The following is a 69,684-nucleotide window of genomic DNA, read 5'->3' as shown; positions in this document are numbered from 1 at the left end:
ATGGAGGCAAATAACGAAAGAATGAGCTTGACTGTGTGTGTGTGTGTGTGTGTGTGTGTGTGTGTGTGTGGGGGGGGGGGGTTGTGCAGCTTACACCTCGATGTAAGGGGCTGTGGTTGCGCGGTGTGTAAGAATGGGAGATTGAATTTTGTTAAATCATGCACCACATCCTCTCAGTCACTCTGCAGTCATGAATAAAACCTGAAAACTGCAGTGTCCAGAGGGGGTTAATTGAGTCAGTGGACTTAGTGAGTCAAACCAGAAGCCAATTTAAAATGACAGCACAGATCCACGGGGAATATCACTTAGCACACTACATTAAACATGCCTTCTTTTCCCGACAACAAAATGATTTGACTAAACCACACCAAGAAAAGCTAAATGCACTGTTTACATTACATCCAATCTCTCCTCGACTGTTCTATTTTAAATTTGCATTTAATTCACCATCATCCTCGTATTTCCGGGATTGCGCCTAACGAGTGAAACCTTGTTGGACCAGACGCTGCTTGGGTCCTGATGGTCTGATTTCTCTCAGGGCCAGTGAGTCTTATTTTCTCAGACATAAAGGATCTAATGGGTAGATGGCCTTTGATGATGATGACAATGGTGTTTTGGCCGGACTCATAGCGGGCTGCATCACCAAAAGGCAGCTTGTGTCAGTTTAATGTTAAACTTCTTCGAAACAATTCTCTGGTCCCTTGAACACGAGTTCATGAAGTCGTCACAACTAATTTATCAGCGCTAATGTCCTTGCCGAAAGGTTATTGTTGCTTATTTATGATAACATGACTAACTAATGAATGTAATCACATTTTTGAAACACACTCGTAGTAATAAGCCTCATGTTACTGACTTACAGCCGGATCCAAGCGATGTCAACCCTCCTACACATTTTTATGAATTCATCTGTCTTTCTAAATATAACTAGGGTGAGCGTAGTATATCATGTTTACTGTATGAGCAGTGAGAGTGATGGGATACAGAGGGTGGGTTTGAGATTCACATGTGTACACAGACATGGAACTCCTCCGATTGAAGATCGACTCTGCTTTTGTTTTGTCTTTTGGACTTTTTTTGGGCTTGCACTTAAATCTTCATTATGTACCTATTCTTGCTCCAGCATTACTCATTTTTTATTTCCTAAATTGTTCTTTTTATTATTCAGAAGTATTTAGCTGGAAGAGCAATATGCCATAAATACGTTGCATACCAAGCCTGTTTTAATGCATGTGTAGGTTTATATGCTGGGTGGGAGGTAGTTTCTGTCCAATATATTTTTGAATATGCTGCAGCCTGGTGGGTGCTGCATGATTCTGGTGAAAAATGTCTTATTCCAGTCACGCAGAGCTGAATAGTTGCCTCTTGTACAGTTTTGATTTATGTCACATCCAGAGAAGGAGACACACTGGGGGAATCCGTGGGGTGGTCCCTTCACTCTCGGGAGGGACAAACTTTAAAGCAGGATCAGTTGATGTGATGCCGAGTTTCACTTGGTTGACAGTTGTGTGAGAGTGTACTGTAAGATCAGATTCTAATTACAGAGGCAATTTCAGAGAAGATAAAGGCTGCAGGTCAGCTGTCTCTGATGGCATGTAACCAATCAGCATTCAGGTTAAGCTCTATTCAACTCACACCCGTTGATAATAATAGCTCCCAAAGATGTGAGCAGGCACGACTCTATTCTGGTATCCAGGCGTGAGAATATCAGTGTTGGTCTACACCAAAAAAAAGAAACGTTTTGAGTGCTGTGAGTTTGGGTGTGATGAGCATCAGTCTGTCCAAGTTGGTTAATTAAACACGGTTTGTCCAATGTTTTAATTATGAATGCCAACAAAACTAAGAGTCATCTGGCCGCTTCACAGCAATCCTCTCCGCGGTGTTTTAGCACTTACCTCATGCTCTTGATGATAAGGGGGAGAGAGGGTTCAGCCAGAGAGAGCTAAAGGCTGTAGCATGCCCTGTCCAGCCACCTCACATTAAAAAACACTGAGCCCCATGCTGTCAGTGAGGAATCAAACCTCTGCACAATGTCAAATGCACACAGCGAGTACTGTGAGCTTCACAAATACAATCTGACAGATTTGCCCACTGAGCTGACTCGAGGATGAAGAACAAATGCATTTATTTTTATCTCAGTAGGGTCGGAGAGATGGCTTGTGCTGTTTTAGTAACTTGGAAATAGACTGTCTCTGAGTACCTATGCCAGTTCTGTGGAAAAACACAAGATTCTAAAAAATTTAAATCATAAATGTCCCCAAGTTAGGAAGCTATAGAAATAAAATGACATGATTATAATGTTGTATGTTCTTTATTATTTTTCTTATTGCCACATTTGAAGAATCAGGTTCAGGCGATTAAATTAAAATTAGACATGAGTGTGACACTAGGGTGCTGGGATTGTAACAAGCTTTGAACGCAAAGGATTGATGGCCAACATGTGTTTTAAATCCACTCCCATCATATCTGCCAATCAACCCTGTTGATTCAGCTGTTGTGAGTAAGAGCCTTGCGCCTTCACATTTCAACTGCAGAAGGTAGTTTATGTTATATCAACCCTGAAATCACCCCAATGTCTGACACAAAATGTTGTCAAAATGAGGCACATTATATATAATCCTTTACAGATTATTTACAGGAAGCATACATGTTTATACTCGAACCCGTGATGTAATGATACATGAGAAACTGGCTAAAAGTTGATAATGACAAGCAGTATGTAATCATGTTTTTGGACTGGTTTATTTGTATCAGCTTGATGCTGCTCGCTACATAATTATATGATAAAGAGTTTTATCTTTTAAAAGCTGGGTAAACTGTATATAATGGTGGCACTGGGTTTATTTGAGCAAAATCTCCACTCCACCCTTTATTGCATGTCTACTCAAAACTTATGGGAAGCTAATGCGTCTTTTGCAAAACACCAATTCAGTTGCATTGTGGCTCCACTGTACTGCATATTCTTGTTATCTATCATCTTGTCTGACACAACATTACAATTTGATATATTGTTTTATTCTCCCCCACCAAGAACAGCTGCACTGTAACAACATTAGACGTCATTTTCTATGATTCATGTCTTCTGAGGAGATCCAGTGTCACACAACCAACAACTAAGACCTCAGGAGAACAGGAACTTGTTTGGATGTAATAGGACACTAAAATCACCCATGCCATGGTTTCTGTGTGCTTAAACTCACTGTTCGACTGTGTTCCCCAGGGGCAAGGAAGCTTTAAAACAAAACCGCCTGATTTGAGCATTTTATTGGAATGGCCCCGCCAAATATATTAGCCTGACCATACAATGAATTTCTTGTTTCTGTGACTGAATAGATTTGTGGGTTGTGTGTTGGGAAACAAATTCATAGTTTATATCAAGTCGGATACTTGCGTTAGTACATTAACATGTAGTGCACTGTGTACGCTATGTACTTACTTGCCTAGTGTGTGAATTTCAACAGGGTAGTGTCTCAAACCACACACACAGCTTCCTCGGCCGCCATTGGGCGAGAAGTGTCCAGCATTGCACGCACAACTTTTTGACTGTTATGAGTGCAGTATACGGGTACTCATAGTGCACTACATTTTACCATACTTACATATACTATATATACAAATATACTAACATACTCAGTGTCAACACACTTATGCACTCAAAATAGCAAGTTTAGATACGGAGATACGCAATTTGAAATAGCATGAGAGTCAACAGCCATGCTAGCAGCTTACGAAGCTCACTAAGATAATGCTAACATAGCAGATTTAATATTTATCATCCTCGCTAATGTCTAATGTCGCAAATGTCCATAATTGCTAGCGAATTTGCCCCGAACACAAAGTACAGCTGAGGCTTTAGTTTTGCAGGTATTAAACCAAAATATTGGACAAATTAAAATGTTGATGATGATGGTAGATTAAATGACAAAGTCAAAGCCACAATTATTACTTATTCGTTGTTATGAAACAAGCGGATCACAGTTCTTTTTGTGATTAGTATCCTTTCATCTACTGGCTTGACCTCTGTGAGTTAATTTTGAAAGCAGTTACTAGCACTCGGGAAAGTAACACGAAGCAGGGTTCAATTCACAATGTTCTAAAGGTTTAATGAGACACAAGAATATATACATTTTCTAACAATCCATTCACTTTGATGATGTGAGAGTAGATAGATAAGAAAGAGGCGCCACAAGGAAAGGAGGATTGTTGCAAGGTAGGTTCACGCAGATAAATCTTCAGGATGGAATGTAACAGATGAATACCTGTACATCATAGTAATCCATCCAATCCAAGAGATCTTTCACTCAAAACTATAAATGTGAACCTCATGGTGGCGCTAAAGGAAAAGTCACAGGATCACCAAAGTCACTGGGATTCATCCTCTGGGTACTATGAATATTTGTACTGTATCTGTGGCATGGCAATCCACCCAATGTTGAGACATTTCAGTTTGGACCAAAGTGGTGGACTGACCGACTGACAGAGCACCATTGCCATCCATATTTATATAGCACTTTGAAAAGTGCAATATACATAAAAATGTATTATTATTATTATTATTATTATAGAAATTAAATAAATGAAATGTTAGTTTTTAAAACAGTTCATGTGAGGAAAAAATGGTGTTGCAACACTGAGAGAGCTGTGACAATAAAGCATGTGTCTGGATCCATATCGCTGTAGTGGAGAGTACATGGTAAAAGCCTCGCCAAAATGAGCCACAGCGGGCAGAATGAAGCTGCTCTTTTATGATGGTAAAACACAGTTGTACCTCCAGTGACCCATTTTATTTTAACCCGGAGCCGAAAGTGAAAAGGGAATGCTAGTTTGGGTCATGTTTTGTTCTGTTATCTAAACCTCTTCTGTTTCTCCAGGCAACATCTTCGTGGTGAGTTTATCCGTAGCAGACCTGGTGGTGGCGTTGTACCCTTACCCTCTGGTCCTGATAGCCATTTTCCACAATGACTGGACCATGGGTGACCTGCACTGCCAGGCCAGCGGCTTCATCATGGGCCTAAGCGTCATCGGCTCCATCTTCAACATCACGGCCATCGCCATCAACCGGTACTGCTACATCTGCCACAGCCTCCACTACGACCGCCTGTACAGCCTGAGGAACACCTGTTGCTACCTTGGCCTCACCTGGCTGCTCACTGCCCTCGCCACTGTGCCCAACTTCTTTGTCGGCTCTCTGCAGTACGACCCTCGCATCTACTCCTGCACCTTCGCCCAGACGGTCAGCTCATACTACACCATCTCAGTGGTGATTATTCACTTTCTGATCCCGCTGCTGGTGGTGTCCTACTGCTACATGAGGATATGGGTGCTGGTGATTCAAGTGAAACATCGGGTTAAACCAGACCAAGGGACCAAACTGAAACCTAGTGATGTGAGGAACTTCCTTACTATGTTTATGGTGTTTGTGTTATTTGCAGTGTGCTGGGCTCCACTGAACCTCATAGGCCTGGCTGTAGCTATAAACCCCGCAAAGGTTGAGCCATACATACCTGAGTGGCTCTTTGTCACAAGCTACTTCATGGCGTACTTCAACAGCTGCCTCAACGCCGTCATATATGGGCTACTAAACCAAAACTTCCGTAAGGAATACAAGACAATCCTCCTTTCTCTTTGCATACCTCGTTTGCTCCTCATGGAGACCTCAAGGTGTGCCACAGAGGGACTGAAGAGTAAGCCTTCTCCAGCTGTAACCAACAACAACGTAGCAGAGATAAATGTATGAACTTAATGTTTCACTGGGAAACTCAGATTCAGTTTCTCTGGAGCCTCATTGTGGACGTGTGCCATGATTTACTCAGTGCCTTGTCACAAGATGTTTTTCGTTTTCCAGTTGTAAAGATGTAATTGTGTTTAGAGAGGACAGTGCTACACATGTACAGTGTCAGACACCGTTCCCTCATGTAGAGAGAACAAAAATGAATTGTATCACCGGTACATTGCGCTCCTTTGTGACCCTGCACTCTATTTAAAGACAGACCATCTGGTTCACAAGCAAGAAAACAAACAGGTAACTTGTCACCAAAAGAACATTCAGACCATGGAGGGTAATCTTTAATACAACGAGCAGAGCCGTCGCAGGGGGGGGTGCGAGGTCCTGTGCGAACTTAACGTGTGAGGCCCTGCTCATTGACATACACTGTGATGTGATGCGCAAGAATCACTGTCAACCCGCGGGGACTGCCATTATTCAGACAGCTATATCTAGTCATATCTTGAGTGTGTGTGTGTGTGTGTGTGTGTGTGTGTGTGTGTGTGTTCTCGTCTGTCTTGCTGTGTGTGCACGTCTTATATGTGGACATACGCCCTCTGTCAATGTTGCTGAAACACGTGCCAAACTAGATCATGAAAGGCATTGTCACAGAGGTAGTTGTATTTGTATTTTGATATTAAGAGAGATAACAGACTATTTAGTTGTCAGAATAATAGGCCGTCTGACCTACGGCATGGCAGCTCAGCTGCATGTCACTTTATATTCTTTCTATAGCTTTATATATCGTCCAACTTACCATGCTGGATAAAGTGAAAGTCACTTTCCTTGCCTTCTCTCCCGCAATCTCAGCAATAAAGTCTTTTTAATCCAGTGCTTGTGAAGTTGGCCGCACTCTCGTGTAACTGACATTGTTTCTCCCGTCTCCTTCTTCCTCGCTCGCACGCACGCAGCATACGCTACCTTAACCATGGTAACGGCGTTACATTTTAAATGAAAAAAAAAACAAATCTGATTTTTAGACAAACTGGGATTTAATTTTACATCACATCGAGTCAAGGACATCACAAAAAAATATGGAATGTAAAAAAAAAAGAAAGAAAGAAAATAAGAAAGAGAAAAAATAACTGCATCATAGCAAACCAGGCAGGCGCGAGGCCCCAAGAGCCGCGAGGCCCTGTGCGCTCGCACAGTTGGCACAACCCATGCAACGGTTCTGACAACGAGTCAATACATACCGAACAGACTTCCGTTCTCATGTCACATTCCAGTATGTGTATTTCATGTGCATGAGAATGACACACTGCTTATTTGCACAGATCGATTATGAGTATGTCAACAGCATCGTCAAAAGAGAATAAATGTATTTCTCATTCTCACTGTGTCTCTGCGCGCTTAAATGCAGCAATAATGATGGAAAAGTCTAATAGTTGGTTGTTTTCCCTCAGTGTAATCTGATTTTAGATTGAAACTCAAGCCTTTTTATTCAATGCTCGGCTCAATTATCAAGGATTTAACGCTGTCATTATCATTTTAGTGACTGAGACTATTAATACGGTATCAATCTGGAAACACATCATAGCTTCTGTCAAAGCGATGGTGCATCCCATATTTCATCCAAAGTATGAATGAATATCTCACGCGCCTTCTCACTGGGAATGCAAGCCACCATTAAGTCACCATGATGCTGGTTCACCCTTAGGCTGGTCTTCTGAACAATGATGCTCTCACAAAACACACTGGGAAGATTGTGGAAGCTTTTGCTCCAGTTTTGAATTCAAGAAAAATAACTGAACATCCTTTGTGTGTTAATGGAAATATTTGCGCCCTGTTGTTTGTAAAGTTGAATCCCCTCACAGTTTCTGTCAATTCTTCTGGTAAACAAAGCTGTCTTTGAACTGCGTGGATCAATATACTGGACTAAAATGTTAAAAGCCCAAGGTGCCGCCCCCCCCCCAACCTGCCTTTCAGACCCAAAATCTTTAAGGAATTGTTTAAATTTGTTTAAAGGGGGATAAACAAAGCTAGCTTTCTTGTATCTTAAATGCCCGGGGGACAAGATGCACATCAGGAGCCAGAGATGTAATTTCCCTGTTAGTGAAAGTGTGCCTGAACACATGTCACCCTCATCGAGATGAGCTCCGACAGCCTCCCAGCAAATCTTTAACCCAGCAAACAAACTATGAGCGCTTCACCTCACAGGGAGGCTCCAAGATGTCAATGTGACACATTACACTGTTACTGGAATATTAAAGAGATTACACATTCACAATGTCCAATTCAAAGGATTCATAAATATGTTTAGAGATGCAGGAATAGGGATCTGAATCCCTGATGGATCTTGGATCAGGTGGTATGAAGTTGCAGAGCAGCAAAATGGCACAACACTGTTCAATCCCGCTTACAATCTTACAAGACAGCGCCACTGATGGGGAAGAAAAAAGCAGTCCACATGCCAGTGCAAGGTCAGCTACAGATGAGTGGCTAAAGGGGCTCGAGGGAAGGTGACAGAGTCGAATATACGACATCACTGAGTCACAGACTGATGGCAGGGTTATTATTCTTCCTTTCACCTTCCACTCTTCATTCTCTCCTGATATTGCCCTTTTAACCTATATTTATTTATCCCACTATCTCCTTAGGAAAAGTTTGACATTTGGGGAAACAGGCTTTTTTTTTTGCTTTCTTGCCAATAGTAAGATGAGAGGATCAGTACCAATCCCATATTTGTTCTTTAAGTATGAAGCTACAGCCAGGAGACGGTTAGCTATTATTTTCTTTTCTTTTTATTTTCTTTTCTTATTTTCATTTAGCGTAAAGAAGAAGATATACTGTATTAATCCCGCAATTCGAACACAAACACACGTGCACAAACAGGCCCTAAACACGTGCATTATGTAAGGAGAGATGTCAGAGCGAGGGAGCTGCCTCACAGGACAGCGCTCTGAGCAGTTGGGGGTTTCGGTGCCTTGCTCAAGGGCACCTTGGTAGTGCCCAGGAGGTGAACTGGCACCTCTCCAGCTACCAGTCCACACTACGTACTTGGTCAATTATGCGACTTGAACAGGTGACCCTCCGGTTCCCGAGCCAAGTCCCTGCGGGCTGAGAAGAGAGGGAAAAAGGGAGAGAGAGGGAAAGAGCTATGGTGCTGTCCAAATGTTTGTTTGTTTGTTTGTTTTATAACCAAGATTATAATAGTCTGGCAGTGGTATATAACCCCTCCTAAAACCACAACTTGTGATTTTGACACACTGAGCTATAGTGCTGAAAGGAGATTTTCATGCTACTGAAATTTCCACTCGGGCATAGACAAATTAATATTAGAACCACAGTGTAATGCAGGCTTTGTTTAGCATAGAAATTTGGTTTCGCACAAATTCTGTGTTGGATAACTCATGAAGATATAAAGTGTTTTTGTAAAATAGTAGTTGGCATTTTTCCATTAAACATATTGATAGAAAAGACTGTGACACAACTCATATTTCTTTGCGGATAAATCAAAGTACAAAAAAAAGGTGAAATGTCTAATCTATCACACTGTCTGTCATTCTGCCTGTGTTTTAATATGAAGGGCAATAGCTTGTGGAGACATTTTTCTTTTAGTTATGTTCAAGGACAGCATCATCTGTCCATGCCGCCTGACGCTTTATGGTCCATCATTACTCATGACTTTATTCTACCACACACACACACACACACACACACACACACACACACACACACACACACACACACACGTGACTATGTCTCTCTGTGGCTTACATTGTCTCCTGTTTGCTTTTGCTTTAGCTGCTACTTTGTTTCTACAGCCAAGTCACGCCATAAATCCCTATGTACTGTCATATAGGGAAATCTCAGAATGTATTACCATGAATGATATCCTTCTGTCATATACAAGGCAGGCATCCTTGTCTTATATGTTTTTGTTAATGAGAGATCTGCAGTGCTCCTTGAAGCATCCACGTGATGGCACTGAGATTTTATTGCCCGTACTGGACCAAGCATAAGGGGAATGAGGCATAAACTTGAAATTGTATGAGGACATGATACTCTTATCCCTCCACAGCAATGTTTTACTTTCTTACTTCCCTCTCCTCCTCAGTGTGGAAGACATGGGAGAGAAAGGTGAGCTGAATCTCCCTGGCTACTCCCACTATTCTTCCGGAGGGAGAGGCCTGCTCAGAGAGGGTCTTCACACAATGGATGAGGAGTGAGGCATTATATGGCCCAAGGCTACAGCGTGACATGATTGTTTTTTCGCCCCGCTGGATGAAGTCAGAAATAATGCCTCTCTTTGCACAGAGGAATTATACAGCTCTTACACATCATTGCATTTTACAGGGGTCTTACAGTGGGCCTGCTGCCCCAATAGCAAGTCTCCTAATGGATTTGTGCATTGGGTTTAGCACTGCCTGTGTTCTCATGCATATGATGTGTTCCTACATGTCCCGATGGGCTGTGGGTCACAATACTATGTTGAGGTTTTAGGTGTCTTGGGTCTAATGCAGCCAATGAGAGCAAGAAATGGAGATGATGGTGATGATTATGTCAGATTATTTTCTTTATTTTTTAGACTGAATGGTATAAACACAGGGGATTATAGATGAATTCGTAAATGCTAAAAAAAATGTACATGACAAAATGTTCCCTTGCACCTTGTTTGTTGACAGTAACCTCTAGTTTGCCATTACACCAACGGTAAATATATCTATATATATATATATATATATATATATATACACACACACACACAGTATATATATAAGTATGAATACAACTCGTCCATGTAAAAATACTTAATTGCAAGTAAGAGTCCTGTGTCGAAGAAATACAGGATTATCAGCTATATCTAGGCCTTAAGTGCCAAAAACAAAGGTACTCAATTAAATTGTCAATATTGAAATATTGAACAATGTGTACGGTAAGTAGAATGTAACTGTTGTAGCTGGTTGAGGTGGAGCTTTAACTACTTCAAGTTTAATTGTTTAGTCCAGTGGTTCCCAACATGGGGGTTCGGCCCCCTCCAAAGGGTCACAAAATCAATCTGGGGGTAGAAAGAAGATTAATAGGGCGGGAAAGAAGAAAAAAACGATGAAAATGAGCAGGAACGAAAAAAAACAAAACACAGAACATCAAATTTGTATAAATGCTTTGGACTTTCCTCAAATCTTTGCTTTAATTGTGAAATATTGGATGATTTTACCTTTTTGTGCCTCGAATAGTTTGACATTCTGACCCTTACAGATTAAACAATTGAGATTTGAATAATGAAGCTAAGCGTAAATTCTTTCAGGAAGACTTCTAATAACTTCAATCACCGCTCTCTCTTCCTAAAACTATTCAGCTGTTTAGAGGCGTTCACTTTCAGTAAACCAACCAGAATTGGCCACGAAATCCATGATCCAATCACAGCATTACATCCCTGCTTTAAATCTGTTTCTCTCTCTGCTGCTGTTGGCTGTCATTTCAGGCAAAGCGTACAACCCTCCTCCTCCCATTCCACCTCCAGTCACCATCACCCGCGGGCCCGCGCCACCCTTCCTCCGGCAGAACGCTCCGTTGACTCCTTCGGTCTGGTTTTCGGGCTCCTTCGCCGCCACCACCAGTGTCTAGACTCCATCGGGGGGATATGTCTTGTTTCTCTACCCCTTTAAAAAATGATTTTATAACAATGGAGTCTAATCTCCAAAGACTCTGCATATTTCATATGCATATGTACAATAAACGAAGTCTCTCCTGATTGAATTAATTAGTGAGTTCAGAGTTGTTGGTTGGCAGAGAGCCAGGCTAGCTGTTTGCCTGTTTCCAGTCTTTGTTCTAAGGTAAGTTAGCACACACACTTTAAGAGTGGTGTCAATCTTCTCATCTAACACTCAAGAAAGCGAATAAGCATATTTCTCAAAATGTCACACTTTTCCTTCAACAGGACATTGTATTTTCTGAAAAGTAACTCTAGTTGTTAAATAAATGCAATGGATGCATGGACAAATTGTGCAATATTTACCCCTGAAAGTTAGTGTTGAAGTATACACAGAAGCATAAAATAAAAGTATTCAAGTAGCCTATACCTCCAAATTTGACAAAAAGTACAATAAAGCACAGTACTTGAATAAACGTACTTGGTTACTTTCCAGCACTGCATGATACAAGAGGATCACACAATGCTATGAATAACATGGGACTATTTTTAAAGTGTTTTTTATTCTCAGATTTCAAATGGAAACACCATTTCCAGTTACAACACTTTGACTCTGTGTCGCTTGGTCAAAACAACAGGTGTGGTGTGCCTCATGTTTGACATAGAGCGTCGTTGACACATGGAATGCAATAGGCGAGGGGTCCAGACAGAGAGCCCCATGGGAAATACTTGCAGAAGGTCAGAGGTCAAGCTCTAAGAGGAAGGACAATTTGGTATTGAACATGCAACAGAAGACCTCTTGACCAGTTATTCCACTGAGAACGCAACTTTTGGCAAGCTTCAATTTTAGACAATGTTTTATTAAATTTCATAATCCCACCATAGGTCTGTGGTTTACAGTCTATTCTCAAAGGTCATTGCAAAAAAAAAAAAATGAATTAGATTTTTGCATCTGTTTCCAGAGAAAATAAAAGTACAGTATATTGGGAGGATGCCATTTCGATCTGGAATAATTGCTGGTGACCTGTTTATGAAAAAAGGTCACTGTTTATTTTAGAATCATTGCTAGCTCTAATGATTATTGATATATTATTAAGAAGTCTATCTGTATAATTAGTAACGTACTGTATAACTGGCCTTGGCTTCTATACAAAAAGGTGTTTGATTTGAATCAATATGTTGTTTTAAATGCAAGTGAGGTGCATTTTGCATGTGGTTGATGTGTTCTTTCAATAAATATTATCACACTCAGTGGTGGGAAGTAATCAAGTACATTTACTCAAATACTGTAAAGTACAAATTTTAGACAACTTGAGTATTTCTATTTTCTAATACTTTACTCCACTACATTTATCTGACAGCTTTAGTACTTTGCATTTACTTTGATGAACAAATACAAATAAACAAATTGGGATTAGTATTATTATTTTATTAATAAGGCGTCTACAACTTTTTAAATATTAGTGATTCATAAAACAGTAACATTGAATTGCATGCATTTCAGAAAATCCATTCCTGATCTGATTATATTGGGGGTTTTTAGGTACATTTATGTTTTCATTTTAAGGTTTTAGCAGCAAAGCCTATTAAGAATACCAGCAGGCCTTTTACTGTATAACAGTGATTCTCAAACTTTTATAAATAACGTACCCCTTTTGATTCTTTTCCTCCCTGACCAGCACAAAACATTTTCGGTAAAAAAACAACAACAATATTGTAACTGAAAAACACTTAAATGCTACATTTCAAATGTTTAGAATCATTAAATCCATTCATTAATATAGTGCATCATTATTTTAGGAATTATGCATGACTGATATTTTTTAAATAAAAATGTGTTAAAAATCTCACATACCCCCTGCGGTATCCAAAGTACCCCTAGGGGTATGTGTACTCCCATTTAAGAAACACGGCTGTATAATATACAGTATTGGGCCTGTTGCTATTATAAACCGTGCCTGGAGGTATTAAGATAAGCCTGTATTGATCCCCAGAGGGGAATGTGAGTGTTGCAGCAGCACAAAAATAGAATAAAGTACAGATAAATAGAGAAGTAAAAAATAAGATAAAAAAAATGTAACTAGACAAGAGCAATTAAAGACAAAGTTACAAGGACATGTGACATGTGTACTCATGATATCTGCATACAGATGAATAAAAAGATTTTTTTTTTATTTTATTTGGTTTTAAGTGTTACAAGTCACATACAGGCCTGTACACACATGATCTGTGGGTCGCTGCAAGTGAAGGAGGGACACTGATCAGGTTGGGGACACTGTGTTGAACCCCCCCCACACACACACACAAACTAATGTAAACTTTACTAATGTAAACTTGATTTTTCTGCTGCATTAACTTACCGCTCTGTGTTAATACAACTCGACCTGTTAAGTTTCACCTCACCATCCAGCAACAGTTTTGAGAATAATATGATTCACTAGGACAATCCTCTGCGTCTCCAGAGTCAATGAGGCTTTTCGTAACTACTTGGGAGTGACATTGCCACAGTAAGCAAAATGATTATTTTGAACACACATCACTGCATTATTCTTAGTGGTTGTGGCTTGTTCTCTATTGAGAGTCTTTTCAAATGCGTTTTGGGGAATCTGCTGAGCGTGGACCGGTGAACACAAAGCCAACTGGAGCAGAAATGTCACGGCTTGACACTTACGTGAGACTTCAACCAGAAACACAGCCAGCGCACGGCACCAAATGTATACAGTCGACACAAAATGGACTTAATGGCTCTCTGTTTTATCTGCAATTAAACAAGAAATGGTCTACAGCGTTGCATTATTTAGGAATGTAGGGTGAACAAGCACATGCCATGAAACAAGACTGCCATAAATGATGCTTGAATGACAAACTTACAAGTTTACATCCATCCTCTCTTAGCTTCTATTGTTAGAGCCTGGTAATGGGAATGGAAAAAATAACAGTGATGTCAGGATAAGAATGGACAATTGTTTTAAATATTACATAAACATGTTCATCTATTGTGAGGACAAATACGTTTTATATAGGCCTAGACCATTTATAGGAAAAGGAAATACAGTGATCAATCCATAAGAGTCTAGAACTCTGCCCTAAAGCACTATATAGATATTCTGAATAAACACAATTGCATTTCTCTTATGGCAATGTCAAATGTATTTATAGCACATTTAAACAACTGTGGTCGACCAAAGTGCTGAACAAGACAGAATATCAAATATATTATCTTATTGCCCAAGGCTTATGATCCTTACAGGAAACTCGAAAAAACAGGACGAGATACACATTGCTTGTCCCATATTTTGCGGAAATAAAACATTTTCCACCTAGAAATATCCTTTTGTTTCTGCAGGATATGAACCAGGCATCAGCCAGGCCTCGCGAGACTAACTGGCGTCAGACCGCGTCATGTGACGGTCCCATGATCATATGCGGAAGAGGAAGGGATTTCATTAGTGACAACACGCTAACATTATCTGATTATATTTTCCGCTTTTACCTTTACCTCGCCACTATCAGCCCAGCAATGGACGGATCTGTCAGAGCAGCTTCAGACGCAGGACCGCCGGCTTATTACAGAGGGTGAGAAAACCCTTATTATTTTAAATGAACAGCTTACCTTAGCTAGCTAGCTAGCTAATTAGCTTAGTAGCCTTTCTGTCCGTGGAGTGACGACTGTTCTCAAAACAACCCGTCCCCCTTGTGCTGCTCTTTGTTAAACATGTGCCAAAGTTTACCAATCTTTTTATTTGATGTGGCGTAGTCCTGGAACCCAACATGAATCATCCCCACATCAGTAGTCGGCTTGTCAGAGTCCCGTTGTTCCTTAACAGTAAGGTCACTGTCTCCTTTTATCTCGGCTGACTCATGAACTCTTACTCCTCTGCAGAAATGAAAGCTCCCTGGTTTCAGCCCTCAAGACTCTGCTGTTCTTCACCATCCTGATGGTCACGCTGCCCATTGGTCTCTACTTTGCAACAAAGGCGTACCTCTTTGAGGGTAAGATTCGCAGCACTATCCTGTTTGTGTGTGCAGCCCTTAAACGTTTATTTTGTTTCACCTAGGCCTATTTAGAATAGATGAAAGGAGGATGCTACCACAAACTGTTCACTTTGTTTGAAGTCTTATCTTTGTTCTAGGTCAGGGGTGTCAAACATACGGCCCATGGGCCAGAACCGGCCCCCCAAAGGGTCCAAACGGGCCCACTGGATGACTTTGCAAAGTGTGAAAATTGCAGAGAAGTAATAAATTCCAATTCCAAATTTAGGCCTACCACTTTAATGTCAGAGAATATCCGAGTTCTTTTTCCATAAATTTACGACTTTTTCTCGTAATATTACCCCTCTCTCCCCAGGGTCCGTAATGTTGTTTTTGTTCCTACAATGACCTTAGAACAGGGGTCTTCAATGTTTTTTAAGCCAAGGACCCCTTAACTGAAAGAGAGACGGATCAGGGACCCCCTACTACATATATTGTATGAAATTAAGTTGCATATTAATCTGGTCCTACAATAACTTTTAGGGCACCCTAAAGCATTTATAGATACATTTTTTGCAAAAGCTTTAAATAGCCTAATAATTGTTGCCATGATTTTATAAATCATGTTTTAATGTTAACCCTTAAATGTGAAATAAATGTGAAACAGTCAATCCTTTGGGATGAACTGTATCTGTGGATGGCTACCTTAGTGACTACATTACCTATTGGCCAGTAAGCCTACCATCAGTGGGGATTTATATTTGCTAATACTATGTTGGAATCATGTTAAGACTTTTTAATTTTTGAAAAAACTTTCAAAAATTAATAATAATTTGGAGGCCCCCCTGGAGTGACTCTGAGGACCCCCTGGAGGTCCCGGACCCCCTGTTGAAGATCCCTGCCTTAGAACACTGTCGTAGCAGAAGCATTTTGCGTTTGCCAACATCAAGCTGACAAGAAGCTCTGTGGCAGATCAAGTTTCTGATCTTGTTGAAGTTTACTGGTCTGGCCCACTTGAAATCAAATTAGGGGTATGTGGCCCTTGAACTAAAACGAGTTTGACACCCCTGTTCTAGCTAAAAGCTTTGCATAGGAACCAGAGTCTGACTGATACTGGATTTTTTTTTTTTTAAACCTGTGAGTTATTGACATTGGAGAGTTTAAAGTCCAATATTACAATATGATTGTTTTTATTAAAATAACATTTTAATATTTATATTGCTAATATCCGCAAAGAAATGGTTTGCAGTATTTTCCTTTCATTGTTGATACAAACTGTCTTCAAAACATAAAAAAAACCAATGCATTTATTTGCAGAACTGTATTGTCTATTGGGTCCAACAGTGGCGTTCATTATTAACTTAATTTCTAATGATGAATTTAATATTCACCAACCATTTTAAGAAGATATTTCTTCTTAAAACCCACTTATGCCGTTTACATGGAGATTTTGACATTCGCTAATGCTTTCTTATTTGGGATCTGTTCTTAGCTAAGAACTAAATCTACCCACACTTACGCACATTTGAGCGCTGGCATGTTTTTGCAAAATACTTGGTTATTGTGTATTCTTTAATTCTACAGTCGTATAATATATAATATGATATTATAATGATAATAATGTAATATATAGCATTTAAATAACAATCATATTTTTATCATTTAATACTTTTTAATAATTAGTTTCATTATTTTACAGAGCGTTATGGTCTTTTAAAAACACTTAAATTCCCATCAGTTATGTTAATTGGGAACCATGCCATCCAATAATTAGTGAATGATCACGCTAGTTATAGGCCAAAAGTAGGCCTATCTCTACTCGCACAATGGCATATTTACTGCTGCAAGATGTTGCAGATCATTCCCTGAGGAGGGAACGTGTCTTCCACGATCATGTAGGCCTAGATCTTTTTGATTTGCAGAGAGTGAGACCCTACTAAGTACGACACTTTGTTTGGCGTTCACGTCCTGCAGAAGTACGTCCACTTCAGAACTATTGTTCTGTAGTTGTTGTTTTTTTTTTTAAAGTTTGGAGTCCGGTGCTCCACCCTCTTTAAACTTTTGTTGGTGACTTAATTTTCTCAACTTTTCTTTTTAATTTCTGTGTGCACACAGCCCTCCAGTCTCATACCCTTTTTAATGTGGATTGGTGGGGCGTTTACCTTTGCTAACTAGAATCAACTGGTGCGCTCTTTGAAATTATGACAATGGCATTCATCATTACAAGAACTACACCGTACAAGGTGCGAACAATCATGCGGTTTTAGAACATATCATGAATCTGACGTAGACTTTTCTTAAGGTTGCTTTTCACACCTGAGCAGCACGTCATAATCTCTCTGTCTCATCAAGGCTCGTCCTCTCCTTCACTCGCTGTCTTGTCACCTGCTCACACTGTCCGCCTTCTTTTAAAATATTAGAAACACTAAAGCAAAACCAGAAAACCCAAGACGTTATACATTTGTTGTTGCTCTTTTATTTATGAGGCCAGAAGTGTCAGGGAGTTTGACCCTGATACTCTGTCCAATAGACGAGCAACTGTTTTGACCGTGTGACATTTGTTTACAATGTTTGGTGCAGTTGACAAAGTACAGTGTGAACGCAAACCGAACCATATGAAAATGCAACAATGTTGCAACTTCACCCCCGAATCGCACAGAGTCTACCGAACTACAGGTGTGGAAGCGCTCTTAGGACCTTTCTCAAGAACAAATTTAAGAAAGAACTTAGGAAGATAAGGGTGAATGAGGCCCACTGTTCTTATTTAGGCTACGTGGACGAAACGTAATTACATGTGAAACTCGGAAAATTTGAATATCGTGCAAAACTTCATTTATTTCAGTAATTCAACTTAAAAGGTGAAACTAACATATTATTATTATACACTCATTAAATGCAAAGCGAGATATTTCAAGCCTTTATTTGTTATAATTTTGATGATTATGGCTTACAGCTTATGAAAACCCCAAATTCAAAATCTCAGAAAATTAGAATATTACATGAAATCATTAAAAAAAGGATTTTAAATATTGAAATGTCGTCCCTCTGAAAAATATAATCATGCATATGTACTCAGTACTTGGTTTGGGCCCCTTTTGCATGAATTACTGCCTCAATGCGGCGTGACATAGATGCTATCAGCCTGTGGCACTGCTGAGGTGTTATGGAATGCTCTTCTGCATTGTTCAGTCGCGTGTCTCTCATCTTTCGCTTGGCAATGCCCCATAGATTCTCTTTTTTTTTTTTTTTTTAACCTTTTATTTATTCAGGGAAGGTTCACTGACAGGCAGCCTCTCTTTTGCAGGAACGCCCTGATCACATTCACACAGTTACACATTCATACCTGGAAGCTGCCCAGTACAACCACAGTCTGATCTGCTGGCCACTGAGCAGCTCCACTGGAGCGGTTGGGGTTAAGTGCCTTGCTCAAGGGCACCTCAGTGGTGGTAATGAGTTTGCTGGCCAATCAAGCACAATAATCCATGGTCATTGAAACAGGTTTTGGTACTTTTGGCAGTGTGGGCAGGTGCCAAGTCCTGCTGGAAAATGAAGTCAGCATCTCCATAAAGCTTGTCTGCTGATGGAAGCATGAAGTGCTCTAAAATGTCCTGGTAGACGGCTGCATTGACTCTGGACTTAATAAAGCACAGTGGTCCAACACCAGCAGATGACATGGCTCCCCAAATCAATACAGACTGTGGACACTTCACACTGGACTTCAAGCATCTTGGATCTTGGATCTCCATTCTTCCTCCAGACTCAGGGACCTTGGTTTCCAAATGAGATGCAAAATTGGCTCTCATCTGAAAAGAGGACTTTGGACCACTGAGCAACACACCAGTTCTTTTTTTCTTTAGCCCAGGTAAGACGCTTCTGACGTTCTTTGTTCAGGAGCGGCTTGACAAGCCCATGTCCAGAGTCCATCTGTGTGTGGTGGCTCTTGATGTAGTAACTCCAGCCTCAGTCCACTCCTTGTGAAGCTCCCCCACACTTTTGAATGGCCTTTTCCTAACAATCCTCTCCAGGCTGCGGTCATCCCTGCAGCTTGTGCACCTTTTTCTTTCACACTTTTCCCTTCTGCTTAACTTTCTATTAATGTGCTTTCATACAGCACTTTGAGAACATCCAACTTCTTTTGCAATTACCTTTTGAGGCTTTCCCTCCTTGTGGAGGGTGTCAGTGATGGTTTTCTGCATAACTGTCAGGTCAGCAGTCTTCCCTATGATTGTGAATTCTACTGAACCAGACTGAGACCATTTAAAGGCTCAGGAACCCTTTGCAGGTGTTTTTGAATTAATTAGCTGATTAGAGTGTGACACTTTGAGCCTACAATATTGAACCTTTTCACAATATTCTAATTTTCTGAGATTTTGAATTTGGGGTTTTCATAAGCTGTAAGCCATAATCATCAAAATAATAACTAAAAAAGGCTTGAAATATCTCGCTTTGCATGTAATGAGTCTATATAATATTTTAGTTTCACTTTTAAAGTTGAATTACTGAAATAAATGAACTTTTGCATGATATTTTAATTATCAGAGTTTCACCTGTATATATTGTCAATTTCTTGACATTCAATTAAGAAATCATAGATAGATAAACATTACATATTACATATCTGTACTGTGTACAAATCCAAGTCTGACATAAAGCAGTCCTGCTCGATGGTTTTTAATATTGCCCACAATTACATAATACAACCGGAGATGTTAAACGGTTAGATATCACAGTATAAACTGTGTAGAAAACTCTGATGGTAAACAATTGATTTTAACTCAAGATAATCATCATATCCCATTCCTACTCCTACAAGTTTTAAGATAAGATACTTTGTTATTACATGTTACGCACGACACGATTAGGTTCAGCAGCAATCCACTCCACACCAGCAAATATGAATAGCATATAAGTTAGAGATGGCCCGATACCATTTTTTGCTTCCCGATACCGATTCTGATACCTGAACTTGCGTGTCGGCCGATACTGAGTACCGATCTGATACCAGTGTGTCATATATTTTATTATGTTTCACCAACTGGATACTACTATCCCTGTATGGATGTGATATTATTGCTATCTTTGTTGTCGGTCTGGCTCAGGTTAAACTCTTTGTGAACATGAACAAACACAAACAATGAATGCCACAGAACATTCTTTTATTATGCACTTTGACAGTCAGTTATAACGGAAAAAGAACATAAATAAACTACTTTAACGTAGATTTTCTTTAAGGCTTTATTACGTGGTATCGGATCGGTGCATAAACTCCAGTACTTCCCGATACCAGTGTTTTAGGCAGTATCGGAGCATCTCTAATATAAGTCCATAAAAGATCATCCTGACTGCCAAATTTCACGTGAAAAATTATCTAGACCGTTTTGGCACTGTAATGCAGCTGCTTGCCATCACTGTTAATAGGGGTGTAAGAAAAAATCGATACACTTGAATATCGCGATATTTTATTTTGCAATACTGTATCGATTTTCAAAAAGGCAATATCAACCTTTTTTTTTTTTTTTTTTTTTTTTTTTTTTACGTTCCAAAATATTCATGTAAGACAGTGGTTCTCGTTTATGTTGTGTTTAAACCCCCTACCGCTAGATGGCTATGCTGAGATGCACCACTAGTGTCCTCGCCTAGCAGTGCCTGACTTTTTGCTAGAAGCTAACAATGTAGCTATGGCTGAACTTTGGCCTACTTTAGCAAATACAAATTAGCTCACTAAGAACCTGTGAACCACAATCCCAAACTGGCAGTTTGATTTTCTGTGTACTGAATTGTTTACCTAAAGTAAACTTCTTTGACTTTTATGCACATCATGTCTTTTTTTAAATATTAGTTTTTCTAAAATTATACTTTAAAAAAATCCCAATATATCGCCTTACGCACAGTATATATTGCAATATATTGAATCGTGACCCATGTATCGTGATACATTTATCGTATTGCCAGATTCTTGCCAATACACAGCCCTAACTGTTAATGGTCCCCTCCTTTTTCCAGGTTCCATGAAGATGTCAAGCTCTGACAGCTACTTCTATGCAGCCATTGTTGCAGTGCTCGCTGTGCATGTTGTTTTGGCTTTGTTTGTTTATGTGGCCTGGAACGAAGGCACGCCTAAAGGGAAGGGCAAAGATGATTAAGGCATGTCCTTATCAGCTCGTAAGACCGGAGGAGATGGACAGACACGGGCATGGATCTGCAGGGCCCCCCCCCCCCCCCCCCCCACCATGGGCTCCAGCACTAAACACAGCACCATCTACCAACCAGACAGTTAGGGGATCTGGTTTGCGCTTAGGCTTTAACACAAGGTTAAAGCATGAAACTGCCGTACTATTCTCTGGTATGGGGGAGTGGAGGCTGTTAGGTGTGTTTTACACCAGCCTCAGCAGGCCCGCTTATTGACTTTTTGTTCTCTTAAAATGTTACTTTTGTTGACAGAGACAGAGCTATTTTTAAGAGGCTTTATTATAAGCTGCCATTTGGCTAAGTGCTGTAAGTCCCTTCACAGAAAGAGTTTATGTAAGAAAACATCTTGCGTTTTGGATGATGCGTGCGTGTGCACACACATACATGTGCTTGTAATGTGACTGTATGAAGGATTTGATTCCAAAATGCTCTACATCCATTCTGTGAGAATGTGCACTGCTTATTTGATCATTCTGTCCTCAAATTTCAGTTCTTATCTGCATACATTTAAAGATGACTCTTAACTTCAATATAAACCCATAATGTGCTTGACTTTCATGCTGTACTTTGGATCAAAAATCTTCATGACTTCTTGTCTTCAAAATATTCAGACTCATCGGTTTGTCTTTGTAAACAAGTGTTTTTGTTTTTGTCAGAAAGTGTGTGTGTGTAATGTAGCTCAGTGATATTTTGGAAATTTGAATTTGGAAATTATTGCAAGGTCAAATTGTATTTGAAGAAATGTTTTGTATTTAAGATGTTTGGTGATGTCAGTGAAGTCGGTGTGTTAAAGATGAGAATGTTGACTTGCTCAAATAAACTTAATAATTGTAACTTTTGAGTTGTTTCACATTTTTCCAAAAGACATTGTGCAATTTTGCCGATTCACTGAAACCAAATGCAGATTTATATTTTTTTGGACATGTCAAATTGTGCATGAAAATGCTTACACATTTGTTACTGTATACTATTCCCTATAAAGAACATGGTAATGATACAGACAGAATCCGATGTGATGTAGACATCATGGTCTTCAGGTTTCTTATATGCTATATTTTTTTGAGTTTATAATACAAGCAGTCTTGTATTGAAAAGGGTTGAGGTTAAATATATGTGGCTTAAGCCTGCCACTTATGGTCTGTATCATTGGCCTGCGGAAATCAGAGTTTTTATCTTTGAGAAGATGCTGTGATGAAACCTAGGATGGACATTTGTTTTTATAAATGAGTGTGCTAAAAAAAGCTGCAACACACAAAAAGCCATGGATTCCCCTACCATCTGTTGTGTAAGCCACACTAAACCAAAATGTATTCCCAGAAATGCATGTGTGTGTGTTTACTTTATTTATCTAGAGCCTTTTTTTCCCTAAAGAATGTCAGCTTAGTTTTATTTAGTCAATATCAGCACTTCCATTGAAAACAAACCGTAAGTATGCAGGTAATAGATATGAATGGGCAATTTCACTGTCACTTCAGCAACACGCCTGACATGCAAAACGCTACAGTAAATATTATTTAAATTGACTTCTGCAGGGAGTCTCAGCTGTCACATGGTGGCAGCAAAGCTCCTCATAGACAAACACAATATGGAGGCCAAGACAAGAAGTGACAGCATCTGAGACATAATGTCTTTATTTTGCCTCAAAAACTTAGCAGCTGATTTATGTTCATTTTCCTCCGTGCCGTGTGAGTCTCTTTTTAACAGCACACTGCTGTAGCTCCCTCACTGTATTCTGCAGAGCTTGGTGTTGGAGCTGTGCAATCTGCATTGAGTTTAACAAGGCTGGTGGTGGTGATGAGGTGACAGGCCATGCAAGCAATCCGACTGATTCAGTCAGCAAACATCAGAAGCCTTGCTTTTCTTTTGGCTGGTATTTCATAAGCGTACCCTTGCAGCAACACAAAGTTGGTGCAAGGGCATGCTTTGCTTCTGGCTTTGTCGTTTATCACACATTAACAGGTTTGGTGTATAGCGTGAGTGTGATGAAGAGAGCGCTGAACACTTGGGATTAAGTACCACAAAAACACTTGATTTTCTGTGTGCCCTGCTTATCCTAAAATGTAATCCACATTTAGTACAGACTCTTTGTGTATAAATACATTATGTCCTAATTGAACAGACAGATATATAGGAATCCATCATTATAAATGTTCAATAATGTATGTAACCACTAGCCTGTCTGCAATGCATTTCAAAATATAAGGAGTCTCTGGGACTTCAATTTCCTTCGCCCAGCAGATGGCATGCCCAGCAGACACAACCCTCAGATGAGCAAACTGCCAGTGTTTAAGTTAAAGTAAAGGGAGAGGGCAGTAGAGTACTGTGCTACAGCTGGTGGAAAATAATATGAAGCATCGCACCACAGCCAACGGAACAGAACACAGTGATAGACACATACAATTATATCCACCATTACACATAACCAAGGCAGCGCTTTTATTGTGTAAAGTCTTGGCTGTTATTTCCCATGAAACACTGCTCAGGTGCTTTAGAGAAGATTATTACTGGCTTCAGCACTGACAAAACTATTATTTATTCCCAAAAATGTGAAACAGATTTTTTTTACAGTATACAAACATACAAATACAGTATATAGCCTACTTATTAGGCAGTTTTTTATAAAGATCTGCAGAAATTGAAAGTGTCCTCAGTCCTGACTTTCTTGATTAGGCTACAATTACAACATATTATACTAAACATATCTTTATGATGATGACTATAAAAGCTTTGCTGACATTTAGAGTTTCCATAGTGTGTTTTGTTTGTGTGTTTTGCTGCATTTAACTTCATACTGGATATTGTGTTTCTTTTTTTTTTTATATGAGATTATGCCACAATCTATTTTAAACGTTGAGAGTTTTTAATTTAATTTTTAAGTGGAGGGCTATCTAAATAGCCCCGGATCTCTAAGGTAAGCTAAATAAGTTACCAGTACACAATGACTAATTATTTTTAATTATTCAGTAAAAAGAATGCATTGTTTTGTTATTTTTTCCATAATTTTGGCAACAATAATTCCACTTCTATATTATGTGATTTCGTGGCTATGTGAAAATAATTATTTCATTAAGATACTAAGGTTTAAATTAGGGTACACATCTTAAACTATAGTATTAATGGCCAAATGAATTTTACCAGTTCAATATTGTTATTTATTACTTCATTGTATGTTGAGGGGAGAGTGTTGCAATTTTTCTCTTAGTCAGGGGGAGAATCCAAAGAAAATATTGATAACACTGACAAGGGCCTTGCTTTTTTTTAAAACATAATGTTCTGCCCTATCTCCACCCAAGTACTTTGTGCACAGTCCCTCAGATAGGCTAAACTGCATTGAGATCACCATTCTTGTAGTCAAGAGTGTCAGAGGTGGGCATGCTGCTACTAATTTAACTTGCAGAGCTAATACAAAAGTCGCCATGAAGTCATGGCAGATTATACAAAAAAAATCAACTCCATGTCATCGAATGTTAACAAATGACATACTTTTATTGCGTGATTCAGTCAAACTAGAAACCTTTAAATTGCAATGCTCTGATGCAACTGCAATTTGAAGTGTTGGCCCGACACTAAAAGGACTTAATTTCAAAGTGCTGGATATCTGTCATAACTCATATATATTCATCTGTCAACATTTCAAAAACACATCCAACCCATTTCTCAAAGATGATCACTTTATTACATGTTAAGATGATGTATGTCTTTGAGTAGCCTTCATGTTTTATTCTCATTTGTTAAAAGTGGATGTGACTTTTTATTTTTATTTTTTTTAGGATCAGAAACTATTCTAGTTTATGGAGCCGTACATTTCAAATAACAGCCCTGACTGTTTTGACTGGGAGATCTGAAAAACATTGTTTCTGGCACCACAACACACTGAAGTAGAATAGTATGCCCAGACTACACTCAATCATATCTCAAAGCATCAACAAACTGCAGTTGAAAGAGTAATATTTTTCCTAGGAATTGTACTGTTTAGTTTTTAATACACATTAAGTATAAAATATATTTGTTCTTCCCTTAACAAATCAAGCATTGACAGAAAATTACGAACGCAGCGGTCCAAAGGTATGAGCCAGCTTCCTCGTCATGAACTTGCTATGCCATTAATTTCAAGGTTTCCATACCAGGGGTGCCTGCGTGCTGTGCTTTCCCGGCACACATGAGTGGAAGATGTGCCTGTGTGGGATATGAAGACAGCAAAACCTTTACACATGACATGTTTGTTCCCGCTCAAGCACGTCAGTTTGTAACTGGTTGAAATGTTTGTGGGTGGATACTGATGACTCAAGCTGCACCTGGTAGATTCTAATTACAGAGATTCGGTGTTTCCAAAAAATATGGCTACTATATTCTATATGTCAGAGCTACTGTGTAAAGAAACTAAATATTACCAATATCATCGCTTCTCCTGAGTTGATTGTTTTAGGAATATGAAATAGCAGTTGCAACATGTGCTCCAGTGAAACGATGACCCTTTTTCTGATAAAGACTTGATCATAAACACACTGCTAACTTTGCAAATTTAAGACAGATTTATTTCAGGCAGTTTAACAAATATGGTTGTCACCAAAGTGCTTTACAGAAAACAAACGGCACAAACACAGATCTAAACAAAACAATGTGCTTATAATTATGTACTTGCTGGCTGTCACAGTAAAAAGAGGCAATACATATGTGTGAACTCCTGAGACCAGTGCAATTTCTTTTGAGGCGCGTCCTGGAATTAGGTAAAGTATTTCCAGTGTCCAATGTGTTGTCAGGTATTGCGCAACTTTTAACTTCAAGTCTATGCAAGTGAACTATGCTAAATGGTGCTGTCAAAACAGTTAAAGGAAGTTACATTTAACTATTCACCCTATCTGATTTCCTCAAATGCTGTCAACAAGTTTCTGCCCTGGATTCTGTTCCCATTATTTGGGCAACTTTATACACAGAGGTGCATTTTTTGGGTTCATTCACGTTGATGTAAAACCTGAGCAGACTGCGTTTCTTGTTGATTGTGTTCTCAGTGACAATAGTGAATAGTGGAGAGATTCATACCATACACAATAAAAAAAAACTTCACAACATTGACTGAAAACTGAAAACTGGTGTTGTCACAAATGGTGTACCGTATACCATAAATGCTAGTCTAATGTGAAATCCAATTAAGTTTTACAAATGAAAAGCCAGCTGTGGGACATTTCTCAGTGGAGCCAAACTTCCTTCAACAAGTGTAAGTCCATTAGAAATGTGATTATTGACCTACATTAGTCTTTACACATTACTGAACAATTGCGGCTTCTCCGTGTGCCCTGTGAATATCACTCCCTTCTAAGTTGGAATGAGTCAAACCTGTGCCATCTTAAAAAGGGGAGTCAGTTCAGCATGTATGAATGCTTCCAAACAACATACGATCCCCTCATAGCAATTTAAGACACCCTCAGAGGAACATAAACCTCCTCATATCTGCAGATCGTCTATTCTAGTCTTGTTGTTGCTGCTGTGTTTGGCACTACGGCCCGGCCTAGCCTGCGTAGGTGACCCAGGGGCTGATCCTGCTCCCTTCTTTCCTTTCAGGTCACATTCTTCTGACTTGCTGCTGCTCTTCTCCACCGCCAAGTTGTCCTTATTCTGTTTGTATGCCGCCTTGCTGTGGTAGGGGTGGAAGGACGAGTCTGTGTCCTCAGACAAAGGGGAGAGGTTGTAGCTGGGTACGGGCGGGTAGGCTGGCTGGACTTGGTGGAAGTAGTCGTCAAAGCTCGGCGCATACGGCACCGCGGCCTCGCCGGGCTCCTTGGGGAGACTCACAGAGGACTGATCAGCTCTCCTGAAGCTGATGCCCTGGCGACACTTGGTAAAGCCCAGGTGGTAGACCTCTATGAGGTTGAGGAGCAGAGACACGCTGGACACTCCCAGCATGAAGATGATGAAGATGGTTTTCTCTGTGGGACGGGATATGTAGCAGTTTACCACGTTGGGGCAGGGCGGTCTGTCACATGTGTACATGGGCTTCAGCTTAAAGCCGTACAAGAGGTATTGAGCCACAATGAAGCCCACCTCAAACAGGGTTTTAAAGACCACATTAAAGACATATGTGCGCAAGAGCTCCCCCTGCAGGTGCACTTTGCCCTTTTTGTCCCTCACCAGAGCCTTCTTTTGCTTACCATCCATAATAAGGGCCTGCTTGTCTGAATGATGTGCATGTTCCATCTGCTGATCCCTCTCTTTATGCTTGTCCTCCATCCGCACTAGGTGGAGGATGTGTCCCAGGTAGATCAGCGTAGGCGTGGACACAAAGATGATCTGCAGAACCCAAAAGCGGACGTGAGAGATTGGGAAAGTGATGTCATAGCACACGTTCTCGCAACCTGGCTGCTTGGTGTCGCAGGTGAAGCCCGACTGCTCGTCGCCCCACACCTTCTCCGTGGCAGCACTCAGGATCAGGATGCGGAAGATGAACAGGACGGTGAGCCACACCTTCCCCACCACAGTGGAGTGCTCCTGGGCTTTTTCCAGCAACTTTCCCAGCAGGTTCCAGTCGCCCATGGCTGCGTCAGCTCAGATCTGGGACTGGAGGTACAAAAACAGTCAAAATTAGTTTCAAATAATACTAATCCAGTAGTTAAAGTAAGCTCCAGTATTCCTGATAACTACAAATTCTCTAAAACGTCTTACCAAGTTTAGCAGAGCTCAGACCAACTGAGTCTCTAGGGAGCCAAGCTGCTAATCGAGTGCACAACTGGGGGACTCTGCTGCGGAGCAGGTAATGGCCTTTTCCATGTGGACGCAGACAGGATTATATTTACTTTAGGAGGGTATATATTTGGCAAGTGCGGACAGGGAGGAAGGCAGGTTCCAGTCATGTTTCTGCGGCTCCCGGCCTTCATGGCTCGAGCCACAGCAACATGATCCACGCACGAAGTGAAATCAAACACCAGGCAGATGTGGTGGAAGTGCGAATTAGAAACAGTTGAGTAATGCCAGTCCTGTCAGCTCCTGTAACACATTATGTTATAAATATTTTCTACTTCTGATGGATGTACTGTAAAATAGCAGGACAGCACATTCAGGGTATGCTACTGTGAGGGAGAATGAATTCTGATAACTGCCAAAATGTGGCAGGTGGAATGATGTTTAGGGAGCCACCATTAATATATCTATCTGGTGTTTTAGCAACTGTAAAGTGGGTTGCAATTTTAAAGTGCTCATATTATGCTCATTTTCAGGTTCATAATTGTATTTAGAGGTTGTACCAGAATAGGTTTGTGTGGTTTAATTTTCAGAAAACACCATATTTTTGTTGTACTGCACATTGCTGCAGCTCCTCTTTTCACCCTGTGTGTTGAGCTCTCTGTTTTAGCTACAGAGTGAGGCATCGCACTTCTGTTCCATCTTTGTTGGGAGTCGTACATGTGCAGTAGCTAGGTAAGGACTGCTAGCTAGTCAGTTGCAGAGTATGAGGGAGTGCCACGCTAGCAGCTAGGCGAGCATTATAACGTGTGTTACAAAGTGACGCACGTTCGTCACGGAAGTAAAGGCTGGACTACAATAGAGCTGTTTGGAGCAGTTTGTGAACAGTGTTTTCTGTTGAAGATGGTAAGTCCCTTTGGGGTGGACTTTGGGCTTTTTCACTTTGTAAACCTATAACGTGCACAAAAAAGATATATAACACAATAAAGGAAAGGGGAAAAGCCAAAAAGTATAATATGAGCACTTTAAACAAATGCTTTCAATATCAAACCCCTCAGACTATGTAATCCTCCTTGACCAACGATAACAATATGATGAACATTAGAAAAATGAAGTGTGGATAACTCTAAGATTGTGTTCCCACACAAGACAGTCTGTGAACAAACGACAGCCTTTGATAAGCTGTTTCAACTTTAACTACTGATAGTACTTGACAAGGTGTTATAACGTTCCCTGAAAGTATTTCAAATTCACAAAAGTTTGTCACAAAACACAGAGAAGTCACATTTACTGAATAAACCCACCTTGTCAGCTGATGCATCCCCTGCGGTGAAGCCCTACACGTCTTCGAGGGTCCATGAGGCCGCCTGCTTTACAGACAGGCCTCAGCTCAGAGCTATTCTTCGGGCCCCCAGCAATGCCCTTGAATGGACAAGAAAAGTGCACTTCTTCTGGCCACAACCTCTGTTCCACACCGACAAACCCACCGACTCAGTCCTCTGCTTTCAAATACAGCTAAGGCAGGAATCAGGATCCAGGCCTCTGGGTCTGCCACTGACCACAACACACACGTAACCTGCTGGACACACTCTCAACCATGTTCGGCCTGCCCTGCCTCAACCCCCCACGCCCTCCCCTCCGTGGTTAAATTTGGCACAGGGTACACTCTCTAATGTAGACTATTAAAGCCCCTCTACTCGCTTGTTACGGTGAGTGACAGGGCAGCTGGCCAATCATGGTGTCCGCTAAGCTAGTCTGGCCACAAGTGGTCTAAATATAGCATCAGGGTCTCTCCTATCACAGGGGGCATGATTTGGAGATGAGTAGCCATTTGCATCCTCAAGTTACAAATCACAGTGACAGGAAAGAAAAAGTACAGAAAAAAAGTTTTGTTTCAACATATCAGTAGTGAGATGAACTCCAGTTTTAAGTAGTCAAATGAAAAACACTGTTTATATAACTACTAAGGTTACTGTCATTTAACAGATGTAATTATTTTACCCATTTATTACAACTTTTTGAAAGAAACTCAAACGTATGTTTGCTAGATAACTTCAAAGCACATCAAATTATCAGGTAGTTTATTTCTTTATATTACATAAAGAACACATATTGTTTCAACCCATATTATTTATTAAACGGATTGTTTACCCGTGTGTAAATTCATATACTGTATGTACAGAATAAATGTCAACAACAGGGTTTTTGAATGCACTACAATGTGTATAACTTTATAAAAGAACAGTTGAATAAACGGACACCAGCGTATGAGACATTACATTTTCAGGACCAGAGAGATACTGAATAATTTCATACAGGACAATATTAAGGAAAGCAAGTGCAACTGTCTCTGTTACAAAGTAGGTCAACCTCAAACATTTTTCGCAAACCGAAAACAAAGATCACCTCAAACAGAAGCCACAATGAAGTAAGTAGGCAGTGTTTACAATTGAATAAATAAAGTACAGTACTGGGATTTTATAAGGTTTATTGAAATAAACTTTTGCCCTGTGCACCATTCTGACTACTCTGTGAACATATGTAATGAATAGGTCAGTTGTAAAGATACATTTGTGGAAAATTGTTTTCAAATGAATTTTATTTTTAAATCATTTGTGAAACGATAATATGAAATGACAGTTGTCCGTACCTGGACTATTTTAAAACTTTCTTTGGTTTTCTAGCACCAAATGTTAAAATATCGGAATAGCAGTATGCTAAGATACATACTAGTTACTGCTTTGTGTACAAAGTTCATCAAAGTCAAATAACTAAGACTGTCTAATATAATCTAAGCATACCACTTGGCTTAAAGGGCATTTACTGTACTCTTACTCATTTACTTTACTACATCAATGCCCTTTTCCTCTATTACGTAGCTCTAACTCCGACTGGAATAAATATGGTACGTATTAACGTGTTTGATGTAAATAAAAAGTTCCTTTTCTGTCCAGCATTTTAATCTCTACTGTAATCTTTGCAACTTTAAGGACCATACCAGTGTTTTTGCACATTTTGGCCAAATTAACAGAAATCATGCAAACTTTTGTATTACTACTAAGCATATTCCAAAAATGTTTTCATGCCTTCTGGACAGCTGCCCGTTTCCTTTTTTGTGTCAAAGCTACACTATTGTTGCGTGACAAAGCAGCTGAAATGTGGCTGAATGTGACAAATCTGCCACACAATGGATTCATGTGCTGGAGATAAACTGACATCCAAGAATCGAGTTGTTTCCCTAACAGAAACCTTTATAATAACAAATAATAAATATTCATATTTCAAATCAGTGTTTGCTTACTTTACTACTACTTGCTTACAATACTTACCATGCATCATAGCTTGTAAATACAACTGTGTGGCAGCAATTGGTGGTTTCTAACCAGCGTGCCAACATCTGCAATATTTAAAAACAAATCCATATTGTGAACTGTATTATCACGCAACAATGACACAAGCATGGTTTCTGCGCCTTGGCTATTCAAATGAAACCACTAAAATCAACAACAATGCCCGACTTTTAGTAAGTGGACTAAAACACCGGTATGCTACGGTCCTTCAACCTTCCCTACTGGCTCCAAATAGTTTAGACGAGTTCCAACAGCAACACTTAAAACCAATAACACAGAAACAACAGATGACTCAATAAGTGGTAGACTGAGTGATGCATAAATAAATAGTCTAAATGTGTCTGCTGACAATGATGAAATATACAGAATATGTGACATTTATGCAGAGCAACATACTCCAAGGACGTGTGGGATTACTGTTGATTAGTTTAACAGGAACAGGAGAGGCAGAGTCTCAGAAAGCAGAACACATTTCACCCTTCTCAGTTGGGCTCTTTTTGGTCACATTTAACTTAGACTTGAGAGAATGGTCTGCTATCAGTTGATTGATTTCATTTTGTCTATAAGTAGACAATCGTTGACTTATCCAAGCGACTTTGGACTCTTCGTCAGAGCCTCGTAAGCACCGTTTGCAGGCCCTGCCTATGAGGTATACCACCTCAGCCAGGTTCAGCAGCACACACACCCCAGACACTGCCAGCATGAACACGGTGAATATGGTCTTTTCTGTCGGCCTGGAGACAAAACAGTCCACTGTGTTGGGGCATGGGTACGAGTCACACTTTACCAAACGCACCATCTTAAAGCCAGGATAAAGCAAGTAGAAGATGTAGAGAAAAGCCACCTCCAAGAGGATTCTGAAGATGATACTGATCATGTATGTCCACCAAAGAGCTCCGGTGATCTGAAACTTCTGGTTCTTGATGTGTTCCAGCTCCTTGGGGCTGCCGCGGCCCGTCCTCTTCAGAATCTTCTTGTCGATGTGGTGTCGGTGGGCCACATGCATGGCCACCAGCAGGGCGGGGGTGGAGACCAGGATGAGCTGGAGCGCCCACAGGCGGATGTGCGAGATGGGGAAGAACTGGTCGTAACAGACGCTGTCGCAGCCGGGCTGCTGGGTGTTGCAGGTGAAGCCGGACTTCTCATCTCCCCAAACGCTCTCAGCAGCAACCACCAGGACCATGATACGGAAGATGAAGATGACGGAGAGCCAAACGCGTCCGATGCCGGTAGAGTGCCTGTTTACGCCGCTGATCACGGCATAAAAGGTCCCCCAGTTCATTTTCGACTCCAGGTCTGCAAAAAACATGTTACATTTTCAGTCAAGGTTATATAGATGTAAGCCAAGTTATATCTCTGGCTTGAGCTTAACTGTTATAACCATATTATTAATGTATAACAATATAAAGCTAGGACATTTTATCTCAGGAAAATTAAAATAACCCAATTTCTTATAAAATATGCACCATTTAGCCTTTCATATTGAACAAAAGTCACATTTGTAGCAATCAGTTGAAATGACTTAGTTATCGTTGTTGTCCACAACAACTGTGATTTCGTAAAAAGTCTATCTGTAGTAGCAGTAGTTTTTAGAGGTTTACCAGACTCAGCCAGCGGTGCAAGCGGCGTAAGCAGCGCCGGGTCCAAAGATGACCATCTTGAGGTGTGGCCTGAGCATCAAGCTGGCAGAGTGAGGAACACAAAAAAGAATTGCCAAGTAGCAAGTTGGCCGTATAAAAGCAGGGGTGATGGCCTTCCGCCGTGCGCCGTCACAAGACGCAACAGGACGAAGCCAATAGCGAAGCATTCGCCGAGCCACGTGATTTGCTCACCCCGTATTAATACTGTACTCCCAAACTGACCTACAGCCCAGTTGCAGACAGACTGACTGCCAGCAAATTTCTCCAAGGAACCAGCAAGACATCCATCTCATTATGAGATTTTTTTTAAAACAACTGAGAGACCTCTTTTGTTCTTAAGAAGGCAACAGACTTCACCAGATTTGAAATAATCACACTTCATAAGCTGATTCATTCAAATAATAGTACTATAAATGGTAATGATAGGTTAAACAACATGGCAAGGATTTGTCGAGGCAATGGGGCATGTGAGCCATCACTCACATAAAATCTGACCTCATTGCACACTGAATGTTAGTTTAAAACAGAATGAAACGATAGAACATTTTACCTTCTGCTGTGGTGGTACACAAAAATGTGTACAAAGAAGAAATTAATTAAAATATTGTGTTTTTTAGGAAGCCAGAAGGCTGGCTGAGAACACCATGCGTTTGGAAAATGCTAATCATTCCTCCGCCACTAGCCAGTGCCCTGCACCGTAGCAGTCATATGCTCTTATATAAACTATTTACATACAATGGCAGCCTTTATTGGGCTGCAACAAGACTCTTTAGAATTCAGATCAAACGCCTCGATTTCCGCCTACCCCGGGCAAAAGAAGGAATCTGTGTGGACACAAAAGGCCTCAGCCTGCCACATTATTTATTGTGCTTGGCAGGGCAGGGAAGTGAAGGCAGCTTTAGACCTGAGGCACTGTCTTTGAGTCACTAACAGGTTTGCAGAATTATCCCAAAAATACACGAGCTGTTCAAAACACTTACGTAAAAAAATGAATGCCAGTCTGCAAGTCATAACCATGTCACACATGTATCTACTGCAATTCTGTAAGTTAAGCAAATATATTGTAACTATGAACTTTATAATCATTGTTTTGTAGCAGGTGCTGTTCTTACTCACATTTTTACAGAGGGACTAATTATCTTAGCCTAAACTAATTTGACCAATAATTACCTTTGAATGCAATTAACTTCCGTTGTTTTGATAATATCCTTTTGTGGACACATGACATGTTTAAATCATACTGTACGCAGATTGAGACAAATATCCAGTCCTTTGGGTTAAAGCTTACTTCCCAGTTACAGTATGTCTCTGCCATCTGCTATAACAAACGAGTGTGCTTATGAATGAGCGTTTTTTTTATAATTCTTTTTAGCATCATTGAGATTGGACATTTTGTCCTGGTCAAACTCCTCCTTGTTACAGTAGAAACAATAATTTACAGTAGCAACAAACTGAATGCAAGTGAAAACACAATGTGGTCATTTGTGGTGTATTATCAGATGACCTACAGCAGTTCACTTTGTCATGAGCATTTCTGCGTCACTTATGACAAATGTAGTGGGAGGGTTTGGGAGGCCTGGCAATTCTTTCAATGAATTAAACCTCATTTATATTCCCTTTACAGAAGATACAGTACTGACAATACAGAGACAGAGCATACAATTTTAACAGTTTTATTATGACAGCGGAGATATAGACGATGTACATTTAAGATAATAGATCTGCCATTGTACAAGAACTCAACATTAACCAAGGCAACATGGCTCTAATAATGATTATCATGAAAAGAAAGTGATACATAAAAAAAAAAAAGACTAGAGACACACTTCCTCGTTAAGGAAATGCTTAAGAATAAAGTACAGGGGGAAATGTTATAAATAAAACAACCTGCACCACAATTAGATATCCATGTCCCTATACACTGACATAAAAATAATGTTCTTTTGTTTCACACTTTTCTATCAATGCTTCAAAGACAATAGTCACAATGTGTTAAGACTCTAAAGAGATACAGTTACAGTATGTTTAAAAGACCATAACAGAAGTTTTTTGAGTTCCAATGGTAGATGTAAGAAAACATTAGCTTTACGCTCACATTCACTACACATAGCTTTGACTTTATGAACCGCAAGACAGAAAAATACACAAGAAAGCAGATACATGCTATTTAATGTGTACTAATCCAGCCAATGCCTTCAGTCTCTATTCAAAATGTTCATATTACATTACATTTTTATTTAAATATCCCTAATTTATCCTTGTACTGCAAAGTGGCAATCACAGCAGTTTGTCCACGTGTAACCTGAAAGTCCACTGTATGTTCACTTGTACACATCCAGAAGCTGGATGGGTTATCTCTCATTTAAGAATCAATAAATGTCTGTGTTTCTGGGTGCTTCATGGCAGGGCTGCCATTTGTATTTATTTTATTTATTTATTTTTTTTACATTTGACATTGGTGTGCTGTCAGACGAGACAAACACAACTACCCACATTCTGTGCTTTCTGAATTACTTGTTACTTTTGAGTATAGCACGAGATGAGGTATTTCTCCCACTCGGAGTCCTGCTTCTTCTTTTTAAGTTGAACGGTGTCTAAAAAGCAAAACACAAGATTTTGAGTGGAAAGGGCCGCTGCTCTGGTCATACATTGGCTATACTGCCACCTACTGTAGATGCACTATTTAGGGGAAAACCATTTCCAAACTGTAACTCTACTTACTTATTTTCATGAGGCTGACATTCTTGAGTTTGTTGTGTTTTGCATGTCCGTTCTGGGCCAGTCTCAAAGACAATGATGCACCCCTCCTGGGAAAAAAACAAAAAAGATAATACCACTGTACAGTTAAGATAGGTCAGTTACTGGTCTTTAAATCGTACAGTATATACACATTGTAAGGTCAACATAAGCATATATTCAGTCACTGTACTACTACTTCATTCAACAAGATAAATCATTGCTATAATGATTGCTGGTAAAATAAAACAAAAGACACTTGTTGGCAGAAACAACATTAGAGTCAATAAATCTTAGCGACTTTATCAGCTTTTACAATTCTGTTAATTCTAACTCTGCAATTCACAATTGACTCATACTGAAGTACCTCATAGCTCCGAGCTTTCCCTTTTCCAAAAACAGCTCGACTGTAACTTTGGGCCCCTGCGGGTAAAGTCTGGCATAGAGTGTTCTGTTGTGCACCATTGTTTTGAACCAGCCCACTGCCTCCTCAGACCAATCACTCCCATTCACAGGCGTCACCTCGAGGGGGGAGGAAGCAAACAAAAAATACCATGAACTGAGATAATTCATTTCCTTTTATCACTGCCCAATAGATAGGGCTGTGACTAATCATGTGGACAAACGCCAATACTGTAACAGAGTCAACGCTCTCACAGCAGAGCACAGTATATTAACCATTTCCACGTATGCAAATCCTGAGAGGGATAAGTACATGTGAAAACGTATGAAGCCAAACATTATCAGTAGGGAACCACTCACATTTGTCAGTGAGACCTGTACAGCCTGAAGAGGTAGGAGAGCCATTTCTGGGGTCATCTCCTTGGTGTTCAACAGTGACAGGCAGGCTGTGTCACCGTAGTCCAGCCTCTTCACCTCCACCTTGATGGATGTCTCACTCCCAGCGCCATCAGTGGCATTATTATCTGGCATCCAAAAGACAAGAGAGCATGGCAAGGTTAAGCTTAAAAAACAAAACAAAAAACCAGGAAGGAATTCCCAAGTGGCTACAGGCGAGCAGAGTGACACTGCTACCATCTAGAGGTATGCATTTGTAAAACCATTACACAAAACTGGACCCACCTTCACTTACTCCACATATCTTTGTCACCTGAGCTCTGCACCATTGTTCTTGCTTAGGGAACCAACCCATTACTTGGGTTCCAATATCTGGAATGCGGTTCTGCTCGGCATATGAATTACTGGCTTTCCAGCTGCTGCAAATGAGAAAAAAATAATGACAACCAGAAACATGTGGATTATTAAAAAAAGAAGAAGAAAAGAAATCTACAAAGAAAGCGGTAATGAACATAAAAAGGTTAAGTGGCTCTCTAAGTTCTGTTATTGTGATCAAGGAATCAAGTGAGGGATAAGAACAGCTGAGAAAAAGCAGACGACGATGTACTCTGTGACAAGGGCCTGCAGCTTTGTGATGGAGTCTGCGTGTTGGACGTAGAAGTTGCCTGGGCTGACAATATGAGACACCACAACTTCAGTCTCTTCAAACCTCCGGATCTGGAACTCAGCAGTGGTAATGGCGTTGACCGCTGGTGTTTTTGCACCAGGAGATTGGCTAACATGTTCAGGTTCTGTGCACTGGAGAGTTTGGGTTTCCCACTGGGCGTTTAGACACGAGTTCTCCAAACGAGCGGTTGTATTCGGGCAGTCTTTTTTTCCCGAGGGGCTCGCTTCAGAGTCTCCGTGTCCCACCTCTGTGAAGATGTCTCCAATATCCCACAATTCAGTCTTTGTTGATATCACACAAGTGTAGGTCAGAGAGCCACTTGATTCCACTCTTTTTACCCTGAAGATAGGGGCTTGGTTTTTTATGTCTGCACATAACGTTTTCGGAGCTAGTGCATTGATCAGATCATCCGTCACAGCATGTCTGAATTGGTAGCTTTGTGTTTGGATGGTAGGCACCTGTGGCAAGCTTGAAGGGCACATTCTCTCACTCCCCTCCGTGACAGTGGCCTCTAGTGCACCCATGTTTTTAGCTTTTGTTCTGAGGAAGTGAAGCAGCTGAGAGGATGTTTGTTTTTGGTGTTGCACCTGGACATCATCCACACATCCCCAGCCTATTAGTGGTGTTATTTTCATTGGTTTAGGGTTACTCGTCTCTGGCAGCATAGCTTGTATGGGAGGTAGTAGTACTGGTGACCTCTCTGGGTTAATCTTGGGTCTCTCAATAATCGCAGGTGAAAGAATCACAGCATCTGATGGGCCTGCCTCCTCAAAAACAACAGCGTGTTCTTTTTCTTCAGCCTTTAAGTGAGAGGATGAGCTCGTAGTCGCAACAGCGCTTTTGTAGCTGGACGAGATGCTGCCTATCATGTCATCCTGGTGAGATGGGGAGATGGGGAAATGTTTTGACTGCTGGAGGGACAGCGTGGCTCCAAGCACCTGGACAGCTTTGGCTATAGAGCTCGCCATGAGCAAGTTCTGCAACATGGGCCCAAACTTGAGAACTTCTGTCGTTAGGATCCAATTGTCTCCGAGTGGCAGAAGTTGATTTGTTCTCACTCCATTTTTGACAGTAGGCTGGACAAAAATGTTTGCCTCTGTAAAGATGAGAAAAGCAGAAAGCGAGTGCTTTGTTAAATGAAGGCACACTAAATAAAAAAAAATGTAATCACACACTGAATACTTAAGTAATGCTGGTGATAGACAGATTTTTTTTATTGATCCCAAAAAATGGGAAATAAGTGTTGCAGCAGCAAAATATCAGACACACAGCACACATACAGAGTAAACATTAAATAATAGGAAACAATATACATGAAATAATAATAGAATACTACACGAGCAATATTTAAAATATATACAATTTGGAAATAAAATGTACAACTGTTTCAATAGATATAGATAAACTTAATGTGCAAGTTGGGGAGTAAAAATGCACACTGTTTCATAGATAAGGCATTTATATTATATCAAGACATTTGGTACACTTGTCTTGCACATGGATATTTGCAATCTCACATTAGCAGCTAAAATTATATGATTAATACTTGACTTACCAACTGTGAGGTCTTTTAATAAAGCTGAGAGCTTGTCAATGACTTGGCATTTTGTATCCAAAGCTTTTGCGAGATCACTGAAGTCACTAGTGGGAAAAGATGAATTCAAGAATTCTTGAACCTCTTCGTAGGCCTGAGGGTAAAATGAAACAAGCTGAAGTCAGGGTTCCCACACCTCCTTAAACATCAAATTCAAGGTAGGAGTGGGCAAATTACCGATATTATATCGACACCGATAAATGAGGCTAGATATGGTCTTAAATTTTGGATATCGTAATACTGTGATATGACACAAGTGTTGTCTTTTCCTGGTTTTAAAGGCTGCATTACAGTGATGTCATTTTCTGAACTTACCAGACGTACTAGCTGTGTTAGTATTTGTCTTTACCCATTTAGTCATTGTATCCACGCTACTGGTGATTATTTACACTGCAGTGTTGCGATTATTTGCGTTGCTTGCGTAGTAGGAGGAAGGGCTAGAAAGTAATATTCTGTTGGTTGTCATATACAATTTTACCGCTAGATGGGAAAAATTCATACACAATGTAGCTTTAAGTAAAAAAAAAAATATCAAAAGAACTTCAACTTCTTATCGTGCACAAAATATATAAATTCAAGCACTTTGAACGACCTGTGATATGTGTATTTATGTCTATATTCAATAACCCAAGGACTTGATTTTTTCCCCCCTCAAATTCACAAATTTTCAAGGATTTCAAGGAACCGTTGAAACTATGTGAAGTAATGTTGAAAGCAGAAAAATAATTTCAGTTTATTTGAAAATACAAGTAAATTTTAGTGCCATGCTTATTAGTTGAGAAAATGTATATTTGGCTCTGAGAAACTGTAACGTTAATAAGTCCCTATTTTCTGACACCTTATTGACTGCACATTAATCAATTAACGTTAACTATAGTTGGAAAAAGTATTAATCATTACTGAAAATATGCATTGATTGTAGCTCTGGCAACAAGTACATGTCATTTTCTATAGTGCTTAGTTTCATTAAAATTTAGCAATCTCTGCCAACTAGCTACATTTTGGCTAGCTAGCTAACGTTAGCCATATTATAAGTTATCTGTTTGGGGTAACGTTTAGGTTAGTACATGTGGCCTGTGACATAGCTAGCTAGCTAAGGTTAGCTAATTAATTTTGGAGATAGCTTGCTAACGTTAGCGACAACCTGATATATAGCTAAAGATCTGTGACATTAGCTAACTTACCTTGTTGGTGAGTTTAAGAAGTTCTTGTTCAAGTGTATTCCGGGCATTTTCCAGCATAAACAGTTTGACAGTTAACTGCACTTTCTGGTCGATTATGGAGGGGTGCTGCTCGCGGTGAACAACCTGCTGCTGAGGAGTCATGGTCGCCTGGGACAGACTGGAGCCCGGGCTCTGACGCCACCTTCCGCACTAGGTAGCTAACGTTAGCTAACTAGCTAGCTAGCCAAAATGTCAATGAAGTTGTTCGCTATGTGCAATTTTGACTGTGGACGGCGTTAGGTTTCTGGTTCTGGAGGTTCATCTTCTTCTTGTCCTCGATGGTTTCTAACTCCAGCCGAAGTTGTTAGTGTAGTGATCCTGCTCTTTCTTCAGCCACCGACCGACGGAGGTCGACTAGCTAAACCATGTCTGCTGCTGTAACGTTACGTTAACGTTACCCTCCATGTTGAAAACGCTGTTTAGTAATTGCAGCTTAAGTAAGATAATTTAGTTATCAAATTTGAAGGAAAGGTGGGGTATAACGTAAATGGTTGTGGGTGGCCTGAGCTTTCTTCAACGTATCTGCCACAGTAGCCGATTTTTTATAGGATTTTTAAGGAATGGACTGCCCGAGCTTCTTCTTCTTTGGGTTAGGCAGACTAGATGCTGCAATGGCATATTCCTGCCCGAGTGCCCGACCCGTGTAACGTTACCAGAATCAATGTAATGCAGACTATCCGTATTTGTGAATTCACAAAGCAAAGATACTGGAGGCAGTATCACAGATTATTTAATCTGGGCATGTAAAATGTTAAATGTAGCACTTAAAGTAGTTAAGCACATTTGACGAAGTTGATGAAGGCGGCTTACGTGCAGTTTAGTGTCACAAATTATTTAACCAAAAACTGAGTGTCCCAAATGATGAGGGTCTTATTTGAGACAGGTTAAGGGTAGGGGTAGGTTTAGCACGTTCATAATTAATTAAGGACATTGTATGGGGAATTTGGGACACTAAACTGCAGGTATACCTGTTAGGAAGATATCTGTATTATATTTTCTTGGGTGAATTGTTGTTGTAGCGAAAGTGTGTGGGAGCAGTATGCATTTGTCATCAGATTTCTAAATAGTACAAATACAGAACATTTGAGCAGAACAAACAGCTGGATGCTGAGATATGTGCAACACAAATGGCAATGCCAGTAACTTGTGCTACAGTTGATGCAATATCAAATTATCCTAATCTAGAGTCTCAGGTTAGGATGATGGCAATCCTTTACTTGTATAGATGGGGTTTACAGAAAATACAGTTAGCCTAGGGAGAGACTGACAGTGATACACATTTTCAATACTTGCTCTAATTCAAGATTCAATACTTTATTGCCATACAACTCGGTACAAGTTGCTAGGAATTTGCTTCAGTGTGCTCATGACAGGGCATCAACAAAATACAACAAAACAATGTGCTAACAAACTGCTACTGTCTAAATGCCAGCTACCATTAATCACCAAGTAGAATAATGAATGCAATTTGCTACTTGCATTCCTATGGTTTCCCACCTAATACTATCCACACTGTGTTGTTTTCTTCCAGTGCTCTTTGCTTGAACTTGTCAAGCTGCTACTTGATCTAGTAAATCTTGTGGGTGGGGCAACAAAGACATTTCCTACAGTTATATTGCTCAAGAGCTAGATTGATAGGCATCCTGGCTCTTTTGGCACTAATGCTTGCATCACAGGCTCTACCCAGTGGACAAAGTGGTAATGGGCATGAGAATTGCAAAATGACACTTTGCATCAGTTTTAAAGGAGAGGAATGTGTCAATAAGACAATAGGAGGATTGCTTAACAGGATATCCTCTTGCAACAGCAGTTTCTCCCCAGTGTACCCTGAGCTACTTGCTCAGATTGTAATAGAATCTTTGAAATTGTTTATTCATTTTACAATGCAACATGTCATGAGGCTTTTTGCACATTTATGGTGCGACAGCAATCACCTAAAGCTCAATATCAGCCAAAAAGCTGGTGGTGGATTACCAGAGGAGATAGTGGAGAGGGTGGACTCCTACAAGTACGGTAGTAGGGTTCAAATAAAACAAAAAAACTTGACTGGTCCTACAACACAAACACCCTATTTAGGAAGGGACAGAGGAGACTGTTCTTCTTGAGGAGACTCTGATCCTTTAGTGTGTGTAACAGGCTCCTGAAGACTGTTGTAGCTTGCGCACTGTTCTTTGCTGTGGTGTGCTGGGGTGGTGGCACCAAGGCTACAGAGGCCAGCAGACTCAACAGGGAGGCCTCTGTGGTCGGGCAGGAACTGGACAGTCTGGAGTCGGTGGCGGAGTGGAGGATGATAGACAACCCCTGTCATCCTCTCCATGACAAGATGTGGCAGATGGGCAGCTCATTCATCCACCGGATCATTTTAGCCAGGTGCCAGACGGAGTGCTGCAGGGCGCTCTTTTGTACCTGCTGCCATCAGACTGTACAACAGCAGTGTGACCCACGGACTGTAACGACACACACACACACACACACACACACACACACACACACACACACACACACACACACACAGAGCCATTTCTCCACAGTGTCTGGTTCACTGGAGACACTCACCTCTTCCTCTCCATTGTCTCTCTGCTGGACTGACTACATACCTTACCATACTGTTGATATATTCTTATATCATATTATATCATATATTCTTATATATTGTTATATTTGACACAATATTATATTTTATTGTCTATTCTATTCTGATATATTGCTTTATTATACACAACACATGTTATATCTTACACTAAGTTATACTATGTTATATTGCTGTGCCATATACTTATACTTTATACTTGTTGTAATATACTATGTATTATGGTATTCTATACTATATTACTACACTTCACCTTATGCCTCAAATCCCTCACTATATCATAATGTACCATATGATGTTAATATGTTACATTGACTTTTGCATTATATTCTGTTATATAAATACAGATAGACACTAAGTAGTACTACTTAATTATATATATTAGTCTTGTGTACACTGTTTACATGTTGACTCTGCTGCTGTTTATTACACCGCTGTCACTTTACCATGTCATTTTGTCTTGTATAGTTTTTTTTTTTTTATCCTATTCTTATTCTAGTTTATGTACATCTTATTGTTTATCTGTGCTACTTTCTTTACTGTATTTAGTATAGAATTTTTTTTTTTAAATAATTAATTTATTTCCGTTGTTTCTGTTGTTCTGCTGCAACAACTGAATTTCCCCTCTGGGGATCTAGCTTATGTTTTCTTATTTTTCACCAGACTATCAGCCCAATCAAAGAGGGTCTTATTTACTTAAATGTAGGATCCAAGTTCAGTGAGAATGCAACTCACAATAAATAATAACCCTTGTAGTCCACATTTTACGACTTGGTGGAATTCAAGTTGCTCAGCTAAAAGCAGAAATTCACAGAAACCACAATTCTTCCCCTTTCAAACCTCAGTGATTTATTTTGCAGGTGCAGAAATGGGGGATTCATATTCTAAAATGAAAAATGCCAACATATTCTGGTTATTAGGTACAGTATATATATATTATGTACAGCATAACTGTTGCCACATTTACCATTGTATTTCATGACCAGGGTCAGAGCCACATCAATTATACATAACAAAACACAAACAGATGCAGAAAGTGATATCTATTAAAATTGAAAAAAAAGATATATATATATATATACACAGTATATGGTTATACCTAAACTTGTAAAAGGTCTCTTATTGTGTTTTTTTATTGAATTATTCACGAGTTCAGATTTTAGGAATGTCGTGCAAGGCCTCACAGACGTCATAAAAATTTGAGCCAAGGCAAAATCTTTAGGCAAGCAAACATTTCACAATGAAGGATGGGCAAAAATTCTCCACATGATTAGCCATTTGGCACGCACCGTAACCAAACAGCTTGGGAGTCGATAAAGCCAATTTCAATCACAATATTTTCGCTGCACAGTTCACACAGCGTGATGCATGTTCTACAAGACTAATAATGTGCAGGTCATAAAAGTAAGCCTTGAATGGAGATGAGAATATAATTGTGTTAGATGATGAAGATTTTACTGCATTTTATAAACTAAGATTACACTAGTTTTTACAGTCCAAGCAGCCATTAAGCCCCACTTCTGTTTATAGTAAAATGGATCATGCACACAGGAACACAGGAATTATGCTTCAGTTAGTTCCAGTTTCTCACAGCTTTATTTGCTTTGCTTACTTTATGAAACCCATGTGCATATAAATCAACCAATGACAACAGATGTTTCACACTATAAATGATCTCTGTGTGCAACACACCTTCCTGGTGAATATTATGAACACTGTTAATATCACAGCTACAAATAAAACAATTATGATCACTGTTCCAAAGTGGGTTTCCTGTGCTTTTGTATGAAACAAACAATACACTGAAGGGTTTTTCAGATACTCTGTTATCGTAATGTTGCTATCACTTGTAAAGCATACAGTGTCACTGACATCAGGCAGCTTTCCCTTCAACTCATGGAGGATTGTAAGCCATTTACTGTCACAACAGTTAAAATAATTTCCACTAATATACATAAGATTGAGGTGCACTGATAAAGCAAGAAACAAAGAATGGTTTAAAGACGCAAAATGATTATTTCTTATGTCGATTTCTCTCAGAGGAGAGCAGCTCAAACTGCTGGGTATCACATCTAGACGGTTGTTAGATATGTTCAGCTGAGTTAACACCGGCATGCAGGGTAACGACAGATCAGAACTGGTCATGTTTATTTCACTGATGAACAAGGACTGAAGAGTCTTTTGCACACCTTCTAATGAGCCCACTTGCATTCCCATATGTGAATTTCTTGCAAGGTTCAGAGAAACCAAAGAGGTTTTTAAAAACGTGTTTGGTTGAAGCATTTTGATGTTGTTTTCTTTAAGATTGAGGTGTTTAAGAGTCCTTAACTGCCCAAAGACAACACAGGATGTGTTGAGATTTATTTGCGGTGCAGATTGGTCCATAGAGGCACAAGGTTGCACAGAATTGTCTTGTAGATTTAATGTTTCTATTTGCGTGAGCGCATTGAGAAATAGTGGAGAAATGTATACAAGTCCATTACTCTGCAGGTCGAGGTACTTTAAAGAGGGAAAGAAAAGCTGCCGACGGTATCCCGATTCATCATTTCTCACATTCCAGGTGATGTTTTGCAAACAGTTGTAACTGAAATTCAGAGTTTCTAAAGATAAGAGATGGTTGAAAGTCTCCAGTGGGAAAGACCTGAAGTGGTTGTAGCTCAGGTCAATATAAATCAGTGGCATCAGCCTCCAGTTGGAGTGAAGGTTATTTTTTCTAACGGTTTTCTCATTCATAATCTCATAATAAAGAGCATTGGCCTCTGATACCATTGTAGCCTCTGAATTTAAGGTGCCAACCAAATTATTCTGTAAATGAAGATACCTCAAACTGTTCATTTTGGGAACAATTGGGAAATAAAGAAGTTTGTTGTGACTTAAATCAAGAATTTCAAGCCTGTACAACTGGTCATCCTCACGCGTAACAAAGAACTCAACTGAGTTTCGACTCAGATTCAGATATTTAACTTGATGCAACTTAAAATCACAGATATGAGCGAGGTTATTTTTGGCCAAGTTTAGCGTCTCTAATTGGCTCAATGGTTCAAATGTGCCCTGTTCTATCACTGATATCTGATTGTCATCAATAGTAATGACCCTCAGACCTTCACTCTCTTTGAACAAGTTGTGTGAAAGTCTTGTTAAAGCATTACCAGTCATCTTCAGTTGATCAAGAGATGATTTGTTTCGAAGGTACAGTTCCACTGCATCATCACTCAAACCGTTCATTGATATGTCCAAACTCTTCAGTCTACTGATGGATTGGAGGGCTTTGCCATTACTGCCCACGTTGTTGTTCAGCACATTTCTGGACAAATTCAACTCCTCAAGTCGAGCCAAGTTTTCAAAAGCCCCCTCTGAGATGAGATCCAGCTGGTTGGAGCTCAGGTCCAGCTGTTCCAAGTATGGCAAAGCAAGTGTGTGCAACTGTCTGATGAAGTTATTGGACAGGTCGAGTCTTCTAAGCCTTACATCCAAATCCAGAGGGACAGAAAAGAGATTCTGGTTGTTCCAGGACTGCTCCTTGAAATGAAAGGAACATTCATCATAATCAAAGAGTAAACCATGGAAACCTAACCTAACAAGAACATCTAAAACAAAGGCAATTATATTATAAATCTTGAGCCTACCTTTGGCACATGATATGTCAGTCCAGTTATATAAAGGTCATGGCTGATTGACCAGAGTAGTAGGAGATTAGAGAACATATGTCTGACCATCCTCCCTCTGCTGCCGCTTCTGCTGCTGTTAAACTGTACCACTACTGCTGTCAGAGCTCATTTAATACACACACACACACCCTCTTATAGCCATGCTTCATAAAAAAAAAGGGAGAGAGAAAACAGCTGTGGACACCAGATAGGCATTGTGGATACTAAATTTAGACAATAAAGGCTTGACTACTGATATATCACTTTCTATTGAGAAAACATCTTGAATAAGGAACTTTTAAAATTTGGATATAAAAAGACAAATATGGTCATATATCTGCTTAATGTAACCAATTTTACAGATGTATACCTTCAAAATTAGTTATGAACAGAAATACCAACTGAGAATGTATTTGTACTAAGGCATATTATCCCATTTATAACAACTTTAATTTTATCATAAAGTATTTACACAGTTGATGAGTTTGTGTCAACCAGGAAAACACCCCCAGAGCGATATCAATTTATACCTTTGTTTGTTCCTGACATAGTCTTAGGAAAACGGAAACCATTCTGAAATAGACGAGAGGAACAATAAACAGACGGCGCGGAGGTGGAAGGTATAAAGAGACATGCTAAAATAGATAGATGAAAGGATGTGGTAGCACACATAAACAATGCTAGGGGACAGGCCCAGATGGACTAACTGAAAGATACACCACAATGATTTAAAGCGGTAGGATTTAAAAAGTAGTTGTGTTTAAAAAACTGACACATGAAATAGGCAGTCCATTTAAAAAGTTCCTTATGAGGTTAATGACAGTTTTCCTGCTGCTGTCACTTGGTCCTTTATCAGCATCCCCTGACACAGCTCAGTGTCAGTTTCCCACATCCTGCAGCAACAAACTGCATGGTTATCATCTTCATACTGTCTTGTTTCAGTTTAGCTGTATGACACCAAAAAAGGTCCCGTCTGCATCCATAGAGATGAGGGCATGGGGCCTGTATGGTATCACCATTTCTAGCTCATCGTCCTGATTCAGCTGCACTATGCCTGTAGCAGAGGATACATAGAAGACGGCATCAGAGGAGATACAAGATGGGTCACAAATGAAAGGAAAAACTGTCATAATGTCTCCTAGTGAGGCCAGCTTCAATGCTCCTTGGCATAGACTCTACAAGTCTCTGGAGCTGTACTGGAGGGATTAACGCCATTCTTACAAAATATATTCCCTCCTTTGGTGTTTTGAGAAAATGGTTTAGAGCAAGGGTGTCAAACTCATTTTCCCTGAGGGTCACACTGGAAAATGAAAATCACATCCAGTGCCAGACATGTAGAGTTTATTGACATGCTTTTATTGATAAAAGTGAAATATCGTTGACTGTATAAAAGAATTACGCTTTTTGGACGTGTTGCATTTTTCGTCATTTTTGTTGCTATTTTCGACTTTTATCGCATTTTTGTTGACATGAAGCCCTACAAAAGTCATCAAAAAAGGTCCTTAACCATCATAGAGTTTAGCAAATCCAGCAAAAAAAATAATTAAATTTTTAAAAGCAGCTACCACCCAGCTGACTCACAGCAACCTGTTTCACAGCCTGAATATGAAAACTCTGCTTCTGTGGGAATTTCTGAATCTCAAAATTCTGCCTTAAATGTCACGTAATTGCAGTTTGAAAAACAGTTTACTCTCTTTTTGGGTTTGGCGCACAACTAGATTAAATTTATTATGAACCTAAATCGATTAGTGATAAAACCTGCGAGGGGCCGGGTTTGGCCCACGGGCCTTGAGTTTGACACATGGTTTAAAGGCTGCTGAAGTTAAAGGAATAGTGCAACATTTTGGGAAGTACGCACAAATACGATTTCTTGCCCAGTGTTCGATGAGAAGATTGATACCACTCTCATGCCTGTAGTGTAAATATAAAGCTACAGCCAGCCAGTTAGCTTAGCTTAGCGTAGCACAAAGATGGGAAAAAGAGGGAAACAGCTAGCCTGGCGATGTGCCCAAAGTAACAAAATCCTCCTACCAGCACCATTGAAGCTCACAAAAGAAACATACAAGAACTCATTCATTAAGTCTACAAAAACCGAAGTGCAAATGGCCAGAAGAAGGTCTGAAAACCTCAAGGTGGTGATGAAACTCCAGGAAGTCACTACTCCCGGCCACAAAATAGTCTGACGTGGCACATAACAGCTGTACAACCACAATGTGTTGCTTTCACACCCCTGCTAAGCTAAGTTAACCATCTGCTTTATATTTACCGTAGACACAAGAGTGATATCAATCTTCTCATCTAACTCTTGGCAAAAAAGCAAATAAGCGTATTTTTCAAAATGTTGAACTATTTCTTTACAATGGAGGCCAGCTGCAGTATCGCCTCACTGACCTGCAGTGTAGCATGTATTGGCAGGAGTTTCATCGGGCATCTCTTGCAGGCAGCACAAGAGCTCTGTTGATGTCGTCCCTGTTCTAGTGGAACCCCAACTTCGAATGACATGACCCATAACTGTACTTGGGCTCGTGAACAAAACCTGTGTATTAAGCAGAACATTAGTGGAACAGTTGGAACAAATCAGATGTAATTTCAATTTAGTTATGCTTGAGTTACAGTGACACCATACTTGTCCAAACACCAAGTAATATCCATGTTCTTGGACAACAATTCTGTTTTCCTTTTGTGAAATTGTATTTCCCTGCTGCGCAGAAACTGTCCAAGGGATCACTGCTATATTTCCTATGGGAGAAGGCAAGATACACGTATTCAAAATAATGGCATACGGTGCGATGCTGAAGCCCAAGACTTGAATTTAGTTTTACCTCTTATGTCTGGTTGTTTGTTAGTGTTAGCTGTTAACTGCAGGAATGATGTTGGAGCTGGCAAGAGGAGGAAATAAACATAACACTTGAAGTTTATTAACTTAGCGTATACTGTTTATGGTCTCACTACCAGATTAGACCATAACTAATGCACACATTTTCTGTTCTCAGCTCCAACCCACCTCTGCAGCTGCCCTGTTCCCGTTTTACTCTCCTGGAAAATACCTTCAGAGAACTCTGAGCTTTTCGCAAAGTACTTTGCTTTATGTCCTAAGAGAAAACAAAGCATTAGGAGAAAAATTACTATTGCAGCACTATCTAAATACTCACTAATGGCATAAATCTCAGTAGTACAATGTCCAAGATGACTCCATCCTGCATAATCAGTGACATACCTCCCTTGTTTTAGACATCTTGGCCATTTTCCCATTGACTCCCTCAGAACGTGGCTGATTTAATTGTAGAATTATGTCCCCTTGGAGCTTGCGAAAATCACGTTCTAAAACACTGGCTCTGTGCACCAGGAAAAGACTAAGACAAAACATAAACGCTGTTAATGATAATAAAGCATTGTAAAGCATTGTGAGACTAGTGAGACATACTGGATGTCTTCAAGTTACTCAAACGTGTGAGATCACACATCAGTTAACTCCGGAAACCTAAATGTTCAGTTTCTAAATTAGTTTCTAAATGAGGAACTATCTTCTCTCTGCCTCTCAAGATGGAACTCATTTACATTGTATGAAGATTACAGCCAAATTTACAGTGCATTGTGAAACTTGCAGTCAAAGTAAAAGCCACATTTTAATAAAGCCTCAAGGCCTCATTCAAAGAACATCATTTGTTCTTGTCAATACTCGTGCCAGCAGAGTCCAGCATAAAAGAGATGTTTTTGACCTTTTAAATCAATACCACCCGCCATACAAACACAAGAGACAGACAAATGCATTTAGACAGAAAATGAAACATTTTAATCCATCAATCAACTCCATTTACAAAAGTATATCCCTTTTTATATACAATATGTACAGAGATGTATAAACAACTATCATTTTTCCACATGGATTCATTCATACGGCAACTAAACAATAGCACTGTAACAAAACATATCACTGATATTCTGCAGGGATGCTGTAGTGCAAATGTGTGCAAAATATATAGTGCTGTTGCTCTGTGAATACCTTATAACTCCAGTTTTAATAGATTAGTCTCAGCTTTGCATAGATACCTTTATACTTGCTATGAACATGTATATGAACTTTTTAATTATTTGTATAACCCTGGGGCATATGGAGCTTTAAACCCCTTGTTAAACCACTTACTTATTTTTTTTTAAGATTATTTTTTGGGGCTTTTCTGCCTTTAATTTTTGACAGGACAGCTAGGTGAGAAAGGGGAGAGAGAGGGGGAAGACATGCAGGAAATCGTCACAGGTCGGATTCGAACCCTGGACCTCTGCGTCGAGGCATAAACCTCTCAGTATATGTGCGCCTGCTCTACCACCGAGCCAATCCAGCCACAAAACCACTTACTTATATCTGTTAATATAATTAAACTAATTAAAATGACCAAGTATACAAACTGCAGATAAAACATAGCTGGTGTTTTTGGAGATACAAGATTATCATTCAACAGCACTTAAAAAATATGTAAATATTAAGTATATGTCAGCTCAGTGTCCTTCCTTGTTATAAAGAGAGATGCCGTCTGTGTTGACACGAAATGGTGACTATAAATAGAAACGTTTGTTTGATGAGGCTCATCAAGGCTGATCTCTTTGCACAGAATCAATGTGAGGGGGAAGCGTAACAGTTTATATTGTCTTTTTCTTAATACACAACTGTGAAAGTGAACAAAAGTCACCCAACGGCTTCCCCATCTTTAACAACCCGGGAGGATTTTAGTTTCCTCTAAACAGGTGCGAGACGGGGGGGGCTGGTGGTTGTGTAATTATCAGTTCTGCCCAGCAGATGGAGCCTCTCCAAGTCTGACACTTCCCAGGAAGGTGGTGTGGTTGGTCATGCTGATGAGCGTGTCCTCATACACTATGCGTATGGAGATCCTCTGGCCGGCACGGAGCAGGCTCACCCCAGCCGTGTAGCAGGTGTTGAACTTGCGCTGGCCTGTCTCGATGCTGCAGGTGCAGCGGAGGAACGGGTTGGAGTCCACCATCACCTCATAGCTGGCAATGTCGGTGAAGTTGAGGTAGTACACCTGGCGGAGACATACAAATTCACAGGAGACTGAGAGGGGTAGTCAAAACAAATACATGTGATATTTAAGAGCTTATTTAAAGCTGGAACAGCTGGAATATCAGAGTAGCAAACAAGGCTTTGAGTTATAGATGTTCACATTTAACCACAGGGAGAGGGAAAAGAAATACGTCTCATAATATAACTCAAACATTTATGGAAAAGCAAAGCACGTGTTTTTATTTTTTAAGCTTAGCTACAGACAACTGCCAGTTCTTTTGACTCTAAGCTGTAAATTATAAGAGTTACGTCAAGGACCGTACTCACTTCTACCTGACTATATATGAAGTAGACACCGTCCAGCAGCACCTCCAGCTCTCCGGAGCGAGAGTGCATTTTAAACACGCGGTGATGGATGGACACCATCTTCCAGTTCCTAAGGATGCCTTCAGACAGATCTAAACATGTCACAACAAACAAACAAGAGGCAAACAGTCAACATAAACAGCTTGCAGCAGTGTTTAACTCCAACCAGAGCTCCGCACTGACGGAAATTACAAACCTGCTAATGATGCGTATACGCTCCTTTTAGACTGACAAAGTGATGCAGGACAAACTAAATCTGCTAGCATGCAAGGCTTCTGCTCTTGACCCGACTTAACACGGGTCTGACTTATAACATAAGCCTATATACTAAGCCTGTAATAGTTATAGGATCACTTTAGGGTTACTATAATCTTAAATAATCATATAGTGAATATTGGTAGCAACATCTAGCCCTCTAAACCATGAAATCTTTTATTTATTCTGGTGTAAGTCTGTGTATAGTGGAGCAGTTGCAGAGCCAGGCCTTTAACAAAGGACGCTGACATGTTTATTGGTTCGTGTCAAAGAGGCGCAACTACAACAGAGAACAGACAGAAGACCCACCTTCTCTCACTTGGATGGTTGTCTCCTGCCCTTGCAAATGAACCACTGCAGGCTGAAAAGCAAAATAACAAGATCTCTAGTGACTAATCTGGATACACAGCAAAACAAGAGAACAGCTGTTTCATCAGGGATCGTGTGTGTGGGGTAAACTTTAATTTCAACAGCTGACATACTCTACCTGGAATTCTTTTGTTTTCGTCTTATCGATAACCCCTGCAAGAAGAAGAGAGAAAGAGAGAGCGAGACACAAGATAAATTTCTGGCCTTCGACACCGCTGGGGAACAAAGAAGACGATGATGATTCAAACAAAAACAAACACTGACATAGTTTAAGGAACGATCACTGCTCTCCCACACTGTGTTTGACATCCTGCATCAGAAACTCTCACAGTGAAGGCAATGAGTTCATCGATTTTGACAACTTGAGCCCCCTTCTAGTGTGGGAACTTGTCTACATGCGGGAAAATACTGTAATCTAAGAACAAATCTCTTTCCAGTTTTCCAGTCCTCTGGCCGGAGTCTTGGCTACCTCAGCGCGTCGTCGCGCCATTTCTAAGTTTTAATACCTGCTGGACCTTGAGTGCCCGGAGGTCCCTGTGGCCCGGGGGGTCCAGGGGGTCCTGCGGGCCCCACAGCGTTGCTTCCTGGAATACCGGGGATTCCAGGGATGCCCGGTGGCCCCTGTGGGCCCGGGGGACCAGGGGGGCCCGGCACAGACCTTTTTTTCCCTGTTAAGAGACAAAGCAAAATGGTTTGCAAATTAAAAACTCACTGTCAAGTTTAAATTTATTTATATACCCTGAAATTACTTCTTTGCTTCCAAGGGCAATACTTGAATTTACAGTCTGTACAGATGATGTACAAATTCTGATATAAAGAAAGGCAAGAGGCAGGAATAATGTGCCCGGCGGACAGAATCTAATATTGAATCACTTTAAGCCAACACGGTTATTGGATTTTGGACGACATCTCAAGGATACTTCTAATAGTAGGCAGCAGGTAGCAGTTTAATCAATGACCAAGATCCCAGAAATGTAGGCTGAGTTATGTATTACCTTTTTTCTTCTCTTTCCTTCTCTCCCTTCCAGTCGATTCTGTAAGAAACAAAAACAGTGTGATTAATCTTGAAATGGTCTCCCGAACAATTATCATCTCGGGTAACATCTCCAGTATCCAGCTCATTCCGTGTAGGTATCCTAAACGGGCTAAAATAACAGATTCAGATGTTCGGCACTGGGCACTGGAGTGGAGGTATGTCAGTCTGTGGTATCTTCTAGTGTAGTAATTTGTAAGTGTGGTTTCACCTCCTCTGTATGAACAAGTGCCTTAAGCATTCACAGGCAGTGGAACTGGAGAAGATCATTAGAGAGATACTTTATCCTGCCAAAATCCTTTTCTTTGAATTAAGCCCAGATGGAGAATGCAGATGAAAGTGTGTGTCCATGAGTGTGTCTCCCCGCTACAACCATGTGTATGTGTGTGTGTGCGCGTGGATGTTGGTGAGGCATCAATGTCAGTGCTTGAAAGACAAAATGCACTTAGCGTGCATCTGTGTGTGTGTGTGTGCTCTGTGTGCAGCTGAAGAATCCTTTTCAAAAAGCCGTCTCGCTGCTCTTGTGTTTACCATGTCATTACAACTACAAAGGCCATTTAACCTTAAAACCTCACAGTTTGAGTCCCCCTCAAACATATGGCCAGTGTTTCTCCTCTGGCTAAATGACTGGATGCATCCGCATAGATTTCTCTTAACGAGCAGCCCTATCTGGAATCTGGTGCCCGTTAGGAGTGCCCATACATGTGCAAACACAGGACACACACACACACACACACACGTGCAAACACAGGAGACGCACACACACACACACACACACATCTAAGGCTGAGATTACAAAAGCCTTTGTCTGTGCGCTGGGAGCAGAGGAGAGTCCTGGGAATGATTAGTGTTTAGAGGCTCGGGACTTTACTGATTTATGTAGAAAGTCTCAAAGGTGAGTTTTTTCTTGTAATTTAAACACAATCACTAAACTTCCCCCCCAAGTATTCAGTGTCACGCCACAGACATTGGAATGCCTTGTGATCATGCTGCACTTGTTGCACTCAGACGTGAAACTTCAAAGGCTCTGCATTTTTATTTTTATTTGCATAGCTCACATTCTAAACAAAAAAAACTACAAAAGCTAATTCAGACATATTGGCCATATGGTTTTCTGCGAAGCTATTAATTACAATAAATCAATTCAGTGGAATTCATGAAAGCCATCAATGTCTCAGATGATAAACTCTTTCAGAAAAAAAACCAACTGGTTCCTTAAAATGACTGCATGTACTACAAAGTGATTTGGTTTTTTGGTCTTATTTTCTGATGGTTCAGACCTGACCGATAACAGTTTTAAAAGATATTCCGGGGGACCCGATATTATTTCGAGACAGGGGAAATCAACGCAGGCTTCGCTGTCTGTTTTAAATTGGTGAAACCCTCCCAAACTCATTGTTGTCTTTGCTTGCTATCCAAGTAATAATCAATCCCATTCCATTTAATCTCTTGCTGTATAAACTCTGCAACATTATGTGGAGGAGCTGCTTTGTTAAGTAAGCACAAAGCAGTAAAAAAAATCAATTCCACGTGAGAAACCATTAACAAACTGTTCTGAAAATGTAAGAGCTTTAAGCCCACCAACACTGTACCAAACAAACAAACAAGAGTTACAGAAACGATTGCTCAACAGATGACAAGGCCTTTGCCAAGTTCATATCCAGAAAATAGACTGATGCAGGTGCACTAGAGAGCAATGGTTTGTGCTTACTGTTTGTCATTAAGGGTACTGAATTTGGAGTTTGAGCCTGACAAATACAGAAGGGTGAAGTGGGAGTATACAACTTCTGTGTCAATGTGTAAGGGTAAAAGAAACAGCATTAGTAAATGATGATAAATCCAAACAAACATACCTGTTTCTGGCTGCTTGCCGGGACTTCTTTTCGCTCGCTGAGTAATGCCCCTGTTATCCTCTGTGGCATGGAAATCGCTATTTCTGTGCAGTAACTTCTCCTGGTGAAAAAATAAAAATAAATAAATAAATAAATAAATAAATAAATAATAATAATAATAATAATAATAATAATAATAATAATAATAATAATAATAATAATAAGTATGAAAAATTTAAGAGGGTCACTTGCTTTATACACTGAAACTCTCCTCAGAATATGAACACCAGCCAAGACCACCTAATATTAATTCCGTGAAGCAAACAAAAGGAATGAGTGATACAAGTTTCTTGAGAGCGAAACCCATGTCACAAGTGGCCTTTTTCTATTCTTGAGGTATAATGTTTGCACAGAGGCAACTTGGGGCATTTGAAAAAGATGCGAGACACTGTCAGCCAGCGAATTCATTTGTGGCCAAGTCATTGTCTGTCCCATTGGGGCTGTAACCCATCCTGTAACCCAAGTCACTTTTGTCTGTGTTTCTGCCGTTTGAGACAGTCACCTGGACACGGCTGCTCTAAAATTCACCTTTTTATACAAAAGGAGGACATGAATTGTGGTTAATCTGAGAGCAATACCCATTCATATGGCACCTGGTTCCAGCCCTATTCAGAGGTAGTATGAATAAACTAAAAAAAGAAAGAAAGGATCTGATGTAGCTGGTCTGAGCTCATCCCTAAAAACAGGAAAAAGCTATGCTACAGTGGTCGGGTGTTCCCATGGGCGAGTGAGTGGCGGGACAAACCGCAAGCCTGTGTTCTTATGTGACCGGTTCTGGTCGACCTACATTCACATGAACTCTGTAGGACGTGCTGACCTGACTGTAGCACGCTCGAGACATGACCGGCTCTGACAACAAAAATGTTTCGTGCTAAGGATTCCGAGTTTAAAACACAGTTTGTTTTAAAGTCGCTTTTTGTTAGAACAGCCAGTTTGTGATCACATCTTTGGAGGATTCCCAGACTCCCAGAGTCTTCAGACAAAGAATCTCGGCATTGGAAACACAACAAGACCACCCAAAGCCTTCTTTTGGTCGAGTCGCGCAATGTACGAGATTGCTTTCGGACACACTTTTGGAGTGTCAGCCTAAATAATGGTAAGAGTGTGAGCATAAAGGCTCTCAATGGCTGAGGACAGATGGCCAGACAACTTGTATTTTGTGCTGGACGTCTGCTTAGAGGTTGGATAACTTAACATCTCCAAAGCAGTGACACATGCAGCCCCTTAGCATGGATCAAAAGATAATAAAGAATGATGTATCATTTATTCTTACTGCTGGGAATGAATCAGACAAGCTTACTGACAGACACTTCGACCTCTCTTTTTCCATAGGGGCCTACCCCAGTTGGGTACAAGATGACATACTCCATGTTTCCAGCTGTGACGCTCAAGTAAACATAGTTGTTAAACCCCGACGGCGAGAAATCTCCCTCTCTGGAAAGCAGCGTGAACTCCCACTGCCTCTTTGTGTGGTTTTCCAGCAGAGCCACTGAAAGACCATAAGAAGACAGACAAGAAAAGTTATGTTTCGAATGTCTTCTATACCTCATCTCAGATGTGGGAACCCTCTCCTGTGGTGAGGGATGAGCTGTATCATGTAAAACACCCCTGCTGGCTGTGTTGGGCAAGCTCAAAGTAGTTAAAGTCTACATCCCTGACCAGCTGCCAACCATGTCTGACCTTATAAGCACGGGAATTCCAGCCTGATGGAGGAGTATGTGTTGGAATGGTTTATCGGCACACAGACCTCCAGATGTTCCCGCGAGCAGCGACGTTTGCTGTTCATTTGGTGCGCAGGTGTCTCCACATCTCCTCTCCAGCTGTTGGCATATAGGAGGCTTTTACCTCTCAAAGGATCCTGGGTGTATGTTCAGGCATATGGCATTACACTTTCGTCTTCTGACAGCCAAACATGGTTCAACAGCCAATTTCTGGCCCGGGATTAAGCTCCGGTAGAACGACAAAAAACAAACAAGCAATCTGCTAGGCTACTACAAAAACTGGTGCGTCTGTTGTCGCAGATGAAGGGAACAAAGTGATAAAAAAAGAAAAAAGGAAAAAAAAAAAAGTTGTTCCATTATACGACTATGAGAAATGGTTTTGTGCCCTTGTTTGCTTCATTTCACTTCATTACAACATTTACAGCCTTCAAAGGCACGAAGAGTTACAGTAAATCAGGATGACAACGTGTTGGTATGTATGCCAAGTGCCAACTATTGAGTAAACCATTCTTTTTTAGCACAAGGGAAAAAATGCTATTAATTAGAGGGCTTTCAAATCTTCAAAGCGTGGGGGGGTGCTGTTGCGCGCAAAGGACGCAGTTCCCCGTTGTTTCGTGAGGATATGACTAAAATTCAGTCACCCCGGGGATGTGCGATTTAGTGATCACAAGACTTTTTTTTTGCCCCATTAACACTTACTATTACGACGACTTTTATCTCTCTACCCACTATTTCTGCACATATACCACAGAAATTCCCCGACATTCATAACTTTTCAAGCTGTTTATGAAAATGAAAGTCTACTGTACAGCTCGAGTGTTTTTTCTGGCATTCTGGTTGCAGCAACGCCTCTACATCTCAGACTAGCAGCGAAAATTAGTCACTAAATTGCGGTTGAGAATGTGAAGTTACAAAGTTGAGGAGGTGAAACACAGGGCTGGTGGCTGTGGGTGCCAGATGCAGATTAGATGCTCATCACAGCTGTACAGGCATTACTAACTTTAATGGCATGCACACTGCTGAGAACAGCGTGTTTTCTTCTTAAATATCGGACAGAAAGAAGTGTCCTTACCTCAGCCAATACCTGACACTGCTCTCTGGAAGGCCATGTGTTTTAAACCATAACTTGGGTAATTTAATAACAGCGTTCATAGATTATCATCTAAAAACGCTGTGGAGCTCAACCTAAGGGAAATGTTGCTTGTCAGCAGCCAATCACATTTGAGATTGTTGCAACACTGCTGGCAAAGGGACTTCTTGCTGAATGCCGTGAATGCTTTGAGAATTTATTATTTTGGTAGATGTTTGTGACTCGGGACTTAATCTTTACTGGGCGTCTACGCCATCTGTCTGTCAAGACAATTCAGTCTTGTATGGAAAAGTTTGCAGCCTCATATCTCTGATGTTTCGACCTCCTCTGCCATGTGCTTTTATGACACTTGTGTCCACGCTGATTAATTCCCGATATGGAGGCTCGCTCCATCTGTACATATGATACTGCTGTTTTAACTAATCATGCACTGGTCACAATTAAAGTAGATGTGGGTGACAGCCCACCCCCATGCTGCTGAGGACTTTTTGTCCCATCAAACTGACTTTTTTAATAGCCGTTAACTAGACTCCAGATGTTTCAGCATCTGTTCTCTGTGAGACTTTGAAGGCATACATCAGAGGAGAAAATTATTTCATATAATGGTTATAAGAAAAAATGTTAGGCTGAAGAATAAAACGCTATCTGAGCTAACACTATTAAATGTTCCATGGGTTGACGTTTATGACACGTCCTTACTGAGGTCTGGTGAATGAGGGTCAGGGTGGCTGTGAGTGACACTTGCTCCTATTTGGTAATGCCCTACGTCGCACTTGCGCTTCAAAACCTACCACACACACACACACACCTGGGAGGGGCTTTTTACTGTTGGGAACTGCTCAGATCTGCTGGACAGCTGGAGTTTACTGCCTTGCTCAAGGGCATCCCAACTGTGACTGTTAAGGTGAAGACTGTTTGTTCACTCCCTGGGCCCAGATCATAAATGACCTGATCATCTGCTCTCATTAGGAAGCAACAAGTTGAATCTGAAAGAGTGTGAGATGTTAAGTGGTACTTTATTTTTAAGTGCATGCCAGAAATGAGTGCATTTCTCCAACAACGATATTAACTAAATGCTTCCATTGTTCCTTTTCCTGCTTTTATTTGATATTTTCCTGTTACAGAGTACATTTGCAAGGGAAATCTCTTAAGATCTATAAACCTTTCAACAATATTGTTTCTATTTTTGTACATCTGAGGAAAGAGATAAAATAAAATGTTATAGACATCCTGACAGATATAAAAAGGCTCAGATTGTGTTGTATTGTTACAAATTTGGTTTGATAGCATTTGCTGTTCTGCCTTATTTTCTTTCTTTGCCTTTGATCACTCATAGACCAAGACTGATCAGACACTTACTTTTGACTGGTACTGTATATAGCCCAGATCCTTATCTGGGAGTCATAGCCATGATCACTTTCTTCAGATCAGTTGTTATACATTTTCAGTACAAAATGCCTTCATTAGGTCAACTTGACTTTTTTTTCAGTGAAAGACTTTGAAAAACAAGTGATGAGTGGTAGCTGAAGTACAAGGCCACAAAAATGGGTTTAATTTAAATGTGATCAAAATGTGACGAAAACTAGATTTGCTGCCAGAATAAACACAGGACTGTTTTATTTTCCTGAATCAAACTTAAGCATTAAAACACTTTAACCCAAAGCGAAGAAAACCCCCTTGCTTCTCTCCACAAGCACTATACATCTTAAAACTCATGTCAGTGTCATTTTCAATTTTTTTTCCCAAGTTAAAAGAATCTTATCCTCCTTAATACCACAATCTCAACTGAGCAATAGTTCTCTTTTCATTCTGCCTGACTCGAGAAGCCTCTAAACAAAAGAATTCTGCCAAATGATTGATGTTCGACACTGACCAGCAGAGTTGTATGCACTAAATTTGGTGTGCAAAGCTGTTATTACATGTAGCCACGCCACTTATCTTTTTTTAAATACAGCTTGCCCACAAAGTGGACTAAGTCCATCTGCACTGAGGTTCAAAAATTGATACACTGGTACTAGGTTACATGATGACAAACAATAATACACTTCATGTCTGCTAAGTATGTATATGTGGTGTGTATGTTTGTTCCCATACCTGGTTGTTTTTGCTTTGTTTTTCTTAAGACTTTAAATGTTCTGTTACACTTGTCTGTATACCTGCACATCAAACTGCACTGATGCTGCTGAAGTGCCTTTGATGAAGACTTGTGTGAAAAATCCAATAAACATTTTTTTGCTCTACAGAAGAGATTCTTCAAAGGAAATGCCTGAAAAGCTAACAAGTGCGGCCGCTGCGTCCAAATGCCACATGCTCCTGTTTCTCCAACTATGTAAACTGTGGGATGTGTAATCAGAGTTGTTTAATGCAGACATCTGGCAAGGACAGCATCACAGCGCTGTTAAATATTTACAGCTGGGCCACAGTCTTTCACCTCATGAAGCGTCACCATCTGGGTTGAATACCAGGCCCATCTCACTCTGCTTTAACTGGGAAAACCAAACTAAAATAAGCTTAGCAAAGGACACACTGACTGGCTGAGCTTTCCACTTGTGAGAGGAAAATGCTACAGAGCAAAACACCAATACCAGTAATTGGTCTCTATAATCTGCTCATGAATGACTCCATCCTTTGGGTGACTTATCACGTTGACAGTTCTGCACAACTAAAGTCCAGCCAAAGCCCCCCACACAGAGGATCATTTTCACTGCAAAAAAGGTTACACAACTGGCAGTGACATGAGAGCTAATTGAGCAAGCAATGCAAAGTTAAGACCTACGATTGGTCCCTTTGTACTGATGAAATTAAGGAGTGTGTGGTGGTGATGGGAGGGGGGGGGGGGGCAGCTGTTGCTAAAGCCACAGACAACACAATGAGCATATGAACATTCAATCAGCCCATTGGCAGAAAAGAAAACACATGTGAGACGAGGCTGGCTCAGCTCCAAGTACCAACTGGCCCATCTAAGTCCTGATGAATTTACATCAGCCCTTGGGCTTTGCACCTGCTAGTGATCCAGTTCATTTTCCGTCCACCTGCTCCAGCACACTGACTGACCCTCTCTGTGAATCCAGCTGGGCAGGCTGCCTAAGTTTTGAGCGTCAACCTCGATCTGTTCATGGGGAGCTCTGGAAACAAGAAAAATTGGACTAAATGTGGGTTGATTAAGAAAAAAATAAAGCCATTTCTAAAGTAAATGAGTTAACTGTGGGGTTTTTTTTATTTAGCAGTTTCCTGATTTATGATGACAGCATTTGCACCATACCTCTCTAACTTCCTTGATATGACTCCCTGGATCCGTTTACCTGAATAGGCATTCAGTCGTTGGCCAGGTGACAGACTTTAAAGCTAATACCTTTGTGCATCTTTGTCCAAGTGGCTGAATCACGCACACGGGAGCGCTGATTCAAAACATATTTGTCTGGAAACAGAGCTGGCAAAACTTCGTGACAGGCTACTGTAAAATAAGTTGCCCCGAAACATGCCATAACAGAGCAGAGACACAAAACCTGACACCATGATACGGGAACAGGAGGACTGAACGGAGGTGAATGAACACGAACAGCCTCCGTGTGAGGAATGAAAACAATGTCGCCATGAATGAGCTGCTGTGGCTCTTCATTTAGTTTTTTTACACACTTATTTACACACTTTGCATGTATGTATTTGTATGTGTTTACCTCATGACCCTCTGCGCCGCGGCTGCTGCCGGAGTCCAGTCGCGGGAGTCCGGGCGAGAGCACCGTCGCCGGGTCAGCCAGGTCACTCCCCGCAAGTGTCAACATTGTATCCCGCTTCTGGTGGATAATTTCCCTTTTGACTTCGGACCGTAGGTCCAAATAGCAGACGAGGGTGACAGCGTGTAGCGACAGCGACAGCAGGAATAATCCCAGGAAGACAACACTGCTGCTCCGACTCCTGCACTTCTTGTTGCACGTGCAGGGAGCTGCTCTGGGCATCACTTTGTCCGGGAAATCCTCCGCGGATGAACCATCGCATGCCATTATCGGACAGAGCGCGAGTCAGATGCTCTTTATCTCGGCATAATCGGCTCGTTTGTCTCGCGCGGACCGCGGCTATTCATTAACGTGGAGACTCATAGGTGCAGCTGCAGCAGGTCGGTGCAAACTTCTTCGAGTATCTGTAGTAACAATGGAATCCCGCCCACCTCTTCTGTGATTGGTCGAGGACAATTACGAACCCAGATTATCCGGGCCAGAGGTTGGAAGAGGTTGGGGGCTGGATCTGGATGCACCAGGTGAAGTAGTTGAGCGACACCTAATGGACAAAGTGAACAGCTGCAGCGCCTGTGAGATGATATGATGGCGTGAGAATATTCCCCTCTTTAGGCCTATATCTGTTTGGGTTGCGTGATAATTACTCAGCACTTTGAGACAGGAAAACACATTTGGTGATTACTTTGCTGTTGTGTGAATGGGAAGAGGTGGTCACTGATGTAATGCATTGTTTATGCATGTGTTTTATGTGTTTTAGGTTTTGGACATGCTGTTTTTCATGGGTGTACATTGTTTAGCACTTTGTTTTGTTATGTGGGTGGCACATGAGCAGTGATGACACATGGCGTGGTGGTCCTATGTGAAGAATTGATTCAGAAACCAGGTAAATAATGTCCAGTGTTGTTATTGAAAAAGACCGAGCGGTTGATGATTTCATCATATCATCAAAGAGTGGTAAAGCATTGCAAATTATATTCTTAAACAGTCTACACATTATACAATTATATGTAAATGCATCTGGACCCTGTCAGGCTCAACAGTATGATAGCGGGCCTGGAAGAGAGTCCATGTCACAGTGAGGTCAGCACCACTCTGTGTACAACACCATCAAATACTCTAAACACGTGTCACTCACTAGACTTGGGGAATAATTTGACATTTATGTTAGCAAAACGCCAGCTGAGGACAATGCTTTAAGAAGATTGAATGTGGCTCATGCGGTTTCTACGTTTTCAACATCCAAAGCAGACCTTAATTTTGTTCTTTTCAGATGGAGACACTTTGATCTCTGAAGCAAAGAACCAGAGGTAGCCTGTGGATCAGTCCGTCCTTGAGCCTTGAGATGATGAAACCAACCAGTGCACCGAGAGGGGCTGAAACTTGGGGGCTTGATGGATCACCAGCTTAGATTAGTTTTCAGGCAAGTGCCACAAAACATCTGTCTTTATTTCTTTGGGACATAACCTGACATTTGAGTGCACTTGACCTACAGAGAGGTACACTCTTTCATGATATGAGCTCACCCTGCCAGACACTAAGTGTAAGAGTAATCGCTCGTTTTCACTTGATATTGTGGAAGGAAATAATGGAGAAGAATGACTTTTTGGGCTAAGAATATGGGTATTTCATCACTGTGAAATGTTGTCAGCACGAAGTTGATTACGAAAAGAAGGTGAGAATTTATTACTGCATTTCTCTAGGTTGATTCTGCTCCTACTGCCACTGCATCACAACATGTTTCTCCTCAGCTTCATTCATTCAAGTTTCATTCCTTCAACTCATCTGCAGAAAAAAAAAGTGATTCTAGTCCGCTGCCACAGAAGGGCAGCATTGCCAAGCCATAAATCAAATCAATAACACTGCACACCAGTGTCCTGATGAACTTGAACTTAACACAGCTTCATATTGGGTGAATAATGGCATTTAAAGAACATCATATTTTTAAATTCTATCTTTATATAGCTTCTCTGTGGACTGTTGATCACATATTGAGCATCCTTTATCTTTCTCTCCCGGGAAGTAATTTCTCCATTGTTAGAAAATAACAGAAAAAAATCGTAGAGAGAGAAAGACATTCAAAGTAACCCTCATAGGGCCTGTGACTGAGGGCTCAGCCTAAGCATGTTTGCCACGCTTTTCATCCAAGCAGCAGGCACAATGACTTTGAGAAGCAGATAATTCAGCACTGAAATAGTTAGGCACATGCATCTCCTATGATTTCAACCCATTTTCGAAGATGTTTTTAGGTTAGTATATATATATGCTATTCACTTATTCACTAATAATTTGTCATTTTGGTGGAACGAGAAAACAATGCCACTGTTTGAGTCACTTCTCTGTATCTGCTGCTTTGTTTCTGACAACACAACTTTAAACGCTGTGACAATTAAAACCAGTTTTGTTGTCATGATTGTTTTTCTGGCATCGAAAAAAGCAGGAATAATTCTACCCCGGGCTTCAATGCAGCGTTCATAAATGGTGTGCCACTCTATCCTCTCTGAGCTTATAACAAGATTTAGAGGCTTTCCCTGCCAGATGAGAGAATTTTTGCAGGAGGAATAGGCACTCTTATATTTTACCATGGAGAGTTGAGCGGTGGGCTGAGGCTCATGACTTCAACAAGCTGTTGGAAGATGATGGCTGCTCGGTCTCAACTAAAGAGGCGCTGTCTGGTAATTTCTCCTTTCTCCTGTACCCATTGATAAAAGAGCACAAATTAAAATCGACTTTCAATTGCCATCATAAGGAATCACATAGGAGCTAAAGTGATTCATAGCTAATAGAATAATACCGTCACATATTACATTACATTGTTTTAGACCTCTCAGTCTCCACCCCTTACATTACATTCTCAGGCGTCATTGTCTCTGCACATTGTATTGCGGAGTTGTAACCTTAGCTAATGGATACGCTGTGGCATTTGATTTCCTACCTATAAATCTCCTGTAAATTGGACAATGTCTCCCATTTCCCCAGACAATGATTAATTCATTCTCATTGTGGGTGTCTGTCTTAAGAGTCCTTATCTCTCTCTCTGCCTTTCATTTTGCACTGTGCTGCTTTTTTGCCCTCACGTCGTCTCTCTGCTTCCATCTATTTGCTGACCGTTGTGTGGAACTCAGTATAGCAACACTTTGGGTAAACTTAATTGATTTTCTTATTCCACATATAATTGGTTTCAGTTTATTGGCCTTTTTAGCATATAAAGGGTTGTTTTGTGTGTTTTCTCAAGGCAACCCTGTTCAGGGGGGATCAGTAAACAATACCATTTTAGGGTTGCACTTATTCAATAATTGTTTTTGTTTTAATATTACATTTGGGGACCTTTTTGCTTTAATTGAATAGGGACATTGTAGATACAGGCAGGAAACGCAGGGTGAGAGAGAGAAGCATGACATGCAACAAAGCACCTGAGCCAGAAATGCTTATATGGTGTGCATCTTAACCACATGGGCCATTCAATAACTGTTGAAATAATAATATCACAGTGTGAAGTGAAAATCCTGCATTTTTGTATTAACATAAAAAAGTAAAATAAAGCAAATAAAAATTAGAGTATAGGCTATATATAGGATCAATATTACAATGCATTATATTTGTATGAACTAAAAATATTCTTGTATATGTAAAAATGTAAATTTAAAAATGTATTTACTCAAGAAAAGTACAAGTACTGTAAAATTGTCCGTAAAGCAGTATAACGGTAACACTGACATATTATTACTTTTAAGGCAATATAGGAAAAGTTTTAGTGAACAGCCTATCCAGTTGTCACGGAGCAACATTATCATTCATTTGGAGTCATGTTTTTGTCCACCTTTCAGCTCTGTTTTGGCTCCCACTAACTCCTGAGGGAAATATTTGTTTATTTAGCTGCTAAAATCTCCTCTGTGTTAAACTAGCTTGTTGCTAACTTTGTCTGGCAGTAGTGTCGAAGCGACGATGAGAGCAATGAGACTGAATGTAAACCGTAAAGTTTCTGGCCTTAAAACCAAAACAATGAGCTGAAAGATGTTAAAACCCTGTGTAGGGTTGAGTGGAACTGCAGAGTCTGGTTCTCCTTTCACATAAGTCATTTGTTTAAAGTGTACAGTAATTGCATACGTTTAACACTTCAACTTTCTTTTAGTACTTGAAGTTGGTGCACATTTTCATCAAATTTCCCGTCCCTAAAAGCATTTCTCCTGTGCCAAGTTTTCACTGTTTAAGGCAATTTATTAAACAGTGATGTTTTGCTGTACATGCTGTAATTTTTTTTGCCATGCCTCAAGCTCAGCAATACTCCTCTGTGAGTAACCTTGTCTTTAACACCGCAGCACCATCAGCAGAGACACGGTTCTGTAATTGTATTTATTAATGAAAAGCAGAAGACCTGAGTGACATACAGAACACTCACATGACACGGAGTGAAGAGCTGGAAACCCCAGAGGAGAACAACCATGCTATTGATCAACTACATCATGGATGTTAAGTAATTAGTATTAACATGTTAGGTATTAAAAAAAATGTATACCTAAAATTAACATTTTAGGTATTAAAAGTCCATTAATAATGCTTAGCTAATATGTCATTTCATTTATTATACCGGAAAGTTAAAAGTAACATTAAGTTACAATATAAACGGGCCTGACTCAGTTTAAAACTGGTTTCCAGCAGGTTCCTGTTCTGCAGAAACATAAAACATTGAACACAACTTACAGTACATAAGGACAGAAACATTTGTACAGGACATCTGCATGGACTAGACAGATACAGACAGCTAAAACAACAATACAGTTATGGCACATGAGGACAAAAACATTGGTACAGGACATTAGTATGGGCTAGACAGATACAGCCAACTAAAAACAACAATATAGACAGTGCAAACAAGACTTGGACAATACATGTACAATCAATATGTGCAAGTGTAACTGTTGAGAAGAAACAGTTTGTGTGCCTTTTTGAAATATGTGATGGATGGTAGTGCTCTAATGTGGTGGGGAATGTCATTCCAAATTTTGGTGTATCTATAAAAAAAGGATTTCTGACCATAGTTGTTTTTGTATGAGGGAACTGGAATGAATGCCTGTGAGACTGACCTAGTGAGGCGTACTGGTCTCATATTGTGTGTTGGGAGAAGTGCAGCAAGTGCTGGTAAGGTGCCATTTTGAATCTGAAAATAAAATGCAATAGCGTGACTATTTATATAGTTCTGGTAAGTCAGAGCGTGCGAGTGCAATGCAATGGTGAGACCACTTTGGAAGATTACTGTGGATCTTGAGAGCTCAATTGTATAGTTGTGCTATTGGTTCAGTAATTTCCTTAGCGGTAAGCGACCAGATAGGAAGACAGTAGGACATTGTAGAAAACACAATTGCATGTAGGTAGGTTTCAGAAACAGAAAAGGAAAGATATGATCTAATCTTGTTATACACATAAAGTTTCTGATTCAACTTTATTGTTAAGTTAGAAACGTGTTCCTGATACGTAAGGTGTGAGTCAAGTAGCACACCAAGATATTTGTAAGTCTTTGTGACGACAATAGAATCAGTAAAAGAAAGACTTTTTCTGGGTGAGTGAAAATACATACATTCAGTTTTCTTTACATTGATGGTCAAGTGGTTCTTTTTCAACCAGTCATGTAGGAACTGAAGATGATAATTTAGAGTTTATGACATCAGGATTTGAGTCAGAGAGAAAAACCACAGTATCATCAGTGTACATTAAGCATTTTGAATGATTACACACTTGAGGGAGATCATAGATGTATAAAAGAAAAAGTAAGGGTCCAAGAATGCTGCCTTGTGGGACGCCCATATTACAGATTAATGATTGAGATATTGTATGATTTATTTTGACAGCTTGCAATCTGTTCGTCAGGTAGGAAGAAAGCATTTCTATCACAGATGAAGACAATTTAAATGAGTGAAGTTTGTTAAGCAAGATCTGATGGTTCACTGTGTCGAAGGCTTTACAAAAATCAATAAAAATAGCTCCACTGATGTGACCTTTGTTAAGAGAGTCACGTAATTGTTCAGTGAAGAGAAGTAATGCCGACATGGTTGATCTCTTCGCTCGAAAACCGCGTTGACAGTCACTGAGCCAGTTGTTAGTTTCAAGGTAAGAACTTAATTGGTTATACAGGGCTTTTTCAAGCAACTTAGACATTGCTGGAAGTATAGCTATAGATCTGTAGTTTGAAACAAGAGTATGATCATCAGGCAAAAATTGGGGTGATTTGTGCTATTTTCCAATCAGTGGGAAAGATAGAAAGCCTGATACACTGGTTGATTAAGTGCTGAAAGAGAGGTATGAGGCTATATGAGGCTATCAGCATGAGTCTTTAAAAAGGAAGTGTTTAGACCGTAACTATCACGGGCATGAGAATTTTTTAGTGAAGGCAGTATTTTTGTCACCTCATTCTGTGAGATCTCAGAAAATGTGAACTGATCAGGTGTTAAAGAGAGAACAGGTGAGAAAGAGGAGGGAGTGGTAAAATCTGTTGCCAATTTTTTAACAGATGATATAAAATAGTCATTGAAAGCATTTGCAATCTTTTCAGAATGTGAGATAAGAGTACCCTGTAAGGAAATTTGAATATTAACATTCTGTTTCATCTCAGTTTCGCCAGTGATGACCTTAAGGGTCTGCCACAGTGTCTTTGGGTTAGTAGCAGATTGTGTAATCTGGTGTTGAAAATAGACCATTTTAGCTTTTGCTCAGTTCAACTGTACATTTATTTCTAATTTGAATGACATTTTTTTTGCTCGACAAAACCTATACATTTTAAGGAGAGAGGCCTTCTGTTTAAGGAGTTGAAATATTTCACAATTTATCCATGGTAATTTACACTGCCTAGGTCGAACTTTGCTGGCAGTGATACATTTATTTTGTATTTTTTTAAATTTAGTGTGAAATTGCGTTAGAATTTGTTCTGGATTTTCCAGTGACAGCTTGTCACTCCAGTCAGTAGCACTAAATTCAGCATTGAATTTAGGTAGTTTTGAAATTGGTATTTTTGGTGCAGAGTGGGAGGCATGAGTTTTTGAAGATTTTAAGATTGTCCTAACTGCATAGACGAGCGAATGATCTGAAATAGCTGCATCTGTGACACCAGATATTGCATATTTTGAGGGCTGATTAGTGAGGATAAGATCCAGAATTGAGCTGCGCGTTTTCGCCAATTCTTGTTGGGTCCTTGATTAGTTGATAAAGTCCGAGTTTCATTGCAGTAATAATTATAGTGTAAGTATACACTGTAAACTAACTAAGGATGTTACGTTTCTGTATGGGAGGGGCGGGGTCATTTGAACTGTTGTTCTGAACGGTTTCTGTCGTAGTTGAAGTGTGTTTTAATACTGTTCTGTTAATGTTTTGGTTGTGCATTTATGTTATCTGGGATTTAGTTTTGTATGGTTGATTTAGTGTTCATGTGTATATATATATATATATATATAAAATAGTCATTATTTAGATGAATGAATTATTTCTTAAGAATGATAGGTAGCTTAATGTTATAACTTTGTTATGTTTCTTTGCATGTTTAAAGCCGTAGTGCGTAGTTTCTGTTGCCAACATGAGGATTTCTAAGTAATGACAACAAAACTGTCGACGCATCCATATGATACAAGCCTTCCGTGATTGCGCACCACCCCCACCCCTCCTTCACACAGTTGCTAATAACCAAGGAGGACACAGAGGAATAAAAAACAGAAGAAGTTATTATCTTCCCCTGATTTTCTGTGCGCGAAAGTCGAACGAAAGTCAGGCGACACCAGTTTCTGAACATA

At 40.2% G+C, this 69,684-nt stretch overlaps 8 protein-coding genes across 16 annotated transcripts in view; 2 read left to right on the top strand and 6 right to left on the bottom strand.

The window, feature by feature from the left end:
* Positions 1-6,805, top strand: part of mtnr1c (melatonin receptor 1C) — a 10,179-nt gene extending 3,374 nt beyond the window's left edge. For both annotated transcript variants that reach the window (XM_036003700.1, XM_031319683.2), the window contains exon 3: positions 4,872-6,805. In XM_036003700.1, the coding sequence (XP_035859593.1) occupies positions 4,872-5,737 (866 nt within the window). In that variant the 3' untranslated portion in view covers positions 5,738-6,805. The remainder of the gene's footprint in view (positions 1-4,871) is intronic.
* Positions 6,806-14,694: 7,889 nt separating this feature from the next.
* On the top strand, positions 14,695-22,355 carry vma21 (vacuolar ATPase assembly factor VMA21). Its single transcript, XM_031319363.2, has 3 exons — positions 14,695-14,936; positions 15,244-15,353; positions 21,336-22,355. The coding sequence occupies exons 1-3, from the start codon at positions 14,710-14,712 to the stop codon at positions 21,473-21,475; spliced, it is 477 nt and encodes a 158-aa protein (XP_031175223.1). The 5' UTR covers positions 14,695-14,709; the 3' UTR covers positions 21,476-22,355.
* A 3,679-nt stretch (positions 22,356-26,034) lies between these two features.
* On the bottom strand, positions 26,035-29,834 carry LOC116064274 (gap junction alpha-3 protein-like). 2 transcript variants are annotated; one of them, XM_031319359.2, is made up of 2 exons: positions 29,498-29,834; positions 26,035-28,073 (listed from the first exon to the last, which is right to left on the bottom strand). In XM_031319359.2, the coding sequence occupies exon 2, from the start codon at positions 28,047-28,049 to the stop codon at positions 26,964-26,966; it is 1,086 nt and encodes a 361-aa protein (XP_031175219.1). In that variant the 5' UTR covers positions 28,050-28,073; positions 29,498-29,834; the 3' UTR covers positions 26,035-26,963. The 2 variants fall into 2 exon arrangements, with proteins under 2 accessions (XP_031175219.1, XP_031175220.1); XM_031319360.2 differs by lacking the exon at positions 29,498-29,834 and adding an exon at positions 28,179-28,671.
* Positions 29,835-30,265: 431 nt separating this feature from the next.
* Positions 30,266-34,446, bottom strand: cx31.7 (connexin 31.7). 2 transcript variants are annotated; one of them, XM_036003696.1, is made up of 3 exons: positions 33,734-34,446; positions 33,145-33,225; positions 30,266-32,839 (listed from the first exon to the last, which is right to left on the bottom strand). In XM_036003696.1, exon 3 carries the CDS (start codon positions 32,823-32,825, stop codon positions 31,998-32,000), a length of 828 nt encoding a protein of 275 aa, XP_035859589.1. In that variant the 5' UTR covers positions 32,826-32,839; positions 33,145-33,225; positions 33,734-34,446; the 3' UTR covers positions 30,266-31,997. The 2 variants fall into 2 exon arrangements, with proteins under 2 accessions (XP_035859589.1, XP_031175222.1); XM_031319362.2 differs by lacking the exon at positions 33,145-33,225.
* A 394-nt stretch (positions 34,447-34,840) lies between these two features.
* LOC116064273 lies at positions 34,841-40,539 on the bottom strand. Of its 3 annotated transcripts, XR_004897947.1 has the most exons (9): positions 40,163-40,532; positions 38,940-39,072; positions 37,325-38,480; positions 37,003-37,136; positions 36,682-36,845; positions 36,287-36,441; positions 35,905-35,990; positions 35,610-35,777; positions 34,841-35,573 (listed from the first exon to the last, which is right to left on the bottom strand). XR_004897947.1 is itself a non-coding variant. In XM_031319358.2 (8 exons), the coding sequence occupies exons 1-8, from the start codon at positions 40,301-40,303 to the stop codon at positions 35,701-35,703; spliced, it is 2,043 nt and encodes a 680-aa protein (XP_031175218.1). In that variant the 5' UTR covers positions 40,304-40,539; the 3' UTR covers positions 34,841-35,700. The 3 variants fall into 3 exon arrangements, 2 of the variants coding, with proteins under 2 accessions (XP_031175218.1, XP_031175217.1); XM_031319358.2 differs by having other exon boundaries at positions 34,841-35,777; positions 37,003-37,133; positions 40,163-40,539; XM_031319357.2 differs by having other exon boundaries at positions 34,841-35,777.
* A 3,164-nt stretch (positions 40,540-43,703) lies between these two features.
* LOC116064444 (transforming growth factor beta activator LRRC32-like) lies at positions 43,704-46,570 on the bottom strand. Of its 2 annotated transcripts, none has more exons than XM_031319673.2 (2): positions 46,418-46,570; positions 43,704-46,310 (listed from the first exon to the last, which is right to left on the bottom strand). In XM_031319673.2, the coding sequence occupies exons 1-2, from the start codon at positions 46,505-46,507 to the stop codon at positions 44,451-44,453; spliced, it is 1,950 nt and encodes a 649-aa protein (XP_031175533.1). In that variant the 5' UTR covers positions 46,508-46,570; the 3' UTR covers positions 43,704-44,450. The 2 variants fall into 2 exon arrangements, with proteins under 2 accessions (XP_031175533.1, XP_031175534.1); XM_031319674.2 differs by having other exon boundaries at positions 43,704-46,304.
* Positions 46,571-46,741: 171 nt separating this feature from the next.
* Positions 46,742-49,937, bottom strand: LOC116064445 (tumor necrosis factor ligand superfamily member 13B-like). 2 transcript variants are annotated; one of them, XM_031319676.2, is made up of 6 exons: positions 49,656-49,936; positions 49,443-49,530; positions 49,261-49,317; positions 49,065-49,177; positions 48,830-48,974; positions 46,742-47,492 (listed from the first exon to the last, which is right to left on the bottom strand). In XM_031319676.2, exons 1-6 carry the CDS (start codon positions 49,839-49,841, stop codon positions 47,377-47,379), a joined length of 705 nt encoding a protein of 234 aa, XP_031175536.1. In that variant the 5' UTR covers positions 49,842-49,936; the 3' UTR covers positions 46,742-47,376. The 2 variants fall into 2 exon arrangements, with proteins under 2 accessions (XP_031175536.1, XP_031175535.1); XM_031319675.2 differs by having other exon boundaries at positions 48,830-49,177; positions 49,656-49,937.
* Positions 49,938-50,785: 848 nt separating this feature from the next.
* eda (ectodysplasin A) lies at positions 50,786-62,374 on the bottom strand. 2 transcript variants are annotated; one of them, XM_031319688.2, is made up of 8 exons: positions 61,856-62,374; positions 55,329-55,428; positions 53,438-53,476; positions 52,949-53,110; positions 52,561-52,595; positions 52,383-52,434; positions 51,780-51,910; positions 50,786-51,474 (listed from the first exon to the last, which is right to left on the bottom strand). In XM_031319688.2, exons 1-8 carry the CDS (start codon positions 62,177-62,179, stop codon positions 51,214-51,216), a joined length of 1,104 nt encoding a protein of 367 aa, XP_031175548.1. In that variant the 5' UTR covers positions 62,180-62,374; the 3' UTR covers positions 50,786-51,213. The 2 variants fall into 2 exon arrangements, with proteins under 2 accessions (XP_031175548.1, XP_031175549.1); XM_031319689.2 differs by having other exon boundaries at positions 51,786-51,910.
* Positions 62,375-69,684: the final 7,310 nt, after the last annotated feature.

The sequence above is a fragment of the Sander lucioperca genome, chromosome 1 (assembly GCF_008315115.2).
Source record: "Sander lucioperca isolate FBNREF2018 chromosome 1, SLUC_FBN_1.2, whole genome shotgun sequence".
NCBI lineage: Eukaryota > Metazoa > Chordata > Actinopteri > Perciformes > Percidae > Sander > Sander lucioperca.
The sequence above is the reverse complement of the archived record's forward strand: the minus strand, read 5'-3'. Positions and strand labels throughout refer to the sequence as shown.

Excerpts from the sequence above, each read along its gene's own strand:
- vma21 (XM_031319363.2), top strand. The coding sequence starts at position 14,710 with ATGAACCAGGCATCAGCCAGGCCTCGCGAGACTAACTGGCGTCAGACC. Across the intron at positions 14,937-15,243 it reads CCGCCGGCTTATTACAGAGG|AAATGAAAGCTCCCTGGTTT; the intron begins GTGAGAAAACCC and ends ACTCCTCTGCAG. Across the intron at positions 15,354-21,335 it reads AAAGGCGTACCTCTTTGAGG|GTTCCATGAAGATGTCAAGC; the intron begins GTAAGATTCGCA and ends TCCTTTTTCCAG.
- LOC116064274 (XM_031319359.2), bottom strand. The coding sequence starts at position 28,049 with ATGGGCGACTGGAACCTGCTGGGAAAGTTGCTGGAAAAAGCCCAGGAG.
- cx31.7 (XM_036003696.1), bottom strand. The coding sequence starts at position 32,825 with ATGAACTGGGGGACCTTTTATGCCGTGATCAGCGGCGTAAACAGGCAC.
- LOC116064273 (XM_031319357.2), bottom strand. The coding sequence starts at position 40,303 with ATGACTCCTCAGCAGCAGGTTGTTCACCGCGAGCAGCACCCCTCCATA. Across the intron at positions 38,481-38,939 it reads ATTAAAAGACCTCACAGTTG|AGGCAAACATTTTTGTCCAG; the intron begins GTAAGTCAAGTA and ends TCATCTTTACAG. Across the intron at positions 35,778-35,904 it reads TGTCAGCCTCATGAAAATAA|ACACCGTTCAACTTAAAAAG; the intron begins GTAAGTAGAGTT and ends TTTGCTTTTTAG.
- LOC116064444 (XM_031319673.2), bottom strand. The coding sequence starts at position 46,507 with ATGGTCAGACATATGTTCTCTAATCTCCTACTACTCTGGTCAATCAGC. Across the intron at positions 46,311-46,417 it reads TGACATATCATGTGCCAAAG|GAGCAGTCCTGGAACAACCA; the intron begins GTAGGCTCAAGA and ends TTTCATTTCAAG.
- LOC116064445 (XM_031319675.2), bottom strand. The coding sequence starts at position 49,841 with ATGCTTTACAATGCTTTATTATCATTAACAGCGTTTATGTTTTGTCTT. Across the intron at positions 49,178-49,260 it reads CAAACAACCAGACATAAGAG|GAAATATAGCAGTGATCCCT; the intron begins GTAAAACTAAAT and ends CTTCTCCCATAG. Across the intron at positions 47,493-48,829 it reads CAATACATGCTACACTGCAG|GCATAGTGCAGCTGAATCAG; the intron begins GTCAGTGAGGCG and ends CCTCTGCTACAG.
- eda (XM_031319688.2), bottom strand. The coding sequence starts at position 62,179 with ATGGCATGCGATGGTTCATCCGCGGAGGATTTCCCGGACAAAGTGATG. Across the intron at positions 55,429-61,855 it reads GCGGCGCAGAGGGTCATGAG|GAGAAGTTACTGCACAGAAA; the intron begins GTAAACACATAC and ends TTTTTTCACCAG. Across the intron at positions 52,596-52,948 it reads GGGCACTCAAGGTCCAGCAG|GGGTTATCGATAAGACGAAA; the intron begins GTATTAAAACTT and ends TTCTTCTTGCAG.